This window comes from Tigriopus californicus, chromosome 8 (assembly GCF_007210705.1).
Source record: "Tigriopus californicus strain San Diego chromosome 8, Tcal_SD_v2.1, whole genome shotgun sequence".
NCBI classification, from domain to species: Eukaryota; Metazoa; Arthropoda; class Copepoda; order Harpacticoida; family Harpacticidae; genus Tigriopus; species Tigriopus californicus.
Window position 1 is genome coordinate 6,341,184 of NC_081447.1, and position 69,721 is coordinate 6,410,904.

The window sequence follows — 69,721 nt, forward strand, 5'->3', positions numbered from 1 at the left end:
CAATCACGTCCGTGAACCCCCCATGGATTTTTCAAATTTGCTCCCTTGTGTTCCAGGGAGTTGAGTTTACTATTTGGAACATGTTATGTTTCATTAAATTACCGGCTTGATATATGATGTCTGGATTGGCTTCCAAACTGAGCTCACAGATAACACTGAAAACCGAGCAAGCGCTAGTGCAAAGATTGAAAATATTGGATTTTCAGTACCAACATTTTAGAGAAATCACAGAGAGGTATTTAATTGCAACCGTTCCGGTCATTGTATTCTGATCCTCTTTTCTAAATCAACTCAATATATATATTATCAGGGTTGTATCGTCAAAGCAAGTTAAGCCATATGGTTTTGACAATGGGGGACAGATGTACTCGTTTCCTTGGCCTTGATGGAAGCAAAGAAACCTGGGACGAGAGTACGTCTCCTTCGTGAAAAGACCATACTAATTCATTTGGAAGGAAGGGAGATTGAAGGCAGAGAATTGGCCCTAATATCGAGCCCAAAATCCCGCTGAAGGCAATTTCAATTTTCGTTAAAGGTTAAAGCTAGGGCCTTCCTTCCTCAGTGAATGTATTTTGCTTCGGTTGGAAAAAAGAATGAAAACAAGGCTGCTAATGGCTACGTGTTTGCCGTCAGAACTGGAGTGCATTCATGACACGTCCAATTTGGATAACCGGGATGGATTGGATGCCAACCGATTAAAAGCTTTTATGAATACCACTGCAAAGGGGTTGTTCAACCAATTGTAGATTTTGCACTCAGATGAGAAAGTGCTCCCACTACCAAAAAAAATGTATTCTTGATATAGGCTAGCCTCGTTTTAGGGTCAGGTGCAAACGACATTTTGACGGGCCAATCAATCCTTTCCACTTCCCAAAGATCGATATTGTCTGGTTCGTTGCCATGTAGGATATTAGCCCAACATACAGATCAGGCAGACCCCGAAAGGTCGTTTTTCACTATCCCTGAACAAAACAAAAACTTCAAGCCGTGAACGGAACAAGGGGACATCAGTCAATGTTGCAAAAATCTCACTTCAGTGTTGGGTCTTTCAAGGCCTCGCGAAATTGTGAGAAAGAAGATATTACTTTTCCCGGGCTTGATTTTTTCTCGCCACACGTTCAAGTTTTGTTGCTTTGCCAGATTATCGGCTGGATCAGAATCTCCTGGATTGAGTTTCTTTACTTCCGTTCAATCGGATCATTGGATCATTTTTATTGGCAACTTCGCCATGGGTCCCTGGCCATTTTTTTCCTTTGACGGTGCTTCTCTTTGAATTAGAGGGATTGTCACTGTCCGTGTCTTCCAAAGAAGACCCTAAACTACAATGAGTGTTTTTCTCACGCTTGCCATGTCCAATTCAGACCCTTGGCAATGGGCAATAAGATATTTTCCTGGTCTTGTCTGAGCCGATACTGGAGTGTGTCCCATTCCAAAATAAACTCTAAAGTGCCCCGTGGAGTCCATGTGACCAATTAGAATGAATTTTATTATGTCTCCAAGTACGCACTTGATACGTTGGCCAAGACCAGATTACATAATTACGTAGTAAGCTTGAGCAGGTATTTCATTTGTGTCACATGCAACACATAGTAGTAATATTAGTTAAGGTACGCCAATTGTGAGTGGTGACAGTTGCAGAGTAGTGTACAGTGTTTCGAACTAGGAAAACCATTCACTGGAACTCTGATTACAACCCTCAGTTGAGACATTGACCACAGAAGCAATTCGACGAGCTACATTATTCAGTGACATAGCATCACTCTGCGCCACTTGGATTCCAACATTTACGACAACATGGTTATGGTTACATAGAGAGAGATTAGTGGACACCAAATACGTAACATCCTCAAGCAACGTATATTCTCTGGTGAGCGTTCGTGGCCAAATGGATCCTCGAGAATTCATACCGGATGAGGTTCAGCGTTAATCCCACACACCACGGTGTTGATCGTCACCGTATTTAACTCGACATCCTCGCCACTGTCTTGAATCTCCCTCACACTCTGACCATTACAGGGATTTCCATTATTGGTGCTGTAGTTGTTGTTGTGGCTCCGTCTGGATCTCCTAATACTACCCGGAATACAAGTGTGGTCAATAGGCTCTTCAGAAGCGAGCAATGAGTGGCAAGACTTCAATCCCAATAGAGAGAATAAAGCCGTCCGGAATCGAGCGTCTCGGAAGCAGTAGATGAAGAAATTGACGGATGAGTTGATCACCAACATCAGGTGGTTGATCCTGGCCAGGATGAAGGCCCAAAGTGGCCATTCTTTGTCCTTCTCTTGAGTAGCGATTCGGGACATCTCGAAAAAGTTCAATGTGAACTTTCCCGAATGACAGATCACGAAGCACAAGATGATGAAGAAGAAGAGCATCGCCATCGCGTTGTCTCTTCTCTGGTGGCTGGAGATGGCGTTATGAAAATGGGTGGTCTTGTGGATGGCCTTGAAGGTGAAAATGTGGCAAATGGACAGCACCATCAATGGGATCACCACCATGACAATGAAATTCAAGATGATAACGATCTTTGTGTATTCGGCATTGCCTCGGATACTCGTCACCACCACCTTGGCTTGCGTCACATTCTCCTCTTGAATGGATTGTGAGGTGACGTTCCAATACTCACGAGTCACTGTGGCGTAGCCGACGGTGACTTCGAAGAACTTGTTCAGGTTGTACAGGGTGGAGAAGATCACAATCAGGATGATGTACCTGAAACCACGACCTTGATTGACAATGTTGAACGGGTTGCAGATGATAAAGTAACGTTCCACGGCCACGGCCACCACGCTATACACCGATCCAGTGAGAACAATGTGGATCAAGGGGAGCAGAAGGGGTGTCATGTAAGGGAGGATCTCGACCTCGTAGAACCTGCTGTGAATGGGTAGCGAATAGAATAGATTCACTGCCACAATAAAGAAGATGTCGAAGACGCACAACGTAATGAGAAGGTTTACAAAGCTCGACTTTAAGTCCAGGTCTCGCTTCGTCAAGACCAGAATGGAAAGCACGTTGCCAATGATGCCAATTGATCCGATAATCGGTACCCACACCCCTTCAAACCAAAAGATACTGGCTGCTTGGAGTGAAATAATTTGAGAGGATCGAGCATCCTCAGGGGAAATGGTGGATGAAAAAGACGAAAGTTCCGTTTTAAGGGTCCCATTGGTCCGCCCCACTGAAAGGGGGTCAACAAATACCAGATCTTCAAAGTTGGCCGAGGTGGCCTCCATCATGATCACACGTCCGAAATGAAATCGAAACCCCGTCTATTTATTAGGAACACCTGGACACAAATGTCCACAGGAAGTTGTTCACAGGCGTGAAAGAGCTGGGCTTCGATGATAGAGATTCTTGTTCCTCGATAGGACCTTGAACGAGTCATTTGCCCTTGGCGGTTGAACCATCTCTCTGAATTTCTCTGTCTCCGAGAGACGGTTCTCTCTCTCTCTCTCTCTCTCTCTCTCTCTCTCTCTCTCTCTCTCTCTCTTTTCCCCTCTCCTTTATTCTTTTTCTCTCGTCTCTTCTCTCTCTCTCTCTCTCTCTCTCTCTCTCTCTCTCTCTCTCTCTCTCTCTCTCTCTCCCTCCATTTCTCTGTCTCTTTCTCGCCTCATCCTACGGCACCAGAAGATCGTAAGGCCGTGCAAAGGCGGCTCTTTGTGGCGGTTCCAGCGGTCGCCGTCCTTCGAGAACAGGCGCGTCTCCGCCGTGAAACTTTCCTTAATACCATAGAGATGAGCGAGAAGAAAGCCGAAATTGAATGAACATTGTCGGCTCTCACGAACTGTCGGGAACTTGGCCAACATCCACTTGAACACTAGCGCCGATACTCTTCATATTCTTCTTAAACAACCACGAGTACATACATAGTGGATCTCCTTACATACACAACGACGCTTGTGTATGCATTTCCAAGGCAATCCCAAGGGCTTGCTCGTCCTCCACCTTCGACCACCCACAGGAGAGCTCTCAAAAATGATTGTGATTTTGATGAATGGTCTAAGCTTGCTAGGAAATGAAACCCATCAGCGTTAGGCTGTCTGGATTCACTGATATGGCCAGTAGGTCCGTCTCCTCTTTCAAATCGTTCGCTTTCTCTTGTGTCCCTATTGTTCTTTCTTGGTACATGCAAAGATTTAAAGCATCTTGAGCATCGACATGCTGTTGAACACCAAACAGAACCGCGTGTTGAGACTCCGATTTGGAAGTTCATCTGGTGAGTGGGGAATTTTCAAAGATAACCCAATGGGTATAACAAAGGAGAGGTAGCCAACCTGAAATGTAAAGAAACTGTGGAAAGGAGCCGCTCGGACAAGAAACATAAAAGCTAACATTCTTAAACCGAACCTTTGAAGCCTCTTCTGCCCACTGTTAATGCACAGTACAAAGAAAAGGCTTCCTTCGTAATCGCCAATCTTGGTGATGGGCTACATAGACCATTTACTACATCTCTATTTGGAGGTAGAAAATTAGTCGTGCGTTAAGTACATCCCCAATGAAAAATACCTACCATTTGTCGACGAACAGGTCCAAATATATAAAGTGCTAAAAAGGTCAAAAGTGGAGCCTTTTCCTCCAAAAAGTCTCCAATTTCTATCCCTCCCACGAATGCCATAGAATAACTGGAGTTGTCGAGGAGCTAATTGTTTACATCAACTTTGCAAGAGAGGGCAAAAACTTACTTTCCTTCCTGCCCTTCAGACTACTTCGACCTTACGGGAAAAGCAGAATTGGGGTGTTTTTAAGCTCTTGACTTTTATCATTGTGCTATTGAACTTTCCCGTCATGATTCACAATCAAGGTGGAGGAGTGAAGTGCAATAACTCTTACTCACCATGCTAATAAGATTGGATGGTCCATGGTCTTGATCCATAGATGTTTAAAAGGCAAGGAAATTGGGTTTGCTGCATTCTGTCGAATCTCAAGATACGGTTTTAAAAAAGAATTTTATGCTGATATTGGAACAGGGTATCTCTCCTGACTAGGATTCCAGGACCGATACATTTTGTTCCATCTACGGTACCTCTATGGTGCGCCAACCTCGGTGGAATAACTTCATTACTGCATTAGAAGGCAGCCAAAGAAAACAAGCTTGATTATGTTCAAGTCTGAGAAGTCGGGTGGAAGGTACGCTTGATTAATCATCGTTATGCTAACAACGAGTGGGCAAAGACCCGACTCTATCCTTGGTTGCCTGGAAGAGCACGATAAAGACCAGGTGATATATTGAAATGCTAAAGATCTTCCATAACCTTTCAAGATCTGTGTTCAATACCAAGGTGGCAAAAAATTCTGGGAAGCTTGAGTTGCAAATAAAGCTTTATTGGTTGTGCATATTAATGGATTATACAAGTTTGTGCTTTGATGTGGCTTGAAATTGCTTGGAAAGGATTACTAATCCTTAGCGCTACTAAAAGAATGCAATATGAATTAGCAAAAAGATGCACATTAGATGCGGAAAAATTCCAAAAATGTAAATGAAAATGTAGAAAATCCATTAAAGCAGTTTTTACTTTCTCTTATAAAACCACAATCACAATGACTAGACAGCAAAAACAATAATAAGCAAAAAAGCGAAAGAGCCTGATAAAGGTAACAGATTCCTATTCCTTAATAAGACTCTATTCTACGAAAAGAATGGAGGAAGGCTGATTGCTTACCTAAAATGAACATGGTGCAGGAACAAAGGGATGAGCTGTATCCTTTATCTGAAAGTTAAAGAAAAACTGTTTGTGTCACATTGAAACGTTGAATAATTTTGGTACATATCGTACAATGCGTTGGAGCTTAAATATGTATTGCATCAACTACTCTAAGCTAACAGGTACCTATAATTACATTTTGGCCATGTACTGGAAAACAAGAAAAAAATAGAGTATTTGCAGAAAGTTGTTTTGAAAACCGAAGACACTCCATCATGAGGGGTTTTGCATAGAAGCTAGACAAAAAAGCCATTCGGGGAAAAAGTCATTTGCACCTGAGAACCAAGGCAATTGATATGGACAAACGTTGGTGGAAAAATAATAGTCAAATGCTAATGAAACATCAATTTTTTCTCGAAAGAAGGGAAAATCTTTTCTTTTCAGCATTTTTTGATGCCAAAACGGGGAAAATGCAAAACGCGAATTTATCACTTTTAAACACTAACACTGAGGTTACAAAAAGATAAAACACTGAAGAAAATTTCATAAGCATGATGTGCTCAACCCTATTGATCACTCTTCTCGTTGTTCTTGACAATAATTAAGAGGTAAAAAGAAAAGAATAGTATAATTCTTTGATAGGATTTACTGTCATTATAGTGCACAATTGTTTATAAAATAGTCTTTTGTAAGTTGTTGATTTGATCTGGATTTATTTGAGGTATCAAACATAAAGAAAATCTCTAACCTTGGCGGGCACCATTTTTTATTCAATTGAGGATCCTGCACAAAAGCTAATGCATCGTTTAGGTAGATGTAGAAAAAGGTAATTTCAAATTTCTTAGTAGAACATTATGATTGATGTAAATGCAAGTTCTTCATTACCTTGATTTGCTTGCACGTAAAGCACATACAGATAAAGAAAATCGTCCTCGTCTTGAATACCTTGGGGTGTACTATTTCGAAAGATATATCATTTGCTTATTCGGTGGAATATTGCTCGATTAGTTGAAGGCTCAATTGAACATACAATATCTTCCTGGGTTCACTCGTGCATAACGAACGTTAAAAAACCACTTCTAGATCATCAACTGAGAGAAGAATCTTATAAATGCCGATGTAAAAGATTTTCAAACATATTAATCTAAAACAATCTACGAGATGATGATGATAAATCGAGTCGTTTGGGATAATTTTGATTGTTTATTAGGTCTCAAGCCTTCTAATTGTTTTACCTTGAAAGTGTCTTGTTCCACTTTCATTTTCCAGAAAGGTAATGAGTAATAGGTAATAGGTAAAGGTAATATCAATTGGACATTTTGGTATGTACCTACCGAAGAATTAAAGCTAAAAGTAGTATGACATTTTGCGCCGAAATTTCCTTGAGCTGGTTTACTCTCGTGATTTTAGCCAGGGTCTTGGCTAAAATCACTAATGTGTTTTGCTAAAGGTGTTCAGAACAATTAGTCCAAAGTTTTTCACTTATAGATCCCCCAGCAACCAAATTTTGAGTAGACCAGATACTCCCATGTCGTAGAAGGCTTTGCACACTTTTTTTTGATTGAAGGGTTTAAGTTTCCTGAGAAAAAGAGACTTTGCAAAGTATTGCAAAAAGAAAGAAAAAAGAGACTCGATAGAACCTAATGCACTTCTTTCAAGATACGACTTTCTTAAATTGTACCTCTCTAGATTGAAGAAAACTTCGATAAAACGTGAAGAAAAATGTGGATGGAATTGACGTTCTTTAAAGATTGCCAGTAAGTAAACTTTTTCCATAATATTCTCAACTTCTATCTCTTGACGAAAACATTTCTTGCCCATGCCGTACCAACCACTCTCCGCCTCACGAAAAAATGTTACCACCTTGACGAGAGCTTTGATGAGACCGGTTAGCTCATCATCATTTATCAATATTGATTAATGTTTGAATCATCATCCTTACCCGATGCATTTCTGTATCATCATCATCTTTTGCCTTTGAACTCTTCCTTTCCCTATACGAATCATGAATATGTGGTTGATCATCCAACTCATTCTCTTCGAATACAATATGTTAAAACATCTAATCAAATCCGGTCGAATGCTGAACTACTTCATCCAAAACGTAGCTGAGCCTTTGTTCAAAAAGGAGCCTCGTGGCTTTCAAAATTAAAGGCAAATGGTTAGTTCCAAGCTTAATTTGTAGCAATATCAATCATATCGGTTGCACTTGACGTTTTATGTGAAAAAAGGAAGCAGTAATGTCGTCTTTGTCATCAATCATTTTGGGTTGTGCTTGAAACGCTTTCCAGATCGTATTTTTCTAAAAAGAAGGGATTTGCAGGAAAAAACTGTAAGGCCAACTTTAAGTCAACGAAGCTCATTCATTACGTTTTCACATCATATCTTGAATCTGGCATCCAATATATCTTATTCCGTACCCAAAACTGACTGGAGTGTGATATATGCCTGACCTTACATCTGCAAAGCCTTACTACCACCACCACCCCAAAAAAACTTCAATAAGATGGCTTGAAATGAGCTCATACGGTACTAATTAAAAAAAGTCTTTCGTTAACCAGTGAGCGTCGCGCAATGCTTAAACCTCTTTTCATAAACAATGAACCCAAAGCTCTTTCAGGGGAAATTTTGATATCCAGGTTGCCGGATAACCAAGTCAAGAAATAAATCATGAAGTTCTGAAGACTCTCATTTTCTTTGTCAGAATCATTGAGCTATTTTTGCTCATATTACAAAATGGCGATAAAATTTCGTCCCATTAAAATTCAGATGATTATTTGAATTCCTACTATTCGTAGGTTAGGTTCCAACATGGTATTGAATTTGAGGCCGGACACCAAAAAATGTGGTGACGTCATTGTGTTCCTCGTGCTTTGATCTCGGCATACGTCTAGAAGGTCGTAGATCAACCCTTTCTGTTTTCTTTATCTCGAGTCCAAATAAACTACTTCTTTGCCTTTTAAATTTAGATTTCATATGATGGTGATCTTGGAACTTTATTCACAAGTGGATTGAGGGTCCCAGTAGTCGATGCTTGGCAAAAAATTTCACGGATCATCACTGTCATCAGTATACTTAGTATAAATTAGGAGCTCGAACTGTGTGTTATAAAACAGTTTCATGTTCATGTAACTCATACTTGCCGTACTTTGAGTGTCTTAAACGGCGGTATGAATAACTGTCCAAGCAAATGGTGATATACTAATTCAAATTATGCAATTACATGTTTTTGGTATGAGTCATTTGGTTATTCAGTGCATGCAAATGGACCATCTGAATTGGGTTCATCGAGCGATTAACAGTTGTACCTTCTTGCTTTTTCTGACACGATCCTGGTTTCACTAGCTAATTATCCAAGGCTATTATGGAAAATGTCGTAAACATACATTTATGTAATGACTTGCTCGATTCTTGGAAGTTGTCTCAGTTGAAGAATGTGTATTGTGCATTTTCAATTTCACCCGGGTATCTTTCCAAGGATTATCCATTCCAGGGACTACTAGAACCCTGCTATCCCTGGACGTGTCAAGAACTTCAATTCAGGCCATATGAATCGTAAATACTCGTACTAGTGAGGCAGATCATCAATCAATCATCCAATCATGAAAATTAATTTTTGAAATCAAGAACTCTTCAACAATGGATCAACGAAAGTTATTGCTTTAGTGAAGAAAATGGCAAACACGGATGCATACTGCAATGCTATCACATGTCATGATGATATTTTTTGAAATTATGTCTCGTGAATTAGTTTGAAATAGTTGCAAAGTCTCATGAGGTACTTAAGACATGTCTCGTGTTACACTAAAATATATTTCTGCCCTTGCAGAAAATCAAAATCCACTTTGGAGTAATTAAGGTCCGAATATTAATTAATCTTCAATAAATAATAACATTGAAGAAAAAAAATAAGGTTCAAATATTCCTTTTCATTTCTCAACGTTCAATAAACCAACAACGCTTTCACTTTTTAATCAAAAGAGCTTTTTTCATTTTTCACCAGGAAATGTGTATATTTGGTTTAAAATGCTATTTTTTGTTAATACATCAAAACTAAACAAGGATAATGATGCGTTCATTTAAGTTCTAGAAGTCCTGGTATTTATAAATCACTTGACAGCAGAGAAAAAAAACGAACCCGAGGCTAAATTGTGCTGTAATAGGCAATGAAGTGAGTCTGAGAAGTGAATGCTTTCATCATTGCTTTTTATTTGTTTTAGAACAAAAGTCCTTGCGACCATACAAAATTGAGTGGTGTTGCTTTCCCAACTTGGAAATCCCCTTCCTGTTTTGTAGGTACTTTGGCGTTTATATTCGAGGTTCGTGTTAATTTCGATCTCGATCTCCAGGGATCGTTGAATCAAGAACATGGCCTAATGTCAAACAAGAAGCAAACTTAGGGCGGAGTTTTGTCGTCAAATGTTGGAAAATAGCTCGAATGTGCCTTTACAATCGAAGCGGATGAAAGAAGCCTCTATTCTGACGAGCAATAATTCTTGGAGTTCTTGCAGCCTCGGGGTATGCTATCCAATTTATGTTGGATCCAGTTAATCGACCAAGAGAATAGAAACATGAATAAGCCAGACATGGAACCCTTGTAACTAAATGTGGATTGTGGGAAGACCCTTTATTCTATTTTTCGTGACAAGAAAGGAAACAGTATTGGAATATTAAGTAAGGATTAGGTGCTTTTGGACCAGGGAAAATTAATGCTGAATCGAAGAAAACTAAGTAAAAGAATGGGTCAAGCATCACGATATCATTCTTTGACGCTTGGGATAGTGTAGAAACTGGAAGAAACCACCGACATGATGCCATCACAGATCATATAACGACTAGATGTGGCATTGGTCCGACCTCTAGTCCGACCTCATTCCAGAGGAAGTTGAATTTTGTGTCAACAGCTCTGTGCACCAAAAAAGAGGAAAGTGACTGTCTGATCAGCACTAACGACCTACAATCGCTGGGTCTTCAACGGAGGTAAACGTTATTCTCCACCAATTAGTTGGCGGTGCTACTTCTTTAAATCTTAACCTGACCTAATCTAACCTTGCCTAACCTAACCCAACCTAACCGAATACGATATTGATAACCCTTAAAGTCTCTTTCTAAACTTTTTAACATTTTGCCACAAATTGAAAAATAAGCACCGCCAACTAATCGGTGGAGAATAACGTTTACCCTTCAACGAACGCAATCAGTGACAAACTTACTCAGAATCCGGCCCCGCTCGCCGGAAAAAGCACTGTACACCAAAATTTATATATTAGCTGATGAGGGCAAGTGTTCGCATTTTTCCTCACGCTATGCGAGGTCTAGTCATTATATGGTCTGTGGATGCCATTCGCTTGGCTGGGAACCTTGGGGTGCAGGCATTATTCTTACGCTGTCGGCAGTTTTTTGGAACTTCATAGATAGGTTGAATAGCTCTGCGCTTGCAGTTTTGGGACATTATTATGATGGATGAATTTCCCTTCTTGCTGTAGCAACGTCAGCGAAATATCCACGGTAAATCAAAATCAAAACCTCCTTGGGACTGGATATGATTAGATTGAAAAAAACGATGAAGCCTTGGGCACAGATCGACATTTCTGACAAGAGCCTTTTGCTGTTGAAACTTGAGGGTCTTGGAGTAAAAGCCAAACGCAACAAATGCTCCCATAACCCATAGCATTTTGAGTAAGGTAATAAAGAACATAACTAAATCAGATTTTAAAACTTCCGCTTTTTACTTGGTAATCAAAGCTAAAAAAACACTAACTTTCTCATGGCCACCAGACCGTTTATGGGCCATTGTTCTCGGGGTACCTTTGTTGGCTTTGGAAGGATTAGGTATGTTATGAAAGCACTCTCGCAGGCATCATCCATACAGAGTGCTCGCATTATGCTAGTTAAGACTAGTACACATTATTTCAGTAATTTTAAGCTTGATGTCTTTTCTTCTGCTCTTTCAGAAAGAAGACTCTGGCTTTACTACTCTTTTAAGATCTTAAAAAGCTATCTACCAAGATGAAAAAATGATGGAATTAGACAAGAGCGCTAGAACTCGAACAGCATTTTGATCATATGTGAGATCGCTTGAGGATATCAGGGGATTTCTCAGCTTTATGAGCAACAAGACATGATCTAACCTTTTACATACAGGGTGGCTAAGCAAAAATAGCCTGCTGGTCATTTAAAATTCTTTATATTCTCTATAGCATTTTGTTGTTGCAAAGTCAAATTACACAAATTTTCACTATGATGTTCGAGGATCGTATTTATTCAATATCACTGTCAATCAACTTGATCCACAGCCTGGTGACGCGCGTTGAAGCTCTTGCTAGCATTGATGATTTCATCCTTACTTATTCATGGCAGTCATGAGTGCGTTCAGAATTGGGTGAGAAATCTTGTTGGGTCTTGCCTCAATTATGGCCCTTATTTGCAACGTCACACGGACCAAAGAAAACAGTAAGAGGAACGGTGGGTTGCTAAATAGACTGCTCTTGCCTTGCCTTAAACGCAATTTCTTTTCCGGACACTATGTGACCCGGGGCACTAATTATAGATAAGATTTTAATAGAATTAGCCAAAAACAACACAAACGCATAATATAATTCAATAAAAAGGAGTTGGCCCAATCGGCCTTTTACGTGGTAGATGCTGAGTGACAAAGCGCCCTCTGAAGTGCAGAAGGTAAAACACATTTTTTTGCGTTTCATTGCAAAAAATCAGGGTGGTCCAAATATATAAATCCTTACACCAAAATGAGGCCGTTTTGTCCAGAACTTCTGTACATAGAACGTTTGGGTTCTGGCCGACGAGGACGAGAGTGTGCCGTCCGACAAGAAGACACCAGGGATTATGAGTTGTGAGGGGGCGGTCCACCACACTCCGTTGACATCGATATACGTTATTCTCCACCGATTAGTTGGCGGTGCTCATTTTTAAATTTGTGACAAACTGTTAGAAAGGTTTGGAGAGAGACCTTAAAGGCTGTTAATATCGTGTTAGGTTAGGTTGGGTTAGGTTAGGTAAGGTTAGATTAGGTCAGGTTAAGATTTAAAAAAGTAGCACCGCCAACTAATCGGTGGAGAATAACGTTTACCGTTGACATCGCCCTGTTGACTGGCCAACCAGCAATCCTTTGACCTGGCATAAACATGCTTAGCATTGAATATCTATTCATGACTGAAGAGCGTTGCCAAACCCACATTCTTTCTCATGCACCGGAGGATCAAATTGTATCTGAGCTCAGCCTCTTCTCCATTAATACAACAGCCAAAAGGTGTCTGGGAGTGCATTTGAATGGCAATAGAACAAGATCAACATTGATTGTCACCAGGATGGTGCTCTTCAATCCCCAACCTCAAGTTCATTTGACAGATCCTGGTAATGGGATCATTGTCGCTTTTGGCCTTGCCGTCGTTGAGGAACGTGGTTGCTCCCTTCTTGAAGCGACCACCGGACCCAAGAGCTAAGGTGACATTACACCCTCATTTGGGTGTGCTGGATTCGTTGGGTAATGCTGACATCGATGCCAACAATCCTGGTTATGGTGCTCTGGTTGGCTTGTATGTTGATGAAATCTTGGCTTTTTTGCTCGTTGCTCCCTCATTTTCGGTCACAGAAATGCGTCTGACCCATCGGATTGTGGCGATAACTTAGCTGATTTGTTCATTTTTGAGTTAGCCTGACAGCTTTATGGCAAAACTTAAAACTGTAAACTGGACGTTTTCACCTAGCCACTCCTCTATATTTACAGTGGACCCTAACATGACCGGCCCCAACGACCCAGTTCCCTTGACAGCCGAGACCAAGAGACGGGCTTTTTTCTTGAACAAACTGACATATGTTCGTACTGCCAATGCTCCGGTATTGAAAAATGATGCGCTCATCGACCATTGCCGAGATGATTGCGTCTCAGAAGACTATGGATGGACGTTCCTGTGAGGGTCATACTCGGGAGAGACGAAAATAGAAAACGTGGTTAGGCTTGTGGGGAGGTTTGATCCCAGAAAAGCAAAGAATCCTAATAGTTCTACGTATTGCTGCCGATGTCATCGAAAATGAGGGCGTTTGTCTGCACATGTCGTCATATGAAGTAGTTCCATAGGGTCAACGACGCGCACTAACGGGGCTTAATTAACCTCATAGCGAGACAGAACCCCTCCTCAAATGTGAATGGAACATTCTGTGGTCCATTTGATCACAGGGGAAATGCTTTCTGTCGTATTTAAGAAGCATAGAAATATATTTGATCACTTTGAGGCGTGTCATCATCTTGTCAATAACAGGATTTTGTTTATTAATCGGATGATGAAGTCATTAGTCACCAGACCTGACCTACACTTTCATATGAATGACTTGGGTATTTGAATTGCCAATCCTTTCAGCCCTAAGTCTCACATGCAGGTGATTCTATATACCCAACACCCTGTATTTGCAGTTTAATGTCGGGTTGACGATGATCAGAGTACGTCTCTCGCTGACGAGGTGAAAAAAAAAAATGACGGTCCTTCGCAGGGTCTAGCAGGGCCCTTAACTGAACTGTAACTGTTTCGGCGAGGTTATTGAATCGAATTTGAAAGTGGTTTTGTCTGAAATAAATATGTATGCAATGAATTTATAGATCAGATGAGATTCTGAATATCATGCTTTCATGTCACTTGTGCGAATACTATATATTAGGACGACGAATAAGAGAAGATAGCAATGTTATATAAAGGTTTCCATCGGTCGAAAAATCGCCTCGCATTTACTTTTGTGCCCTCTATTTTTTGAGAGGACATAGTCGAATTAGGAACTTTGGACAGAACGATCAATCGCTCTATCCAACATGAATAGAAAGCAAGATGATTTAGATATGTTTGATCACTCTTAACACCACACATTATATCTTCTCAAGCACAAAAGCATTAGTAATTCATGCAAAAGATATGCCTCAACATCTTGCTCGATAACGAACTGATGGACAACAATTTAAAAGAAAGGAAAGAAGAAAGATAAGGGGTTTGCTGTAGTTTTTAACACAAGCGTAATCAGTAGACTCCGACAAAAAATGTTTTTCGTATGTCGAAAAAAAAATCGAAAGGGTTTCACTCATCAGTTTTCTTCATAATGCTTCGATTCAGATCTTTCGCACATCCAAAGCATCAAACTTTTGCAATTTTTACTCTACGTGAAAACAAAATATTTCGCCGGAGTGTGTTAATCATTAAGCAATGAAGAGTGCTACTCCAGTCATTCGAAAAATTCCATTCTAAAAGCTGGCCTGTCTAGCTTGTTCTTCGTGCATACTCTTTGCGGATGTTTTGTAAGACCTTTGCTTTCTGCACATTTGGATCGAGTATTTGAAACGATTGATGAGCCCAGTTTTTTAAAGCAAACGAATGACTCTTAGGTCAAACCAAGCTCGTTCATAGTATTGAGATAGGTCATGATATTGAGCAGTTTGCGTCCATGAAGAATTAAGGATTAGTCCTCCAAAGTAATGGAAAGTTCGATGAGCATATCCACGTGAAGGTGTGTAAGGCTTTTCAAACATGTGGTTGGATATATCGCACATTTAAGTCCAGAGATAGTATCACGATACTAACTCTGTACAAGTCGATTGTTCAGCCGCATCTTGAATATTCTTCACCCATTTGGGCTCCAATGAGTTCAGCAGGTTTGCAAAAGGTCAAACAAGTCCAAAGATGTTTCAATAGGGACATCACAGGAATGAGAGAGCTCTCGTATTGGGAGAAACTAAACATGTTGGGACTGTACAGTTTTTAGAGAAAGTACGAAAGGTACCTGATAGTTTTCAAAGGCATCCATGAGCTATGTCCCAACCAAAGGTTTAGAGCCAATTTTAGTGACCTTAGAAACATAATGTGCCATTTGAGAGCATATGCAAACATTAGAGAATTCCGTCAGGTTAAAACAATGCAGTCCACTTCTCTTCTTTTTCGAGCTCCCCCAATGTTTAATTTAATTTCCTCTAAGATTCGTAGAGTGTACATTCGAAAATGTTGTTGATCCGGTAGCAACAAGTTTTCGACCACAATTCCAGATCAACCCTATATTTAAGGGTTACCTCGGTCTGCCAACTAAAATACGTTGTAGACCAAATATTGCATAAAACTGAAATGTTGACAATCAGACAAATTATGATCATTAATTTTCTTACCACCGGGATTACATTCTTTTGGATGGTTAGTAAAGCCCGTCAAAACCCAATCAAAAATAGACAAAACAGCCTCGTTTTTCGCTTTAAAAATTGGTTCTGCGGCTTTTTGAGCTCGTTCTGTATTTATACTAAGACACCTCTGCCTTTTTGCTCCTTGCCTCGTGATTCCCGACACGAAATTTGAAGCTAATGGAATTGTTTTGGATTAGCTTAGGATATATCTTGTGATCTTACTCAATGTTGTGCGTCATGAATTTCCATCTCATGATTAAGCCATGTCGCTTACATCCCTCTAAAAATATATATGAGCTCCTTTAGAACGATATTAAAAGTTTACCTCATGTCAGTTATTCTTCGAGAAATACCGAGACCCAGTCCAGTTCAGCGATGATTGGCCTGGCAGGCATTCGAGAGGTTTTCTGATGTTTCGTTAACGACTGCATTCGTAGATGAAGCCCCCAAAACTGGTTTTGGAGGAGCCGACGGACCGATTTTTTTTTTTATATTTGGGGTGCTAGGGTCAGAGGGGTAACCTCGCCCGGCCAGCGAAGCTAGCCATCACATCATCCGTATAAAGTTCCGATAGGCAGTGTCGTAATCCGTATCAGATTGTTCTCCGTCTGTGGGCATGGATAGCGTCCAAAAGTTTCCTTGAGAAAGGTCGGGGAGGAGAATCTAATCGGGGACCTCTCATGTGAGGACACTGCGCTAACCACTACACCACGTCTCCTCCCCAAATTTGGCCTGCAATTCTACGTTTAAGATGAAGATTGACCACGTAGTCGGTGTCTCAAAGTATTAAGGCTCCTCCGTTATAGGCTCGTTCCACTTTATGACACACGACTCATGTCAGTGGAAAATTACGGTCAATCTAGGAAGGTTTGACATATTATACGCCAATTATTTATCCCAAATGATGTTTAAATATGATGAAGATAAAAATCCAATAACGAACATTGAGAACACTCTTAGGTGGATCGATCTGCTACAATAGGGAAAATCAAAAGAGAATACAAGTTTATATAAGTGTGATTAATGGACCTCGAACAAATGGAATAATTCCTGAAAAAAAACTTTTTTTAAATCTTTATGGCCTTTTCCTACGATAGGCAATTTTTAGGTCACATTTCCGTTTTTTTCAGGATTTTTTCAGTGTCGACTTGTTCCTTAGTTTTTTCACATTTTAGAACAGCTTTAGCCATTTTGCCATTTCAATCATAATATATGTTTTCTTAACTTGTTTTTCCTTACTGGAGACTTTCTTAATTTACTTCCGTGCTCTTTGGCTTGGTTTGGATTTTCAAGGGTTTTTTTACGAACCACTGCAAGGAATGTAATCGCCGGTACTAATAAAAGAACGATTATGATCCGCCTTTTATTGAAGAGATCCACATTCTTTATTTTATTATTTTGATTCGAAAAATGGCTCAGATTTGCTAAATTATGACCAAGAGCAGGCCGATTTGGAGGGAGGCTCGTTCACAGTCCATATTTCAAGAAGTTCGTGCTTTGATCAAACCAAAACCCAAAATGGTTTAATGAACAAAATCACGCTCACGAATAACACAAGGTTTTAGAAGAGAATCAATCGTATACCATAACATCCGTATATTGAGAAAGTGCCTTAATGTCAAATATTCGAAGAAAGAAATCCCAATTTCTGGTAAATAAAATAAAGAAACTCAATGGAAAACCGTGAAATGCAGTTGAGAACCTATTATTTTGTAACTGAAAAAAAAAAACATTGCATCAAAGAGGCTACGAACGACCAATTGAGTGAGAATGCATCAATTTTATTTCATATATTAGCAACTTGTTTTCTTGCATTTTACAACCTTTTTTGAGCATTTTCGCAAATGTTTTTCAACCTTTTCCGAATTTTTCATAACTTTGAAAACATAGTTTGGTAAAAAAAGGTAACTTCTTTTGAGGTCTGTTAGTCAAGAACGTTAGGAAGTAGGCCAATTATTCTTGGTGCTACTATGACAAAAACATCTTGGTTGCCTTGGCTTTGATTGAAATCAAATATATCAAATTTTCCATTTGCAGTGATAAGGAATAAAAAGTACAATGTTCTTCAGTTTTTGGTTTTGCGAGTAACCTTTAAAAAAAGAAGAACGACCAAAGAGCAACCTTGCTTTTCAGATATCACTAACACTGAGTGTGTGTTATTCCTTCACAGTGGTAAATACCCTTTAAAGTTTTGAAGTAAATTCCCAAATCCATCTTGGCATTTTCCTACCTCAGAAAATCATGGAGAACAATTTTGATTTTATCGCTTTATGGAATTCTAGCCCACATAAAAACTTTACATATCTAAAATCACTATAAAAACTAAAATTTCCAAAAGCTTCAGAAGCTAAAAATAGCTTCTTTATGACTTCATTGATATTTGTGGCATTTTCAGTGACCGCTCAACTAAATGTATTTGAGTTGGTTCAAAAATAAATCTTCAAAAATCTGCTTTTTTGAGGATTTTATATAAGGTTGTAAAAATTTTTAAGTTATTTTGAAGTTATGTAAGAAAAAGAAAAGTAATTGTTCATTTTTGCCACAATAGAAATCGATATCAATTCTTTAGGAAATGAAATTAACATATAACCAAGGCATTTTGTGGCAAAAAACGATGAAATTTGGACCACTAAATCCCATGTAACCAAGTAACGCGGAAATAGATGATATTGTGGCGTAAACTTTATATTCAAGAGTTAACTAAGTGTGCTCCTAAATCACACTGAGTAGGCTTTTGAAAATTTTAGTTTTTAAATGATTTTAAGTATGTAAGTTTTTTATATGGGCTAGAATTCCATAAAGCAATAAAATCAAATTTGTTTCCTATGACTTTTTGAGGTAGAAAAATGCCAAGCTGTGTTTAGGAATTTCCCTGGAAACTTGATGGGGCTTTTTGAACACCGTGTGGTATAATTAAGCAGCCTAGATACGTGTTGCCAACACAAGATATTTTGAAATAAATTGTTAATTGAACTAATGAAGTGAAGTAAAAGGAGAGAAATATGATGTTTGACGTCCTCATTTTGGGCATTGCTGTCGTTTCCTGTAGAGGAAGAGCAAAAACAAACATCACGACCACCACACCCCGTAAGCTAGCTAAGTTAATTTTCAAGACTCTGAAGAGAGATGTAACAAAAACAAAAAGCCATTTTGGCTTTGCTTTGATGTCGTATTACTACGGCTTAATATCCAAAAAAATTGTGCTAAAACAAAGCGGTGAAATGAAATAATTTTCTAAAATTATAAAACATAGCTAGGTTGGCCGGTCATCTCTTCTACGTTTTGGCTTCATTGAATGACGTCAGTTGAATGCTTTTCGCGGTAGTTTGAATCACTTCATATCCCCAATTTAAGATATTTCAATATGAATCGTCATGATTTAACGATTCGCCACTGAGCCTGACTAAAAATAAATTCTTTGTTCGGACAACTATTTCATAAAATATGAATTGACTTGCCGAGAAATCATACAAAAGCTAATGGAAAAGAAAATTGGATTTACTTTCGTTCTATACCCTATTGAGATGTCAAAATGTATGAAAGGATTAGAAACGAGGGCGATTTTAGTCTCTAATTGGGATTGAGCTGTTCCCTTTGGCAGATGATCAATATAACAATGGCTTGAGCTTGAATCAAGAGGGTATTTTTAACCGAGATACACAGAATCTTCAACTCGAGCGCCCGTGTTAAATATGTACTGATATTCTAATTCGTATGATACGATTAAGATGTCGTAAACATTTGCTTCCGGTAAGTAGAGAATTAGTTCCGGTCATTTTGCTGCTCTTGTGAGAATTATCTTAAGACAAACACTCCGATCAATGGATGACATTTTATTTCTTTTACACAAGAACATATTTTGCAGTAAGTCTTTTCCACCTACTATTTCCGGCAGGGTGACACATTCACTTTCATTCACAATGAATACTCTCAAAACGTACACGACCAGGGGTCTTGCGTGACTATCGCCGAGGGGGGCCACCACGGCCACGTCCCCGAGGACCTCCTCTCCCTCGACCACGTCCTCTAGGTCCAGCTCCTCGACCCCGTGTGGGTCCCCCACGACCGCGGCCTCGTCCTTTGTCTGCTCGTTTCTTGGGTCCATCGTCAATGAGCAATGTTTCCAAAGGTAAGTGTTCGGGTAAAATGTAGTATCTGAAACGAATGTAAATATAGAGTGGAGGCAATTGTTACCAAAGTTTGGATCTTTCTTTGTCAAAATCAAACATTTTCGTCTTCTACATACATACATACATACAAGATTGTCCAAAAATCAATTATCATCAATTAATCAAAAGGGATTTATTTAAATTCAGAGCAAGAACCCTCTACTCTTCCTATTGTATGGAGTCCCATACATCGACGTTTATTTCAAATATTGAAGAAATAACTCAATAATAGCCATATATTTTTAGATTTAGATTTTTTTTCCTCCAGCGTACTTCAAGGCAGCCACACATGGAGATCGATCCCAATTAACTTGATTCAAATATCCAATGAAACGCTCGTAATAAAGTGCTATTCTAACGTCAGATGTAATTGTCAAGACTTGGACTGTAAATAAGCCCCTAAAAATGGTTCGAGTGATTCGGGTGGTCCAAAAATGCCGTCTCAAAAATCCTTTTTGTCAACCTTTTAAGTAAATAAAGAAACTTGATAAATTCTGGAAAATTTGTAGTAATGTCGAAAGCGGACATGCGAAAGTGGAATTACAGAGAGCTTTTCAAGGTGACCCCATTTCTACTCCCCTCCTAAAAGTAAGCAACTCCTTGCATTTCGAGGTTACTTTTAGCATCAATATGTATAATATATTGATACTGAACAAGTTTCCGGAAAGTGGGACCGCACTTATTATTTTCTGTTTTCCGAATGATATCATTATGAGCTTATCAAGTAACAGGAAGTGGTAGCCATAAATCCAAACAGTGGCTTCGTCAAAGCCAAAATGAAATGCTTTTAATTTACGTCATTAATTACCCTTGGGAGTATTCTCTCCTCAATTCGCCAGCCCCTTTAGGGAACTCTCGCTTATGTAAGCATTTAATGTCTACCAAATAGTTCGCTGCAAATTGACATTAAACAAAATGAATTTGTGGAAGGAAATTATTTACTCGTTCCACACTTTTGGCCATCTTCAACATGTAATCAATGTCAAAGTTTGTCAAGATTAATTCCTAGAGTAATTGAAGCTTAAGAGAGCAAGTGACTCAATCACTAAAAAAGGAGCACAGGAGGCTTCCAAATTGTGCAAATTCTGTGTGCCCCATTATAAGCCTCGTCACAAACATCAGCCCATCATTGAAACATTTCTTTTGTTGGGTGAAACAAGAGCATCATTTTAGCGGCCCAAATAAAGCGCATTGCTTGAATTAATGGAAAAATATGATAAAGTGACCTGAGCAAGCTATCAAACTAAATGGGAAGAGATTGTGACCGTTATTGGACCTAAAATTTCCGAATCCAGCGGAAGAGACCACCCTCAAAACTAGTCATTCTTAGCTCCGCCAAATTGTTTCTTAAACATGGGGTTTGGCATCAGCTGAATTAGTGTTTTGCCTATTTATGACTTTTTTTTTTCATTTTCATATACATTGAAGCTGGAAGTGGGATGCAGGATGCATTTTTCTTTCTCGGCAATTCCCGGGAATGATTTTGCGAATCTACTATTCTCGGGAAATGATATGGTCAGGACATCTAAATTCTCTTTTCGGCATATTAAAGCTTTGAAAACTCAACTAAAAGGGATTACCTCCTTTTGTGGTACTGATGCCTTATGGAGGAATTTATTATCCTTATGGAGGAATGAAAACATGGCACATTTCGATTGCATGCTGACCTTTACAGAAATGGAAATTCAAAAGAAAAGAACCATTCACCACTAATTCATCTGAATTTTGTGCAAGTAAGGCGTCTGCCAAAAATGAATGAAACTTGAGCCAAAGAAACAAGTGAAGCGACTTAGACAAAGAATAACAAATTCTTGGATTGCAATGGCTCTTAGAACCATTCGGGGGCAGATAGTTTGAAGTGAGTGAACCATGTACAAGCCTTTAAGGGCCACAAAATCTAGACACCGAAAGTAACGTAGGATGCCCTCCAAACAATTATAATCTTTTAAAATGATTAAATAATACATTATTATGCCACCCCAACAACAGCTGGAGGTCAATGGAGCTCCAAAAGTGAGGCCAAAATAACATTAATAAAATATGGTACCTCGTAAACTATTATTACAAAACTCACACCTTCACATTTGAGCACTTTCTACTAATGTTTTCGGACGTTTAGGCGTGCTCTGGAACCAGCTAATAAACGTGCATCAATGGCACTGGTACCAGCAAACAAACGAACCTGCCAGAGCTTGCCTAAAAGTTCATATAAGAACTGCAATAATATGGTTAAAAATTATGATATAGGTTACGATTGATGATATCTGGTTCAGTCTTGAAGAATTAGGCCCACAAAGAAGAACTCCACCAATCAAGGCAGCAAAGGGATTGTGCACGTTATACTCTAATATTACCAACATATTACAAATTTCCCATTACTTGTCCTACAATTGAACATATCATGTACCTTACGGTCCGTACAGTACACGTGTACGCCCATTCTTACCTGATGTTGTTACCGCGAATAGAGAGCTGATCCAAATTGACGGGATCTCTGTTCTTCAAGGTCATTTTCACCCCTTTCAAATGCGTGTTCATGGCCACATCCACGCCCGTTATCGTGCCCGACACCTGCGTTCCATTCTTGAGCTCAAGGGTGACACTCTCATGCGACAACTTCATAAGGAACCTGTAATTACAAGTCAATGAATCGGGGTCAATCTTCTATGAAAAAGCAGGACGAACGTTGGTCCCTCCAAAAAAAACCGGGATTCTTCCAGAGCTCAAATGAGCACCAAAACCAATGACGATAATCAAGGAATGTAGACCAATGGCACAGTGAACATGTCCTGGAAAGGATGTGGGCCCATTTGGGTGCGTTTACCTGACGAGCTTCATGATATTAGCGGATTTCCAAAGGCCGTCCCAACTTTTCAAAGTCTGCTTTCAAAACACCGATTCAGTTCTACCCACCAATAACAACAAACAATGCTGTAGGGAATGGTCAGCTGTGTCACTCGTGATCAGAAGGCAGTAAGAGATTAAGGCAGAATAGGCTGGGAATTTGATAGAGTGGCCAAAATTGGCGAAAAGTTTTGAAGCAAGAGCATGAACCAGCATATAGTTTATGGAAATTGCTTAATCATAAACGATAAGAAGGGAGCTGATGGGCAAATTGTTTTAAAAGATTGTGAAAAAAAATGCTCATGGGCTCCTCTTTGGAACATCACTAACTAGAGAGTGGTTCTACGGGAAGATTCCGGTGACTAATCCTTGATATCTATATCAGTTCATGCAAATAATCCACTTTAGGGTAAAATTAGTATCAAACAAGGAGTCAGGGTCAATTTGAAAGAACAGTTTTTTGCATAGTATTTTTTTTTGCAGCTGAAATCTATGTCAATCAAGATGTGAATCTGGTTGGTCACCCTTGGTCCCAGTTCAAGCTGAGTCCACAAAGCATCGGCCAAGAGTGTACTTGTTAGACAACCCGATTTTAGAGAGGAGGCAGGTTCCTCTGTTTTGCCTAGATGTGTCCAAACCAAAAATGAAACAAGAGAATGCATTCCAAGGAGCTAGAATTTTCACTGAACAAAGTAACTCTTAAGAGAAATTTCACACAATGAATGCATCAAAAGCTATTTTAAGAGATTTTCCATATCCTGTAAGGATAAAGCAGAAGCTAAATGATGCAGGGTTGAATGCAAAAATTTTCAGGATCATCGTTTCCCATCAAAGTGTTCAAGAAAATGTAATGTTTTTGTGTTATAGTTGACCAATTTTATAACTATGAAATTACCCAACTTGTTTTTAATGTCAGGAAGTAACAGCTCCTTAAGCCACCAAATAGTTTTCATGCATTAAAAGGAAAAAATATGGTTAAATGGATTCTATGTTCAGCTTTTTTTTGAAATATTCATTTCGTGTCGGCGAATCAGCAAATTATTGATTGATGATTTGAGATACATCATTTAACTTTCATATTCAATTCTGGCTATTAAGCACATTCCTGGAAATTTTAGGAAACAGACTGCAAATTTGATGTCATTTCACCCCATGAACAATTGAATTACTTATTCTTCTTTTACAATTTTTGCCTATTCATCCCAACCTTGAAATATCTGGAAACTATCCATCGTAGTTCATAAGCCCAATATTTGGCCTTTCATGATCAAAACAAAAGGCCAAATGCCTTAGTTCTTTACTGTGCTCTGAGCCCTTCAAGGTTAAATATCCATATCTAGACGCGGCAGAGGGCAGTGTTCGAGGCGCTAAAAAAATGTACAAAAACTCCCAGCCCACCCGTTATCCCTCATCTTTCCCTGGTTTTTCATGTTTCTCTTGTTTCTCTTTCCACTACAAGCAGGGCCAAAATCCGCTGACACAATCGTACCCAAGTGAATGAACTGATCCTCAAGTCAGTAGCTCGGTCGGTCGTCCTCTACTGGCTTCATTGACCGTCATTGAGTTACGACTAGTAGGGAAAATGACGTCAAGTTTGTTATTGTGGAAAGATTTGCCCTCGGATGGGAAGCTTCTGGAACAAGCGGATCCCGCCCAAACCCATCCAAACGCCTTACGGGAAAATGTGGAACGACTCGCCATGGGTAAGGAACTAATGACAACGGGTCATACTAACCATAAGCATAATGACGAGTAAGTGAGTAATGATAGGTCCGCCATTGGCGTGGCATGTTGGTAGCTAATATGGTTTCAAGTGAATTTTAGTACGGAATGATGGGATCGAATCGGGTTAGGGAATAGAATGATTATAACAATAATAAGGATAACAGTAGAATGATGAAGACCAGTAATCCAATGGCTTCATTTGACCCCAGCCATGGCATGCATGGTCTGCCTTGGTTCAAATGCGTTTTTTGGGGTGTAGCATTCATCGATGGTTCTCAACCAACTAGATTGAAAGCACTCTGAAACATAGAATATAGGGTGTGGCTAGTTCCCCCGAAACTTCAAGCCATTTTCATGCACTATTCATAGATCTATCATTTTCATTCCTGTTTTCGATGCCTTGGATTGATACTTGGATTGCTTCAGCTGACACTGTATCAATCCGGAACTGAAATGCTTCCTTGAGGTCCAATATATTGATGCCATAAACGCGAATATGTCTCCCATCTAGGTGGACTAGCCCGTTCCTCATTTGCTCAGATCGTATCGGGACTACAAGCTCCTCAAACCATCCAACACGATGTGGATCTTTTGGGCCGCATTGTGGCTTTAGCCTCTCCAGGAGCCTCCATTCAGATCGTTCAAGCCGTCAAATCAGGCTATGACCCCATCGAATCGCCCTTGATCACGACTGATCGCCTGATATCGAACATCAAACTAGCCGGATTCGTCAACGTGGCTGAGCCTCAAGCGATCCAAACGGATCATAAGGCCGAGATTGCCCAAGCATTGCAGTTGATCGGTGACTTTCAAGTGGTATCCGTCAAATGTGAAGCCCCGGCCTTTGAGGTAGGATCCTCTCGGTTGCTTTCATTCGCCAAAAACGTCGCACCCATGCCCGTCAGCCCGGCCGTGAATGCTGTCTGGTCGCTGGGCAATCTCGACGACGACGATGTCGATTTGATCGACTCTGACCAACTCCTCGACGAATCCGATTGGGCCAAACCCAGTGCCGAATCATTGAGGGGTGAGGCGAAATAATACTTAGCTGGGTCTGAAGGGTAATCTGAAGCCTAGGTCAGAGTTTTCCGAATGATTGAATGATTTTTGTAAAACTTAGCACATTTTAAGACCTACTATAGTCATTGCTACGCGGCAAAAATCCTAGTCACGACAATCGTTCTAGGGCACAGACATTACCAAATTTCCTTTAACTTTTGTTCGTAAGCCAAAGCCTGGATAAAATTTGCCATTTGAGTTCCTTGAACTCGTACCAAATTGATCTTATCAAGAAAGAAATGAGTGGCTTAATTGAGATCCGATATACTAAAAAATGGGCAGCTGAACACGTGAGTAGAGAGGTTTCCATGTATTTCGTCCTTCTTGCTTTGGGTAATGTATATCAAATGATACGATACTCATGAAGGGTGTTTAACTTTCCAGTGTGCGGAACCACGGGTAAGCGCAAAGCTTGCAAGGATTGTTCTTGTGGACTCAAGGAAGAGATCGAAGAGGGGAAAACTCCGACTAAGAAGACCGTGACATCGTCGTGCGGGAGTGTAAGTTCCTTCTTTCTTACCAAGTCTGAAAAGGTCTTTGTCTCTTGGCTTTTTAAGGAGAAGTGACCTCAAAATGAAGAGCTTCTGGAAAGCCATTTCCGTATAACATCTTCATTCAATTTCAGTGTTACCTGGGAGACGCATTTCGGTGCGCGAGCTGCCCTTATTTGGGGATGCCTGCTTTCAAACCCGGAGAAAAGATTGCACTGTCTAAGCGGCAATTGAATGCGGATGCTTAGAAGGTCACACAACATCCGTGATCTTAGACCAGACCCAGTGAATCACTTCACATCTTTCAGTTTGACGTATTCATTTTGGGACACACAGGAAGATCATCATGGCCTTTGAGTTGTGAATTTCCCACTTTTATCTCATCAACGAGAAAGGGTGAACAATAAAACACTTCAGTTTTCCAAAAATGTCAAATAAGTCGCACTCACAAGCAACCTTGTGGGGAAATGTCACTGCATGCTCATCTCCTTGGAAGACCCAGCTCATTTTCACCTTTGGCTAGCTTTTGGATCATTTGTTAATCAGTCAGTTCCCACTTACTTATTTACTTACCTCTCTCTGTCGCCTCTTCCGAGAATCTCTTGAGATTCTGGCTCGTCTTCCGAAGAAATGCCCCTTTGATGCGCTCGAAATAGAATATTTTATTTAACAACAGACTAGAAGCATCGTCCAAGCTCTTCAATCAAACACATCGTCGCCATATTTGTTCTTCCGCCTCATTTTACTGGGAGGGGCATAATTGGGATCGGATTCGGGTAAAGCCGATGGGACACTGGCCGGCAGATTACTGAGCGCCGGGGACGCTCGCGACGACGGGAAATCCGACCTACTCGACGGATAACCGGACCCCTCAGGAGCCATGGACGAGCCCCCCAGCGAGCCTGGGGCCGTCTCGTCATCATACGGCGAGGTTATTCCCCGTTGTTTCCGGATGCGTTGAGCTAACACCGATTCCGGCGCTTGATGAAGCACCCGGTCCACGCACACGTTGGCATACGAGAAGCGACCGCTAAAGAAGCCTAGCAAACCCATGCCCACGGCTTTAGGTATGGCTCCATAGGTGGGATGAGGCGTCAATCGTCCGGATTTCACGGCCATCACGGCCAAAGCGGCGCCCACTGCTCCGCCGGGTAAACCTCGGTTCATGATGGCTTCACGACATCCGCCTTGGCCGTACAGCAGCCCGTCAGCCCGGCCGTGAATGCTGTCTGGTCGCTGGGCAATCTCGACGACGACGATGTCGATTTGATCGACTCTGACCAACTCCTCGACGAATNTTTCCGGATGCGTTGAGCTAACACCGATTCCGGCGCTTGATGAAGCACCCACGTTCGCATTGCTTCAGGATTTGAATCTCCTTGTTGGTAAGCAGAGGCGCATTAGGCTCTTGGCCATGGATAGCGGCTTCAAACGAGTCCACGGGCGGGGCACCCGTAGCATCCGAGGGCCTGGCGCCGGCAATGTTGACACGGGGATCCTGATCCTGGCCATCGGGTGGGGAATGGCGTCGGGCTCCGAGATCCATTCTGGACTCGATGGCTTGGGTTGGGATGGGGGTGCAAACAACGGATTAGTCTAATGAGATGGGTCACACGGCCCAGGAGGGTTTTACAACATTGGAGAGGTCATGTTTGTTTACTAAATTCAGCCAACCGTTGCATGCACTAACTCGGTCGGATTCAACTGGCAGAAGGTCTGTTACCGCGGAATAATGCCGAGAAAAGTATGGCGGGTTGAAATGAATGAAGGGTTTCAAGAGATGAAAGGTCCAAACATGTCAATCGAGCGTTTATGTATTATGAAAGGAACCAAATGAATGAGAGAGAACTTTCATAGATTCCCTACGTAAGTCTTAAAATAGACAACTTCAAAACCTCGAGTAGACACGATTTTCCAATCAAAGCCTTTGTATGTATATAGATATACGTCATGGACTGCGCAAAACCATGGATGAATACGGATGACACTGATGGTGTTTATATGGACCAGGGCAGAAGTTCCAATATTAGAAAAATTACAATGATTTGTGCCTTTTTTTTTAGAAAAAGGGAACTGTAATCCCGTTACATTTGAGATTGGTGTAATTTTAATGACTAGGGCCGGCCAAAACTTACATCCTGCAAATTGTGCAAATTTTGCAAAAAAAACTTGCATATCCCATAATTTTCTGCAAATTGATTGCACCTGCAAATCTTGCAATTTCATCAGCAAAATTTGTCACTTTTCTGCAATTCATTTTGCAATTTCACTCATTTAAGTGCAAACAAATCAATATTTCTCCAATTTGGATCTTTTTAAAACAAATTTGTGTAAATCTAAAAACTTGTGAGATTTGAAGTTTTCCTCATTTTTGCTGTACATTTCTTTTTTTGCGACATTCTTTTCGGTTTTTTTATACTTATACAGGGGAATGAGTTCGCCGTAAGTCATAATTGATAAAAGATTTGGTCACATAATGCGTACGAATTTGCCGTTCCAGGACACCTTTGAACGAAAGGCTGGTCTGGGATTGTTAATTAAAAACGATCGAAATGTTGCTTAAAACTTAATGATGGATCATCTAAAAAATAGAATCGTCAGAGTGAGCATGGTAGCAGATTATATAAGGATGATGCTCGGTTTAGTGCAAATGAGGATTTTAAGGTCCTCACCAATTTTTTATATGATGGGTTGAAGTTAAATTTGGTTTTTTAACAATTTTACATCCAACATAGTTCATGCATTTGATTGTATTTACATAATATGCAGAAAAATAAACACACATCCTGATTGAAAATACATGCTTCTCAATTTTATGGTCACAGTTCTTTATCTTTGATTGAGATAACATGCAATTAAAAAGCTATACTATAACTAAACATGTTACTACCTTGAAGGTGGAAAACATTTGATGCATATTAAGGCAAATTTGAGAAAAAAGGAAGATGCAAGCTTAGATTGCTTCAACTAAGTGGGGAGTTGTTTAATGTGTGAAAGCTAAAAATATATCTGATAAGGTGGGTTTCGAAATATTAATGAAATTAATTATTAGAGCATGGAAAAAAATGTATCACAAGTCTTACAATAATGTTCAATGCTAAATTGTACGTTTAAGTATGCTTTTTTTCTTAAAAAAAGGTAATCTTTATCAACCTTCAAAAACTTCACTACTATCTTATTTGGCACAAAAATGCTCTGGATGTATCATAAACCAATATTTAAGGTATTTGATACATCTTGCTCACATCTTTAGTTTCATTTTATAAGGCTTTCAGGAGGGAATAATCATCATAATTTTCAACAACTAAGTCAAGACCTGATGAAATGAAAGTGTAGAAAAACTCCATTACTCATTCATATGATAGTATTCGGTATATGGAAAGCACATTTTGCCCCTGAAATTTCAAATTAAACAACAATTTGAGATATTTTGTTACATCCTATACACTTAATTAGTAACTACTGCAATTGATAACTAGCAAGAAAAACATAACACGTTACTTTTTTGTAGAAATTTAGTTTTGAATTACATAAGTCAATGAGTCTATGTGTGTATGAGTTAATGATAAGTTTATGAAGATTTGAAATCATGAATGTGACACTTGCCTCCTTTTGATAGTTTCTAAAAGTGTTTCATTAATTATGATAGTTGGTTGATTCTCAATCCATTTAAGAGGTCTTTAAAGTATGACATTTATTGATTATAATTTGGAAAAAGTACATTCAGATGAATTCATGAACGACATCTTTTTTTAGAAAATTAGATCAAACTATACAAATATAGATAATAATCTTAAATTAATTACATAAATAAAATGAAGTGTTCATGACTTCATGGTTTTTAAAAATTGTTATTCAATTTATGAAAGCTGCTTGATTTGTAACCTATAAACGAGGGCATCAGAATATTACATTGACTGATTACAAGTTGAAAAAACATCTTCAAATGAGTTTATAAACCAAATTGTTCGTCAAAAACAAGATCAATTTTTTTGAATAAAAATATTTAATAAACAAAAACAATAATAACATTAAAGCTTCATGAAACTATGGTTTGATTATTTATTGGCGCTAACTTCAGCAAGTTAAATGAGTAAACAGTTCATCAATCAATTCATGAGTTTGTTTAAAGTTTCTGTAACTTTTTCCACTAGTATTTATGACAATTAAACAACTCATTTTGACAGCAAAATTAAGTTACATAACCAATCATTCCAATTAGTCTCATCCAACACCCATCTTAAGGTAGCACTTTTAACTGTATGAATCTGGTTCTTGTCCTCAATTTTTAGCTCAAGTTCACACTCATATTGCATATTTTGAAATTATTTAATATTTTGAAGGTTCTTTTATTGGTGCCATTACGTTTATTTTGAGATATATTGCTAAAGATATAACCCAAATCCCCTCATTTCACAGCCTATCCTCAGTTTTACCCCTGTTGTGGTATATCTATTGACGTCACCCACCTGGCAGCTGGAGCCTTCCAAATGGGCAACCGTTGCTCCAAATTTATGTTTTTGTGGTTTCAAATCTTGTTCTATTTGCTCTGCTTTATTGTTTATCAATCCTCATTCAATTTCCGTTAAACTAATTTTTCAAAAAAGCAAAATTGATTTTGCAATGTACCAACCTAATTTATTATACATGTTTGTCCGCATTCGAAATTCCCACCCTAAATATATCTTTCTTTGACTTTTTAGATATGCCTTTCACCTCACAAGTTTCAAATTTCAAAAAGACATGAGCCATGTTACCCCCAAAAGATTGATAATGTTGAAGTAGTTCAAAATTTGGAAAAGAAATTATTTTCCTAATATGCGTTTCCATTGGCTTAACCAAACGAACATCACCAAGAATGGGATTAATGCAGTTTTAAGCACATATGCAATATCAAGGCTTGGAAAGTCTTGGAAATTGTGCAAATTTTGCAAGAGCTTGCACATCCCAGATTTTTGTACAAATTTATTGCATCGGCAAACTTTGCAATTTTCACTGGAGTTTTCTTGATTTTTTTTCTGCAATTTTTTTTGACTTGGAAATACAAATAGGATGCAAGTATATTCTCATTGACTACATATTCATAACATCCATCCCTTTCATATAACTCTGCCTCTCTTTAATTGTTGCCATTTTTTTGAGATACACAATATTGAAAGGTGGGATGTATTTTTTTTGTGTAAAGTACATCTTGAAAGATCAGACACATCTTACCTAGTGCCCTGTATTAGAAGAGTACGACAGTGAGTTCAGCGCACCACTGCGGCAGAATTTTGAACCTTCAATTCCGTTCCAAAACACCGAGTTTAAATGCGTCCCAGTCCCACACCAAACTCAATTTTTCTTAATGTTATTGCTTTAAAGGTTAGTTTTAAGGTTGAAATTGCATTTCAGACATCCTTAAACGTAAGTTAATGTTTTAAACACCAATTTATGCGCCACTTTGTCCAATTTTGGGGAAAAAGTGCATAATCTGATTTGGTGTTGCTGTGATTGCAGGTAATGATGCCTAAAGAGTAACTTCAGCCTTATAACTAACCAATAAGCGATAAACATTAACAAGATGCGTTTGGTTTGGATCTGGGACGCATCTTGTAGAACTCATTGTTTTGGAACGGAATTGAAGGTTCAAAATTTCACCGCAACGGTGCGCTGAACTCACTGTCGTACTCTTCTAATACAGGGCACTAATCTTACCATGCTTTCATGGGGTATAGAGTAAATGGATATGGAGATGGATGGTTAGACTGATTCTTTAGTAATTGGCTTTCATCATTTTAGAGAAATTTGTTTACATGATAAATTTTGTCTCTATCATGTATTGAAACTTATTTTAGCAACAAAATATTTCTCAAACAATTTCACTTTGACATCATTATTATGCTGGTGCTGAACTCAGATTTTTTTTTATCTTGCAATATTAAAAATGTTCTAGACGCTGGTTAAGCTGATCAATCTAAAGGGCAGAGTGAACAAAGCAAGAATCTTTTCCCCATGTAAAATGGGTTCAAATCCTGATGCAAGAAACTATTATGACCGAATGTCCTTTTCATCTACCCATTGCTTGATGAGATGGGCAAAAATAACCCTTACGGCCCTCCAGATCGTGTCGGTTTGGGCAAGTCTATTTGCATTTTTTTTTGCAAATTCATGTGATTCTTTACTGCAAATTTGCGGTCAATAAGGACTGATACATCCGACAGACTGCCTGCCAACGAATGATCTGCACGAACCAGCACACGCGTTCTCCACTCTATTTTCTAAGTCATCAAGGCAATTAGTTGACCCCAAGGATCTGCTACAAGGCTGGGGGTAAGACTATCAATTCTGAGCACTATATCCACTGTTTAATTTATAATTATATGTCTATCTTAATAAATAGGTTCGTTCATGTTCAGAACTACCGTTGTTTTAAAGACCATATTTCTCTACAAGTTTTGTCAGGGCCTACTCAATAGGGGATGTCAAGTAAAGGAAATTCAAGGAAAAATGTGGTCGGGAACCCTGATTTTGGGCATTTTGGGGAGAGAGAACCAAGACAAACATCACAGTCAACTCGCACCATTTGCCCAATGAATTTTCAATAATCCAGTGCTTTTGAGCAAGTTGTGTTACAAAACCCTACTAAATGAGCATGTATGGTGTTAATCAGTGAACGCAATAACAAATTGTCTCAATACCACAATGCTAATTGCCTAGACAAGCACGTAAAATGGAAAAAATGTCAAAATCCAATGCATGCACAGTGCGGTTTGGCTGGGCATGTTGTCTTTGATTTTACTTTGTGGAATAACGTCAGTTGTCCATGAACGCGTTTACTTGACTAGCCCCCATGGCGATGGCTGGAAAACTACATATTTTAGGACAGTTTGAAACAAAAAAACATAACCATTGATTTATTGAAGTATGGTCTTGATGAGTCAAAAAATCTGAAATATTGGTCGCCTAACTAGTATAAATAATCGTAACGAGTTACGCCATTACATTTTTTTTGCCCAGTAACAGTTGTGCAACGAATTGCTCTTTTTTACTTATTAATTGTAACTGTAATTCGTTCCTTTTATCGAGGAACGACTAACACCCTAATAGGGCATGTCAAGTGAAGGAAATTCAAGGGAATATGTGGTCCGGCACCCTGATTTTGGGCATTTTGGGGAGGGAGAATAAGGACAAACATCACAGTCAAGCTGCACCATCCGCCAATTGAATTTTCAATAATAGGGTGATTTTGAGTGAGCTGGATTGCAAAACCAAACAAAATGAACATGTTCGGTGTTTATCGGTGAACACACTATCAAATCGGCTCAATACCACAATGCTGTTTGCTTAGACAAGCATGTAAAATGGAATAAATGTCAAAATTCAATGCATGCACAGTGCTGTTTGGCTGGGTAGGTTGTCTTTGACTTTACTCCATGGAATACCGTCAGTTGTTCAAGAACGCGTTCACTTGACAAGCCCTACATAGACATACGCAGTTTCCTTGGCTCTTCAAGTAATGAACACTTTACTCCTCCTGCGTCACAATCAATCTAAAAAAATCCTTTTTGATTGTGAAAGAACGAAATCGATATCTTCAGACTGTTGTCCTCCTGGCCCTGTTCGGCCGGCCTAGTGCTTGCCAAAGGCCCGCATTTACGAAAGAAATCGTAGTCTTAGACTTCAGCAAATTTATTGCGAGTCTTCGTGGCCCCTTCATCACTCTTCAGCGCATGGCATCAAAAAAGCCAAACTTTACGGCTCAAATTTCCTGTAGATCCCAGCAATTTCCGATCTCAAATAGACGAGCAATGTACGATGGTCACACTAGGGATAGCATTGTTCCATTGAGAATGTTCTGGGTAAGCCACGAAACCATGTAGATTTTAAAACATACTCCCGAATTGTGCCTTTTCAGACGATTTCATGATTACTTTATCTATTTGACAACAAAATTCAGATTGATAAAATATTGGCGAGTTCGTAAATGATTAAGAAACAAAGTTCAATTTGCTGCCCTGAAATAGGCGTTTTTTTGAAAGTGTACTCTGAATGTGGAAGATCAGGGCCAAAATGTGCTCTTGATGATATTGAACCTGTTCGTGTGATCAAGTTTTATTGACTTTCCAATGCTTCATAGCTCACATGTCCATGATTAAACACGCTTGGCTTTAACAACCTCTTTCTGAGTGAATTTGTCAAGTATTTGGTTTTCAGAATATCATACTAAACTTGTTACATTTTTCCATGATATATGATTCCACAGGTTACTACCAGGGAAGCTGCGTAAGTATGGGAATTTCTGATGGAAGAAAATGTTACTGCAAATATTTGCCATATTGGTTGCATTTTACTGTCACTATATCTAACATATTTCAAAAAAAAAAATACAAATTCTTTTAGCAGGGATGTTGAAGAATAGCCATGATAAGGTAATAATTGTGAAATATCGCTCATTTCGATTTTACGGAATTAACTAACTGGTAACACCATTGCATTTTTCCGAGGAATGGCTTTTTAGCTACGTAATTACAGCTTTGACCAAAGGAACGGGAACTGTGACTCATTGTTTTTTATGGTGAACGACAACTGAATTGTAAATGCAGTCGACATCTGATGAGGTTAGCACTGGTTTCAAAAGGTCTTGATCATGTTTTATTTCACGAGATGATATAATATTGTGCAATCGCCACATTGGAATTTGGAAATCTTTGACAAATGGGTTGGCTCATTTCGGCATCACGCTCCAAAAGTTTACGATTATTGTACTTAAAAAAATCCAGACATTGCTTCTGATGCCATTGGCAACATTCCGAGACATCCTTAACGCTTGGGCCAATGGAAACAGCTCGTTGGTCAGGATGTGATAGCCGGGATCTATGTGACACTGAATCAAAGGCGGCTGATAGGATGTGGGCCGGGTAAAATAGGTGGATGAAGATTCGCGTTGATCCGTGTCCGTTTGTCCCAAGTACAACAAGAGGTGGGGCTTGGCAAAAGCATTCGCTCGTTGATCGATCTCAATTTTTAACAAATCCTTTTCAATGATTGGAATTTTTAATCCCATGGCCTTACAACCATTGGTTTGGGTAATATCCTGATAATCGTCCAGCCTCCATTGGCCTCGAGAGCCACAAGATCCGGTTGGTACAGCGTTCAATTGGCGAGCTAGGGACTCTGTTTGAGGCTTGATTGAAGCCTCTTTTATCTTGAACTCGAAGTTGGAACCGCCATCTACTTTGGAGGATAATCCACCTGAAAAACCAAGTTGATAGAATGATGATTAAAGACTATCCTGAAGCTAAGCTTGATTAATTGAGTTTGGAAGAAAACTTCAAAACGAAGATCAAGGTAAGAGCATGCCTTGGAAGTGCGCCTTACGCCATTTGAAGGCTTTTTTCGAAGAAAAGTCGTGTTCATGCTTTCTCATTAGAGGAAACCTGATGAAGATAACTGAGATGCCAAGGTTGTTTCTTTCAAACAAATGCATTGCAAATGGTTGGAGCGCGTTTCCAAGACAGAAACTTGGAATCCAAAACATACAATACACTTTCAGGTTGTTTGGTTACCTTTTTCATGAATCAGCTTTATCGAGACTAATTGCCCTGAACTTTTCTCGTCACGATTGGCAATCCCTGTCCCCCAATAAACTCCCATTCATTCATGCTAATCCCATTCATCCCCACATTAACGCGATTAAGACGTGCTTCAAGTCGTCCAAATTTTTGTCCACCAATCACGCCTACAACCATCAGCCAAAATGGGCGGAGACATCTTGTCTCGCGTTTGATGAATCTTGGCGAAAGAGAACAAGAAACCAACCCATTCGTCACTTCTGAGGAACCAGGCCAAGTTCCAGCGATGACATGACACCCTACAGCTCCGGTGCATAAGGTATTGTAACTTGACAAGCCTTTCACTTGATAAGCAGTGGAAGTGCCCCTAGGGAAATATCTAACTATGGTGGCATCCTATTCATATTCAAATGTGCCCATAATTGTGCCAGGGTATTCCAGAAGATACAAAGGTGGCTCGATTTTGTTGCAAGGCAAGAGTTTCTCCTCTTTTCACGAGTAAAAAACTCGACAAAAGTGACGGAAGTTCAAAGAAGAAAAAGGAGAAGTTTTTCATTTACAAAAATTGGTCTTCGTAGACATAGTTTAGACTCTCATCGGCACAAAAGAAACCAAACCTCAACGCTGGAAACTTTAATTCATAACTCTCTGATCACTGGCTTGTAAGAAAGTTTCTGGTCACCAGTGAACAAAAAGTAAATTTCATGAATCACATTTTGTTTTTAATTGCTTCGAGTCCAAACTATATGTTGAAAACCCTTTATAAAAAAATTGCGTATTTGATGGAAGTCCTTTTCTTCTAATGAGGCTTTTCCAAAGTTTAAGGTATTTTTTTCTTTAGTGAAACTCAGACAAGCCAAATTTGCTCTTTACTTCAAACTCGACAACATGCAAAGGAGAATTCTCGAAAGGTATATTGACCATCTAATTTTCTTCAAGTCTCATCTTTACAGACTACGAGCAAAGAAAGCAATGGCTGTTGTTTAAATAGCTATTACTCGGAACAGTCTTGCATACAGGACTGAGCTGCTACTGGAGTAACGGTAGTAGTAGGGTGCAAACTTTTTTGAAATGACCAAAGTTTACTGATTGAGTGGTTGGGACAGCTCGTCATTCATCGTGTAAGCGAAACCGACCGGCCTCTCTTTTGATTAAGCGCTGCATGGCCGACCTGATGAAAAAAATTCTGGTAGTATAAACTTACATTTACCACTTTGAATGGTGGTCGAAAACTGTCTGTGGACTCCCCAAGTTGCCCATCTCTTTGAACTGGATGTTAAGAAATACAATCGTTGTCTTAGAGGACAAAAGTGTACCAATTGATCCTCTTTTTGACCTGAAGAAAATCGTAGTTGGGCTTGCAAGGAATCTCGATCAAATCCTGATCGATGTATCGTTGTTCCCTTTGGAACAGGATTGCATTGAATTTGATCAACTACTCGAGATGCCCGTCTTCGATCGACTTTCCTTCCACATCTCAACTTTGTACCAAGTGGCCAAATGGGATTATCTCGGGATTTCGCAAAGTGCACCGCTAACAAAGCATTTCTAGTAGAAACCTCAAATTTTCAAGAAAAAAAGCGAATGGACACTTAATTTTGGCATCTTGAGATTCAGAAATCTGACGAATTTTGATTTAAATTTCATTTTTGGATCAACACTTGATCATGTAGGAACCAATTCAGATAGTTCAGGTTACAAGGCTCCTTTTCACATACTCCTTCAATAGTCCGTATGCTTTGTTTGTTTCCTTAGCGTAGTACACCTTAAGTATAAAATTCAGTGCACGTTACACTGTAGTAATAAACTGCTGTCATAGAAAGTTAATCTAATACAATCTGTGATGCACTGATAGTAGTACCCATATTTTATCCAAATCTGACATATGATTTAAATTTTTTCTCATAATTAACTCAAGTTTTGCTCTGCTCATTTAAGGACAAGTCAGATGGCGCCCCTCATGACGGTACTCTTTCTAATGCAATGCATTAACATGAACATGCACCTAAAGCAGGTTTGCCATACACTACTATGGCTACCATGCCTTGTGCCTTCAAAGCAAATGGGTTCTTTAGCACTTTGCTCGATTGCTTGCCAACACAGGGAAAGAAAATTTGCTCACCCCATCTCATGCAATAGCACAACATCTAAGCTAGCATCTGGCTTTGAAAACTGTCACTCCATTTGACTGACATTTATTCCTATTCTCCAGGTTATCCCGTTGAAAACAGGGAGCCGTCAACTATTGTACAGTAAGTGCAATTCTAAAATGAGAATCCAAACTTGACTTACTTGGGAGAAACTTGCCCTTGGCAGATATTTCGAAAACACTTTTGGTGCAGAGCTCGTCTGAAAAATAGCGATAAGTACCCATCCAGGTGCGATTGGGCAAAAAGCGCAGTCTCCGTCTCAAAAACAACGTGTTTGGCCTAGTTTCACAACGAACAGAGAGCCACTCGCCCTGCGGGGCCACGGAAATAAATGGGCGTGGATGGAGGCGTGGAGGTTGGTCTGATGTAGCATGGATGACCTTGTGACATGTTTTACATCGGTACACCTGAAGAGAAATGTATTTGTATTAAATGAGATCTGCTATGTCATCCATAGCAAAAGAAGGGTAACAAGGTCTCTAATACTTTTTTGTTTTTAGAGAAGATGAAAATGCTCAAACCGTTCACTCAAGAAGAGGCATAATTCTTTAGCTTTTTAATCAAAGCGTTCACTCCTTTTTATTATACTGGGCCTTAATTCTACTTCCCACTTCCTTTTATTTTATTGTGAAATTTGGACTTGTTTTGAAATTGAATGGGAAATTGGGAGAAAAGTTTGCATTGAAGGTATGCCTGATAATTTCGTAATTCAACACCAAATTTGACCTTCCTTTTTTTAAGCTTGTTCATCAAAGTCAAATTTCATAGGGCCAATAAGCATGTATATAAGTTCTTGGCCCTTAATATTATGGGCATTAAAATTGAATGATTAGAGAAAAAGTCAGATGTAAGTTTAACACAATTCCACTACTGAATTTATCCCTCTGCCTATCTGACAAGTAATAGTTTTTCGCAATGAGATAAATGCTAATCTGAGTATCTTAAAAGTTCAGGGAATAAAAGAAAGCAGTTTCCAAAAAAGAAACAGTATAGTTGTGCAAGTGATCCTTCTGATTTTTACACAATTCTAAGAGATCCTCTGTTTGATTTCACATTCATGAAAATGATTTGTCAATTTTAAATTAGTTTCTTTTGTTCTTGCAGTTGCAGAATTGAGGTGAAGCAGCACATTTAGCCATATTGAAAAAATTCGAGACTTGCATCAGAACAAGATTGTGCAATATTAGCTCTCAAAAATGATATAATGTTCCGTTCCCTATAGTAGTCATTAGCCAATGCTATAGTTATCAAATTATACAATTATAAGCGGACCTACCAATATGTTATGGCTGCAAGCCATATGTATAAGTCACTCAATACTTTGTAAACAGACACTTATTTTTATGAAGCTCAAGTCGTCAATATTCTGCCATTCCTGGTCAAACCAAAGCAGAAGAAATCATTGGTCTCTTGCTAGTTAAGATACCTGCTACTGAATGTGCTGTACATTCGGTATGATTTGAGTGACATCCGTTAACAAGGGAGGAAAAGTTCCTTCCTGTACCATTAGAAGGAAAGTTTTTCTCGTAGTTATCGAGTTTTTCTCCATCATTGGCAAAGCTTCAGCGAGAAAGCAATTTCAGATAATCTAATTTCGGATAATATGAAAACCAAGAGCAACCAATAGGTCCGTTGTTCAACAAACATGGCATTCTGGCATTGAGGTCCAAGACCTTCTCAAAATTGGCATTTGCATACTTATTGTAGCCTAATCGAAAAATGAAACTAAGTGCTGAGAAGGATTGTTGGTGTCCTTTTTATTTGGATTTCTTTTGAAAACAATATTAACTCTTGCCCATGCATCCACAAACCTCCTAATGATACCTTCGCAAAGCGATTCGATCATAATAAGATATCATTTTTGAACTTCTTCTTTTGGCCAAAAATAATGATGAATTGCTGACTAGAGAATCGAATGTAAATCTGCAGCCGCAACACGCTAATAACACCCAAAATATTTTATAATGTGTGAAAAAAGGGAATGAAAGCCAAGATATTTTTCTACAATATTATCTGTAACTTTTTTCCCTCGTTATTATCTTAGAGGGCAATCTGCCGCGGATTTGCCAACGTTGAAATTAATTGGCTGAACTTTTGTTTCTATGTGGTTACGTATACCTAAGATTAAGGGTCTCAGTATTGGATCATATGGTAAACCGTTTATCCTTCACTTTGAATCCAGTGCATTGATTTATATTTTCGATCTAGGATGTACTATAAATTGTACTGTAGAATCTAATTCACTCCAATCGTATCCAATCATTTGGGCCAAAAGACATCAATAGTATTTGAGGAAAATACGAGAAAGGATGTCCAACATATTGGGACAAAGAGAGGAGGGCTCGTAAGAAGTTTCAAACCTAGGATGGATCCACTTTTCATTGGAAGTTCCTTTTTGCTCTTTCTTTCTCACTCTCTTTCTATCCTAAAAGTGTCCGTTTTGTATGGCTAGCTCAACGACAGCCGTGGGAAATTACCAATCTTATTTGGCCAATACAAAGCCAGACTTGGTCATGAAAGCAAGGCAAATGGAACAGATACGGACGATCTTATTGACAGCTTTAGATGAAAAATGCCCAAGATGTTTGAGACTGATTTGTAATCCAACCAAAAACAAACATCCTCAAGTTGAAGATTAAGCACCTCAGAGCTATGATTAGTGGACGGTTTCAGGAACAAAGTTTCCCCTTTAATTAATGTGGAAACTTTGATGCTACCCAAATGAGGATAATCCAAAACCCACGTGGTCTTTAGATAATCTAAGAAATCGCTTCCACCTCTTCTGTCAATCTTCTTAGCCAGAATATTTTGAAAGGGAATTAATATTTTCGAGATTGGTAACATGGTTTTTATTTCATCCATACGATCATTATGACCCGCTTTGTGTCCGCAGATTCATTTGCTTGAAACATTACAAACCATCTAAGTCAAATCCCAGCTATTTTCTTTGATCCGCTCTCGTTCCAGATTTCAATTCCCCTAGGAAATTTTGATGAGAATTGCAGGTCTTTTGCAATTATATATGATTTTGGATGAAACGAGAACTTTCTTGATCTTTCCAAGCGAATACATTAGGCGATTGTACGCTCACTAACTCCACAACGTGCCTCTTTGGTGACATTTTTTATCACGGGCCTTTATAGCTAAATTTGCAACCCTCAACTTGCCTTGGTGGATGCAAATTTCTAGGAGACAAGGGCTTTTTCTTTCGGAACGATTTGCCCTTAAAGGTCAAGGATTGAAGGAGGGTCTGAAAGACCACGGTCAATGTCAATACTTCGACTTCTCGATTCAAGCCTGAATTTCATTTGCCGGGTTCAAGATTGCTTGTTATAACGAATGAAGACTCGACATCTCTTATAGAGACCCACTCGATTCCTTATTGTATCCATCAACTCCAAAACAACCTCCTCATCTGTATTTTCTTGGCACCAAGGGGTCCCGCAATGAATGAGAATATTGGCCAGAAAAGGCGACCCTTTTTCTACGGTTTGACGCAAACTGATCGTGACACGAGCCATTATGTTCCTGTGTTCGTTTCATTAAGGAACTTGGGCACGACGTGACAAGGCTTGTGGGGGGATTCCAGTACATCCAGCAGGTCCCCTAGTTTGAGTTGGGCCATTGCCAAACAAGGGCCAAATAACCAATCGAAGAAGCTCTGGCAAACGGATGCCCTCCAATTTGAACTTGCATTAGCTTCAGGCGGTTTTGACGTCTGGCTTTGACTATAAAGTATTTACACACCCACTGGAATGACCCTGAAGTTGGTAAATGGCTAATAAAGAGAAACTTTTCCACAGGTTCTCTTCGAGGTTTTCCTTGATTCGAGGAACCAGAGATGGTGCCGAAATTGGCACTTTTACTGTCATCCTGGGTGTTGTTCCATGACCAATAAACGTCAATGACGTCACATCTAAAGTGAGATCCATATGGGAAAGTCAATGAGACCATCTGAGGTAGCAATAGTTTCTAAGCTAAGGATGGATAATGCTAAATCAAAGCGGCCTTAGATTGTCGTGATCAATGAGTGTCTTAGGTACCTTTCATCTGAAGAACCAGTTTGAAACGATTGGGAGCGAGTGCAGCCAGCTTAGAAGGGCTCAACTTTAGAGCTACGACATCCAAAGAAAGTGCAATCATTTGGCATTCCCAAAATCACAATTGCACTATTTTTTGGCATGAATGTTTAATAATAATCGACCAATATCAACAACAAAAATTCATTCTTGGCACTTCCTTGGCCACGCTAACGGAAGAGAGTTGTCACCTCAAGGGTTAAGGAGCTTACCAGTTCAGCCAATCCTAATTCGTTCATAGATCAGATATTATATGAAAATGAGACTAAAAAAAGCTATAAATATTTTCTTTTCATCTTGATCTACTGGGGATTTCATTCCCAATATCAATAAAAAAAGTCAGTAAAAAATCGCATGGTAATTTCATTACTTTCTTTAGAGGCACCCTGTAACAACGGTCAAGGTAAGAGCTTGTATTCTATCCTGCATTTCCGCCGCTTTACTTCTCCTTCCATTGAGAGTGTGCAGTAGATTAGTGTACATGTGTGCGTAGTGTGAGGGTGGCAAACTCTTGATTCCCCATACCTGGTTAGCGTTGATTAGGCTGTAAGGTTGCATGGCCGTCGGGCGATACTTTCGTTGTTGGTGAACATCCGTGTGAATGTCCCCTAATAGAAGCTCGAGATGATGCGTACGGAATTTGTGGTGGTGTTTTCGAATAGGTCTTCGTTCAATCCTCATAAGTTGGAGCTCGTGGAAATCGAGGTTCATCGAATCAAGACAAGCTTCATCTCGGAAGTGAGGCACCCAATCTGTTAACGAGACGGGCAATGATTTCCCAACTTTGGCCACGTCAGTCAAGTAGACAATCACCATCTTGCCCGTTCTCCACCGGGATCGATCGCCTATCAGTTCTTGAAGGAACGAGCACGACCGGGTCGTTCTGAAATGAAAGTCACCACATTTCATCTCAGTCATTTCGGGACAAGATCCGTTTGATCAAAGGATCTGTAGAACACGCTGCAGGCGTTTCTTTCCACTTGTTTAGGGTCATTCGTCATTTTCGTCATCGTCAGTCTCGCCATTGGTCCCGTCTTTTTAACCAAAGTTAACTGATGTTTTCCTGCTCAAGATGTTGAAAATATTGCCTTATCGTCGTAAGTAACCACGTGGGCAGTCTGCACTGCTTTCTTTTGTTATTGTGACCATTGTGCAAGAGGAAAAAAAATAACAAGGTTTATTTGCCTTACCTTTTGAAGAGCTCGTTACTCGCTTCTTGAGTGAAAGGAACAATCCCAACTCTGCTGATTGTGGGTTTCATCTCGGAGGAACCTGGGACGAGCCAAGATGATCTACCATACTTAAGAGTTCCCCATACCTTCACCATATATAAGGGAGTTATACAATCGCGGTCAGAGTAATGGTACTGATTCAAAATGAAGCTATCGTTATTGTCCTCGCCATTCGAACGAAAGAAGTATTGTCGAAGTAAGAATTGGCCACCAGGGCGCACTTCACACCTATAAAAGAACAAAGATCCCCATTACTGAATGAACAATACAGTTATTGATGAACGAGGCCGTCCAATCCCATCTTGATCACTCATATGTCTGGGAATAGCTATTAATGCTCAAGTGGAGCATATGAGCTCCCTACCAAGTGAGTTCTTTGAGAATCTGACATGTAAAAATGGGACAATGTGCTTTGTGAAAGAGGATGATTTATTCAAGGCAACAGTTTTTCTTGGTACTCAGCATGAAAAATGGAGCTCAAAGTGAGGAGGGGGCAATACGAAGTTAGGGGAGCATAATGGGATTTCCCAAGACGTACCACCATCAATTAAGACGGCCACTAGTAGCACTCAGATATGGGTTGGTGCACCATTGTCCGACTAAGAAATATTCGTGGAAATGACTAGTCGCGTCTCAATTATTTGGTGGACGCAGAGCAACCGATCACATTTACCGCATCTTCTCCCACCCCAAAAAAGACCTTCATATGCAGTTTTTGTGCCAAGAGTCTCTGCGTCGTATTTGGGCGGCCATGTGTCGTTGGGAGTTCATAAGTGTCATGCAGTAAACCATTGGTTATAGGCTGAATGAAAATCGATTTCGAAATCCAGACGGTTCTTTCTGTGAAGGAAAAGAGTACTTTGTTTAAACCTGCATCCACGTTGAGGTAATGTACCCATCTTAAGGGTATTCGTGCTAAACAAAGTCGTGTTCTCTGTCCTATCGTGCATGGTATAGAGGGAGAAAAAAGCTTCTCACGCAACAGTTCAAGTTCCTATGTGCACACACTGGATTGAGTTTGGGGCATGGCATGTATCCAAAACTATGTTTGGCTATCCATGATTACGTACTAAGTGAGGTCCCAACCGAGACCTTCTCTAGCTGGAAATGTAGATCTACTGTCTTGGAAAAATAGTTGTTGCCTATGTGAACAGGAGGGGATAGAGAGAGATCTCGGGGTTACCTCTCCAAAGAGCACTACTCACTGTGATGACACCCATTGGCCTGTCAGATGATCTTGGACGTCCATCTCTTGAACCCGACTCTCCAATTTTCTCAAGTGCTGGTCCATTCGATCGCAAAGGTCATTGTCTTGGCCAATGAGAAGACCATATGGCAGAATGTGGGACTGGTTGGTGTGAGGTGAAGTGGTTTCATGCCTCAGAAGTGGATCATTTCCGATGGCATTTGGGCCCTCTGATTCTGTAATTCCCTCAGGCAATGGTTTCTTCCAACCTTTTGCGGTTTGGTGATGATGGTCAAAGCCCAAGATGCTCAAAGACAATGTTGACCAGATGACGGTGGTAACTAAGGCCTTGGAAAGGCCGGTAGCAGCTGGAAAGCAATAGGAGTCCTTCGGATTATCCACAATTTCGGACGGACAATGATGATTGAAAGCAAAGCTCAAGATAAGTAACGAAGGAACAAAGGTTCTAAGAAAGCGACCAATCGTTGGGTTGGACCAAGGTACGCGTATATCATTATACCACTACAAGGAGAGGAACGGGATTGGAGGCAATAAAACCTCATTATTATGGCCGTGATAGCCTTCGAGGAAAGAAGACTGGGAACGGATACAAAAAGAAAGTAATTCGGAAGATTGGAGAAAGAGAGAATTTTTTTTTGTTTCTCTCAAGAAGAGTCTGAACCCTCATCCTCCACAGAGCATGTGTTGGACTGGACCAAAGGTTCGCCAAATGCATTAGATTTTGAACTCGAAACTAATTCAATTTTCGAAGCTAGTCTCAAATTTCGTGTCGAATTTGCTACCCATTCATTATTCATTGGCCTTTTCAGGAAAAAAATCAAAGCAGATTGATTACATTCATCAGATCATGACGTCAGAACAGGGTATTCCGGTACTTGAAGTGAGTCTTAAAAAGCAATCATTGCTGCATTGTTCTCCATGATGCAATTCATGTCGGTTATTTATGAGCCAAGAAAATTGAAAAAGTCATCTAGTGTCTCGAAAATCAAGTTGCAGGCTCGTCTCAAATCGATCCATCCAAAGACATGATTTTCATGTTTCCAATTAGGCAAGGGAGAGTACGTTTTCGGGACTGAAGATTCTTCCCTTCAATAAGATCCCAAACTTTTTGGACAAAGGAAGGTCAGACATTGGATAGCTAATCTTTCCTTTCAAGAACAAGGAAAGAGCGCATTCTTATAAAAGCTGAAGCCAGCTAGATATGATTTAAAAGGAGAAAGTTGGCTTTTTCTGGTTATAATTGCAATAAGCGAAGGAGAAGGAATAGCCAATTGACTCGAAGGCCTCACTAAAGTTCATAAATAGAGGGACTTGTTTTTTTGAAGAAGTTTAATTGCGTGTCAGATGAATCCCGTGGACTCATCATTAAGAGTCGAAATAAAAAGCTACCATTTTAATAAAAAAAACTTTTTTTTCTTTTTAAAATCAGTGAATCAGTAGAAGTAAGTGCAATTCGTTTGACAATACTTTATGGAAATTTGTTTTGCTTTGATCAACAATTGGTTGCATATTTCTTTTTCTATGACCTAATGCTTATTTGCGTCCTAAAGGTGGATGATTTACGTTGCCTTTCGATTTAATGATAAAGGAAATATCACTTCGGAGACTCAAACGTAAAACTCCAAAGTGCGCGTTTACAATTTGAAATGCCCTAAGCCGTGATCTTGGAGAAAGTAAATTGATAGTTTGAAGAATGGGTATTATCATTGTGAGATAAGCTAAGGTTTTGATGTGCCGATAGCAGGAAAATCTGTAAGATGCACATTTGACCAGACATCATTACACCCAATAAAATGTGATTTTCAAAAATCACATTGTTTAAAAAGGCTGATAGTTTATTCTTTAGCCTTTTTCAACTTCTATTTTATCAGCGCATGAAAAAATGTGAAATGTAATTTTGAAGGATTTCTCTGCAAAAAAATAGATTTATTTTATTTTAGCTCTTAAAAAAACAACATTTGCCCAAGGAGGTTCACAATCAATACATATTAAATAACCTATCATTCCGGCTCCCGCTCATAATAGAGCAGTTGAAACAGCTGAATAACGAAAACGACACAATCCAAACTTCAGCTTAACCATAGAAATGTGGATAGACCTTGTCAATTGATGGCCGCGACTTCGTCAAGATCGAATGACGATTGGTTTGAAATGAACATCATTTCATCTAAGGAGCCATAACAAAGGAGGAAATTACTCCTTTAGTGCGCTCATTTTGGAACACGTTACGGAAGCTATGCATGCCATTTCCAAAAAATGTGCGGACCTTCAAGGATAAACGGCCAACCAAAAGTATGTGCACGGAGGTATTTGGCAGCTACTTGGAAAAGAGAATGGGTTTCGGAACCAAGCTAGATTGTGAAAGAAACCAGACGGGCCTGAATGTCTTCTAATACAGAGACCAAGGGTTCCATGGAGTAGCTGGACCACGTTCCAAAGCTTCCCATTTGGAAGTTCGCAAAGTTCGACCAATGACCAAATTAGAGTTTAGAACTGGACTGGACCATGAAGAGCAAAAAAACACTTAGTCTTGAAATCAAGACTAAGTAAACATCTTGTTCTTGCGACTGAAATTTTCTGTCATTTTTGTTACTTCGATTTTGATACGTATTTCTTGTAGTGTGTCTTTCTTTGGATTGACAGGTCGGTTGGTCGATCTCAAAGCATATCCAACAATGTGATGCAACGACTGGAGGCAAGTAATTCTATTTCTCCAAAAGACACGTCACTTATCTATGCAAAGTTCAAGCGTTATAACCTCACTTCATTCATGGCAGTAATGCCGGTCCTTTTATCTTTGTAGAGTGTTATACAACTCCCACCTCCTACTTTATTGATAGCGATGGAATTTTCAATTTAGGTTCTTCCCAAACCCTTGATGTTCAATTTCAAGATAGCATTCTCAAAGTTACACCAGTCTCTTGGATTTGCATATTCAATAACACCAAATTGGAGTCGAATCCGTCCTTTGGCAACCTTGAAACACAAAAGCACAAAAGTGAGCCCATCTTTCATAAGTGAGTAGCTCAAGCGACGTTTCACAATCAAATCCATGTCTCAAAGACGCATGTCGACTCGCAGATATAGGGAAGATATTTTTTTCTATTTTGAAATAAACCGGATGCTAGATCTTTTAATTAGAGCTGAAGATTAAACGGTAATGAAAGTCGTTTCGTGTTCCATGAAACGTTCTTCTTCGTTACATTTTGTACTTTGTACCCTTCATTAGGATGAAACGAAAGTTTAAAGATAAAGCCGACTTCCTCTGGTCGACAGATCTAGCTGGAGACAGATTCCGAAATCTACGTACAACAAAAACCATCAACACCACATTCAAAGGTTGTCAAGATAAGATTTATTTGGTTGTAGATTGAATGCTACAGTAAGGTTAAACATTGGGTTCGCCTGGAAATATATTTCAATTCCAATTTAATATTACCGGGCACGACATTCTTTGCGTCAGACAGTGAGGCCCGAAAAGGAAAGGAAAAGGAGGAAGCCTGATGGAAAATGTTTCATTCAGAGATGTTCTTTCGAACTTTGAGAATTTCAAAATTGTGCTCTTCATTTCAAATGTGATATTGACAAAAGAAACAGGGGATGGTTTGAGATCCTCGTTTAGGGAGAGGAGAAGGAAGAGGAGGTCGAGCTGCAACTCTAAGTAAAAGAAGCGTGGGACACGATTGGTATTATATCGTAAAGGGCAGAGTAAGCCCTTGTAATCCCAATTCAATCTAGCGGGACAACTGGACTACTTTGACAGAAGGGGTTGGATTTTACTTTTTTGACAAGGGGCCAGTCCCTTATTGAAAGGATGTTTGATTTATTGTGAGTTGTCTCTGTACTAGGCCCAACCTAGACTGTAAAAGAATCATGCGACTTACGTTTACACCAAGATGGGTGAACTGATACTGGACCATTAAGATAAGGTATTGTCTTATTCAAATTGAAATTTATGATGCTAATGTGAGCAAAGATTTTCATGCGTCCTATGTAGTATTGTTTGTTAAATCAAGTGCTTCTTAATCCCAATTATCAATTGTAGATTCAAAAAATGGGACCATGCTTTTATAAAAGTATAGTAATGTGTAGGACACAAACCTATACGTAGAGATGTAAACATGTCGTAACAGAGAGTCGAGCATTATGGACTAACAAACACCCCAATTTTCAATTAATTCTCGGACTTGGTGATAAGATCACCAATGATTTTTGACGTGTACGGGCAATGTCAATGCGCTAAGGTACTAACCCCCCAAAGAAGGTGACAAATTTAACGTCCAGACAATTCAGAGGTCCAGGATAAATTACGAGGGATTACAACTTTTAAGCTTCCTGTAATTTCAAAGAAATACTCCTTTAGTTACTTTCGACATATCTAGGCAACTGGCTCAAATAGGGTCATGAAATTGTTACGGTCATCATCACCCTCTTCTAAGCATATTTGCAAATTTTCATGTCCGCGTCGTTCAAAGGTCCACTTATTACGTACAATATTTTCCTTTATCAACTGTCCTGTGAATACATTTGAGCCACCCAAGAACCTTTGTGTCGTAAGAACTATTTCATAAAACCACTTCCTTTGACGTGCAGGATTGGAATGAGGAATGGAGGTCACGTTGAAAAGGCGCTCATCAACTTCTGACCTGCTCTGCCCAAATGCAATATCCTCTTCTTTTTACCTTGTCCCACTCGCTATCTCCAAGAAAACGGGGGAAAATGCAACGATGACATTTTTGCAACACATGCATGCTGAAGAGACTCTTGGTTAGTGGTTTTATTGATCGTCACTGCTCATCATTTTTTTGCTTCAAAATAGCAGAATATTTACAAACCAAGCTGATAATACTCACATGTCTCAAAAGCCATAGCAAGCCTCACTCAGAAAGATCTTGAAAGCTAAGATATTGCCAAGGTCCATAAATGCTGAAGATTGAAGATTCAAAGACAGTTTTTGTGTTGAATCACCTTTTCGTTCACTCTAAGCACGTTGCACTTTCTTTCGTGATCGAAGTATGATTAGCGTCAAAGGAACGGTAATAATGTTTTCCGAATATCCTCCAAAGGTAATCCTCGTTTAGGCCCGGGAGGTACTCGAAAGTGCTTTGGGAATGAAGAAACACGAGCTAGGAATTGGTGAACTCCGTAAAGTGTGACTGAGTCTTACCCAAAGTGATCCCAGCAACCTGAGAAAAGCGTGGAGCGGCAGTGGACCTCTAAATGATTGTTCCACGAGAACCTTCCACTTCGAGTCCACCCATTCTAGATAGACACAACTATACAGTGTGAATACTCGAAAGAGGTCGAGGAGGCAGGTCTCTTCAGGGACAACAACCACGACGACGACGACAATGACGACGACGACGACGACGATGACAGCGTTGCAGAGACGGCCGAGTGGGAACAAGAAACAGGAAAAGGAGAAGAGGATCGAGGATTCAGGATCGAGGATGTGGAGGCTCCGGAGAGACCGTCCAAAGAAGAACGAGCAGAAGGAACGTTGTCGAGTGCGTAACATGGTAAAGGTGAAGAATATGGCCCTACTTCATTTCCTTCCGTTTCCAGACACCAAACAACACACGGACCTCAAACGGCGGGGAAAAATAAAGCCAACTAGAAAAAGAGGTTTGCCTTTATAACAAGGTTTATTGATGGGAAGGGGATTCTACGACGTGGCTGCTTCGAAATTCGAACCCACTGTAGTAGGTAGGGCTTATCTTTTTCTAACATTAAAACCTCCCGCGATTTTGAGAGAGTCCAATGCAGTACAAATAAGTGAAAATCTCGACTATTTCAATTGAGATATTCAAGGTATAATTTGCGAGTGCAAGGTCTCAGTCCTTGAAAATGTTGTTCTTTCTTTCAGTTTAGTGACAATCTCAAATGTTGTCAGAGATTTTCCGTTGATTGCTATTTGTCTTGACGCACATTTTGGTCCCATCTATGTTACAAGAAATGACGAGTTTTGTGGAAATTGTACTTCACCGATAAATGTCTTGCCTCGGAGAGGGCGTATTTACTCCGGAGCAGGAATTTCACGCTGAAGCTGTCATCCCGGAGCCCGGTTTGCCCATCTCAATCGCGCAGATGAAGATGGAGATTAATAGAACGGCTGCCTCCAATTCTCTCATACTTTCGAGTAACATATAATTGCACAAAAGGAATACTCCCACTTCCGAAAAAAATCCCTGGGCTTAAGAGAAACGTATTCTAAGCCCTCGACTTTTGAGGTAAAGCAGTTCAAGACCACTTTAAAACGACTGGGGACTTTGATTACTTGTCCGATGGCCCCGAAAGATTCCATTCCAGCAGTTGGCTCTGAAAAGACAAATTCAACAGATTGTTGGTAGACACTCTGCAATATACCAGGAACTTTTCCGCCACTGTGAAATGATCCGTGGATGACCCCATTCCTCTTTGAACCAAGCAAATAAGGAAGATTGTCTCCAGTTCTTTCAAGTGTGAACAAGGGAAATTTCAGACATTCCCGGGGAAAAATCTTTATAAACTCTGCAATTTCTGTACGTGCGCTACTTTCGGAAGATTGAGTTGTGCTTGGAAAAGATGCCTGAAAACACACACACATCAGATGTGGAGCTACAGTTCAATTTTCTCGAAATGCTATGGACTTTCCTTGCCATGCGGACATTTAAAAAAAGCCAAAGTTGTATTCAATCCCAAGGGAGGGTTCCCTAAACATTTCGAAATTTGATGGAGAGCAGACCACGACACAAGCGTAACATGCCAATCACTTTGACTTTTTGTGTTATTGCATTGCATTTCTAGTTTGAGAAAGACCCGCACCTACAAGAAAACTTTGAAAAACCCATTCATAAGACAAGTTCTATTAGAAAAGGAATAACTGATCATTTTTTTTTCTTCATAAGGGGATCTTGAAACAAGGATAACGTCTTGTTTCCAGATAAATTGCAAAGTGTTTGACCTTATAAGCCATTATGAGTGTAATCGGCCAACAAACGTATAACCTTCGTCGAAAAAACATCGATTTAGAATCAGACGTAGTAATCATTACAACCTAAGCCAAGTGGGTTTTCGTGAATTCGCCATTAGAGACTCCAACTAAAGTACGGGGGTAATATTATACTTATTGGGAAGTCATTTCCAAGTTGCGGTTAAAAACCGTAAGCGTTGGAAAAAAGTACATCAATCTTTACTGCAAGCATTTAAATGATTGAATGAGAACTATGAACATCAAGTCAATCAAGCAAACAATCAAATTGTCTCGAAAAGAAAAATGAGAGACAAAGCTTGCTGAAAGACCTTGTAAAGGCAATGAAGAAAATAGCTAGTGAAATGCCGACAAATGGCAAAAGCTGATTTGGAAATTGATACTTGGTAATCTTGTTTTAACCCATCCATTTAAAGAACAACCATCATCCATTGATGCATAAGTTATTTCCACTTGCACATCCTATTGTAAAATCCTCAAAAAATCAAAAGTATATGCATATCAGAACAATTTCTTTCATTGCTAAGTTGGTAATTTTCTTGATTAATCATAAAGAATTCTTCAAATAGCACAATTTCATTTAACAGCTATTGATTGTTATATGATTGTTGAAATAGTTATTCAATTAAATTGTTTTTTTTTTGGGTTGGAAGTGCTAAAAACTTGTGAACATTGTTACTAGTTTTTAGGACGAACTAAACTCCTTTCAATGTGAGTCATTCAAGTTGACTCATGGAAAGCAAGTGTTGCTCAGAGGACAATGTATTCGTTAAGAGTTTGCCCTACAATTGCAAGCCAGACCAACCTCTTTCTACAGTAGATGAGTTAAACCTGAGCAGGGCAGTTCAATGTTTACCGATTAAACTGGAGTAGGAAAATTTGCAAACACAAATTCACCCAAAACCGAAGATTTGCGGGAAAAAATTGAAGGATTTGTGTAATGCAGTGAAAATTTGCAAAACAAGCGACGGAAGAACAAAAAACATTCGGAAATTTTCGTGACGAAAAGTTTTGGGTTGTTCATTAGATCAAGAGATTTTTCACTTTGACTCTATCCTTCTAGGGGGGTCACGTTTTGGATAGTACTGAAATGATGTTGAAGGCGAATTTTACACGTTTCTTTGAGCATTAATGTTTCTCTTTTCGTTAATCTAAAGGCAAGATTAATATTAATTTTTTCAATCCAATGAGCACCATGTTCGTAATAAGAAATGTTCACCCAATCTCTCCAAGTAAAAGCACCAAAGCACTATGTGTAACCAGTCGAGTCACAACTTTTGTATTTTTTTTTCACCATTTTATTACTTATTTCAGACAAAATCACAACTTTAAAACGAGCTATTTCGACAAAAACTGTCAATTACTTGTCCAGCCCTTAATCAAGTTATCGCAATTGGGTGATTAAAAAACTGGACCACCTGAAGTTCGTTGACATAATCAGGATTTGCTATCATAATTAATGATCTCAAAGTTATGAAATAATATTTATTCACATCCTGGATCCTTATTTCAATCTTTTTGCATCCTGGGCCCGTTTTCACATTTTTATACATTTTAGGCATCTTTTGACTGATTTTATGTGAGCCAAAAAAATGTATTTTCACTATTTTGATAGGACACTGTCACCCTTGACGCGTGCCATCTCGTTCCTAGGACACATGTATATGATCCTGCAACCAGAGCATTAGTCGTTCCTTAAAAAAGGAATTATTTAGATGACCAACATTTTATTGTTTAATCAAGACCCTCATCGAGACCACACTTCTCAACAGAAATTGTGTTGTTGTTTTTTAGTTTCAAGGAGTCCATTTGAGGACTTTGTGTCAGCACTTAGTCCACCTAGAGGGACAAATTTGAACGTTATGTGGGACCAAATATTTAAGACATCATTAGTTACTGGGAATTACAGTCACAAGTTTGGGTAAAAAACAGGAAAACAAAATACTTTGAGGCAGTGCATGATATTATCAAACGTGGACAATTATCGTCTTGACATTGGATTAAAGATTTACTTTGGAGCTAAAAACGTTGTTACCAGAACTGGTCAATCCCACATGCCTCACTGGCGTCTTAATTCATCCTGAAGCAAGAATTCTTTGTTTTTTTTTGACAACTCAACACCTTAATTCAATTTTTATTCAAGATAAAAAGGTTTGAACCAGCAAATCTACGTCCAAATCAGGTGAAAAGACAGTAAACTGGCTATTTGAGCCAAAATCATGAGTGTGTTTTTCATAATATTTTTTGGGTTGAATGAATATCAAAAGTGCCACATCTGTAAAAATATCCCCCTTCTTAAAAGAAAGTTTCCAAAGAAGAAAACAGTGGCCAGCCACATAGTCGCCATTGAGGGAAAAGTTCCCACTCCAAATTCAAGTTGCCGTCAACTGAAAATAGTTGCAATTTTGCCCAAAAGCGGCACTCAAATTGGCCATTGGACATCGACAGTATGTATACAAATCCAAACCAACAAAAACAAAAATTACAAGGTTCCGTGGCTGGAGGCCAACACGTACTTGATATCGACTCCACGAGGTGTTAAAACTTTAGACCAATACTCGGAGTCACCCTGATCAATTCTCTGTTATTTCCTTTTCAAGTTGGCTTCTCAAAAGTGTCTTTGCTTTCGGTACTTCAAGTGAGTTCATTTCCATGACTAACTTATATAAAAATAGACCTCCAACTAATCCCGTCCAAAGAGGATCGATTAATGCTGTGAATACCGCCATTCGTTTATAGTTGCCATTTCCGATTTTCAGCCCAGTGTGAGTGTGAATCCAGTATGGCCGCTCCTCGTCGCGCTCCCGGTGGCGGCGGCACCTCGCCCTTCGGCTTCCTGGCCTCGCTCTATCGCGACGAATTCCGTTGGTCTCTCATGAAGAGCACGGCTATCTTCATGTTCGGGATCTACATTGCCAGGGAATTCAAGGGCGTGGACTTGGCCTCACCCCCACAGCCGGCCTTGGCCTAACGGGCCCGTGGCCCGGCTTCATCGGGGTACCACCCGACGACCATTTCATCGTTTGTCGTTATATTTTGCTTGTGCCAGTCCGACATACATACTTATTATACATAGTACAAGAACCAATCAGGTCAATCACAGCTTGGATTTCTTGTTGGTAGACCGAATCATCTGTTCCAAGGTGTCCCATTGCTCTTGGGGCACCATTCGGAGTTTGTTGAACTCCCCGGCCAAACTGCGGAACTCCCCGCCGTCCAAAGTCACGGTCTACGACATCCAAAGCATTTTTGTAGTAGTGAACAATTAGGAGTGCGAGATCAGTTCGATTATATCAACTTACCTCGGTATTGACCCATGNCAGCCCAGTGTGAGTGTGAATCCAGTATGGCCGCTCCTCGTCGCGCTCCCGGTGGCGGCGGCACCTCGCCCTTCGGCTTCCTGGCCTCGCTCTATTCCAAGGTGTCCCATTGCTCTTGGGGCACCATTCGGAGTTTGTTGAACTCCCCGGCCAAACTGCGGAACTCCCCGCCGTCCAAAGTTACGGTCTACGACATCCAAAGCATTTTTGTAGTAGTGAACAATTAGGAGTGCGAGATCAGTTCGATTATATCAACTTACCTCGGTATTGACCCATGAGGCGTAGTCGCTGCACAGGTACGAGGCCAAATTAGCTATCTCGTTGACCTCACCCAAACGCCCCGTGGGGATTTCTTGGACTGCCTGTTCCATCATGGCGCCTGAGGGATCCAAGCGAGAAAAGGCGCCCTCGGTCTCGATCGGTCCGGGTGCAATGCAATTCATTCGAATGCCATGACGTCCCCATTCTACACCCAAAGACCTAGGAATGAATGCGTTGGGCGGTATCAGTGAGGGCGGATCCTTGTAATTGAACGTGAACCTACTTCATCATGGTTTCCACACCGGATTTGGCACACGCACTGGGCACGACGAATGCGGAGCCTTCATTAGTGTAATGGGTGGTGATAGCTAAGAACACCCCCCCTAGGAGAAAGGGCCGGCCAGGTCAGAAGGGGGTAGGTAATCAATGATAACACAAACGCCCTACCTCGCTTTTCTTGGATCATGCGTTTGCCGATATCCAGCGTTAGGTAGGCGGTGCCGTTCAACACGATATCAATGATGGTTCGAAATGCGTTAGGCGAAAGTCGCTCCGTGGGTGAAATGAAATTCCCTGCCGCATTATGGACTACCACGTGCGGTAGACCGAATCGCTCGACGCAAGTGTCAACCGCTTGCGCGATTGCCTGTGGATCCCGAATGTCGCAAGCCAGGGGCAACACCTCTTGGCCGGTGATGCCGCTGATCTCCGAGGCCGTAGCTTCCAGCACGTTCTGTCGTCTACCCGAAAACAAGTCGATCAAAATCTTAAGACACTTTGATTTGCATGTCGAATCTCATTGTACCTGGCCGCAATTACCACTTTGGCCCCAAGTTGACTGAACATTTGAGCCATGCCTTTGCCCAATCCGGTGCCTCCGCCCGTTATGAACACCACTCTCCCATCATAACTCCCCGGAGGCAACATAGGCGTGTTAAGGGCTGGGAATTGTCCGGCTTGCGGTAATTGAGTCATATTCGACTGACAACGGCGGGATGAGAGCTGAAAAAGCCCCAGTAATTAAGACATGGTCATGACTTTCACTGAGATAAGCCCCAAGCTCAGGTGGACATTGGACTTTGGTCCTCGGGGTACGCCTTCAACTGGCTTCAAATCTAGGCTCGAAGTTTACCCAAGCGTGAGGTGAGGATGGAAGGGCGGTCCATTGTGAACGGGTGGTCAGGCGGTTGACCCAGGATCGACTTTGTCTGAGTGCCATCATGATGTGGGCACCTCGTTTGGAATTTCGAGTTTCGTCCTCGGGGTACGCCTTCAACTGGCTTCAAATCTAGGCTCGAAGTTTACCCAAGCGTGAGGTGAGGATGAAAGGGCGGTCCATTGTGAACGGGTGGTCAGGCGGTTAACCCAGGATCGACTTTGTCTGAGTGTCATCATGATGTGGGCACCTCGTTTGGAATTTCGAGTTTCCAGGCGAGGACGAATGAGCGTACAATGATGATGAGTCCAGGGAAAGAAGGCTCGAAATCTTGAAGTGATGTCGGTTTTGGTAAGCAGACATGCATGTACACTACATAGTACACATGCCCCTGCTTTAATAAGACATGTCTTGCTTTGCTTGTCTCGTATCTAGGGTCTACTGATGCTATCAAATAAATTTCCAAATAAGTCACGGGAGGTTGCAAAACCAGGGTTGTTAATAAACTTGGAAAGTCAAGGCTCCACCCATCCCGGTGTGCCATAAATTCGGGTTCGAGAGCCGGGGCAATCCCAGTTTGACGCAGGTAAAATCTGGGTTATATTTTCTGATGAGCAGGGACAAGGGAAAAAATGTTTTGGCGTTGAGGGTGGATTCCAGACGCTTGTCAAAACTAGTTTGTCTGGCAGTAGCGACTCTTATCTCGGATCTCATGGCTTTGCTGTTCAATATTGTATAGTTTTGAATACGCATAGTCATCTGAGCACAGGATAACCTAATAAGAAGAGTATCTGTCACGAACCAAACTAGTTTTGATAAACGTCTGCAATATACACTCAATGCCAAAACAAAATGTTTTTCTCGTCTATACTGATGAGGCATGAGTAGATAGACTCATACAAAATATGTTGTTCAAATGTCAAGCAGATATTCAAGAGAGTCAAGAGAGTATTACTAATTGGTGTTCCTTCCAATGCCTCGTTTCAGCTCTTTCGCATATGCAAACAGTCAATCATCAGCGTCTCGGCATGAATAACGCTAATGCTAATAATGTAATGGACCCTCAAGATTTAACCACAACAAAAATAAGGATGCCCCTAGCAGAGGTTGAGAGCATAAAGGGCGTCCTCTAGAGCCTGGATTTAAAAGAACCACCAATAAATTGCATTCTTGAAATACAAAAACTTATCCAAATAGAAGATATTGTTGTCTTCACTTTTTCAATAGAAGGCCCCATTTCTATGATTTTCCATCACCAAGATAGCGCGTCCTCTTTGAAAGCTAGGCTGTAAAGGACGCCATTTATGCTCTCAACTTCTGCTAGGGACATCCTTATTTTTATAGTGGTTAAATTTCGAGAGCCCTATCAAAAAGCATTGCCAGGGTGACCGGCCCACACACTTCCCGAAACAAATTTATAGGGTCAAGTTGAATAGGATGAGATGCTATTTTATGCAAGTCTGTGAAGTTTTTAAACGCATCATCCTTAGCAAAGTTATTCTTGGCCAATTGCTGATGCCGTTCAAACCAGGCCCACGGCAGATCATATTTCTTATCCCATGGGTTACTTGAAAAATAGGCCAGACCGAAAAAGGTAGGTAGGGCCAAGGACACTAAAGCAAGGAAACGCCACCTTTTTGTGATCACCAAACCTTTCTCGCCAAGTAAGGCCTAAACTTTTGCCGCTGAAATTTTTGAATGTCAATTATTGGCATAATTATTGAACAAAATATGTGACTAATATCATTTTCGTAACCATTGATGGTATGTGCTTAAAACCAGGCATTCAGATAAACTTAAAATGACTTTAAACATGTCTTAAAGTACAACAACTGAAAAGTGCTAATTAGGTTTTCTTGATAAAACAAGAATTTGCTCAAAACACAATCAATAAATTCTCTTTTGCCAAAAATATTATTTGTAGAAAATTCTTTCAGACACATCTTGACCAAATTTCAAGTAATTTGACACATTTGTTATGAAACTATGGTTCTCACTCTAGGAATGGCCCTCAATCCAAAAGTAGACAGACTGTAGCTCAGAGCTACATATTGTTCTTTAAACTCATTTGGATGCTTCATAATCATGAAATAATAATTTTAAGAGATATGGCACCTGTTTTATTTGACTATTTTGGTATTTTGGATGCTTTTGCAAGAAAAACAATTTATTGGAGTTCAAAGTGCAAATTGAGATCTAGTCTACTGTACTTTGATATTTCTCCTGGCCCTTTAAATAATGCCTGCCTTTTATGCAAACTTTCTAATAAGTAGAAATTTAAACTCTACAAAAAGATAACTCATTCATTTCTCACCAATGCCGCCTGATGTTTTTTGTCAAATGTGTGGGTTTAGGCAAAATTATCAATTGTCTATCCAAGATATTCTAATATGTTAACATTTATATACATGCACTTTTATTGCTTATTCCATGCATTTTTTTATATTTTGTCAGTGTACATTACCTATCAATTAATAAAATGACGCTTGATGATTTTCTATCTATGTGTGTTTTTGAGCCAATTTTACGCAATATTTCACCAATTTCAATCGAAAAACAATTTGATTGTTTTTGATTAATTTGATGTTCATTTATTCTTCTGACTTTCAAGATTAATTCAGAAATATTTAGTATATGGACGGAGTTGTATATCAAGGAGATCATTATTTAATTAAAACCACCTTAATGTGCTATGCAGTACGGATAATCTTGTTTTATTCATACTGGAGTTAATGTCTTGATTCAACGCAATGGCCTAAGTTGGCGGTGAGGGGAAAGCCGTGTCGTTTCCTCTCTATAGAGTCCCTGGTAAGGCTAGAGGGCTTGACTAGCCCTCTAGGTAGGGCTGAAGCCGTTGATAAAAAATAAAAATGGTTGATCAAGTTATGTATGGAAGTGTGGCTTAAACATGATTTTCGAAAAAGGTTATCTAATATACCATGTTTTGGCTAATGTAGCATCACTTAGGAGCGAAAACAATTCATGAGAGCATATGAGATCGAAAACAGTGCCCTTTATTACAATACATTACAATTTCATGGTTTTGATATTCTATACTTTTTGTTTCATGCGCTTTCAAGTATGTTTTTAATTATATTCAGTGCACTTTTAGCCCACCTAATTTTTTTGATGAATGAAAAAAGTGTCCCTCTTAATTTGTTGAGGTAAAAAAACCATCGTTTGAAGTCTTGAGGGCATGGCTGAAAGTTACCCGATAGCATTTTAGGACCATGCCACAGAATGAATGACCCAATCCGATTTTCGGGCCAAGAATGACCGGAGAAAGGCTAGCGCATTCATTTTGACCAACGTTATGAAGTGAGCTCTCAGGGGATGGCCCTAACCTTTGACTCGGTCTTTCGAATGAGCTGAAAAAATAATAATAATATATCAGCGACCTGGTGTCCGTGTGATATAAGGCAAAACGCCATCCGTGGACTTGCTTCCCACAAGGCCATTCCTAGAGATCATCGTCCATATTCCAGGGTTTCGTATCCTAATCTATCCCATCAATATATATATATACATGTACGCTATTCAATTAGTAGACGTTTGTCAAGTAAGTTCTAACGTTTTAAAGGTATTCGTCGACCAGGTTGTTCTCCGTTCCGAGATGATTCTTTTCTCGCTCCGCTCCATTCTGACCGCTCACGTGTTGCCAATGGCATGTGTAGCATTCGATCCAGCCACGTAAATACTTACGCCAGATCTGTACGTACGGTACGTACGTATATCCTTGGGGTGGCGCGCGGAGCGGCCAGGTCCCACATCGCCTTGGTCTCTTGTCGCCACCTGGTCTGCCGAGACAGTCAGCCTCTCGCCTTTCTCTCACCCGCTCCCATCTCAACCAGTGTCGAGAATCAGGCAGGCAGACTCGGGACTCGGTACTCCATGGACAGGGTCTACCCGAGTAGGTCCGAGGAGCGATTTCCAGCTATCTCCCTCCCCCGGCCTTCCTCGTTCTCGGGCTCCTCTAGCCTCCTCTGTGACTAGCCTCCTCTCTGTCTGTCTGCGTGCCTGCGTACTAGTGGTACGAAGTACTTGAATCATCATGATCCTTGCTAGCGGAGTGACGGGCTAGCTAGCTAGCTTGCTTGCTAGCTATGAATGGAAGGAGCTGATTGTGACCGTGCCTGCAGTCGCCTAAGAAGGCTACAACGAGAGACTTAACAGCCGTACCTTCGACTACACCATCCATCAACCCACCAACCCCTCCAGCCAACCACAGGTGCCATCCACCACGGGTTGTCGGGACCCGTCTAGCCTAGTTGCCAAACCCAGGGGCCAATCTACGGTCGCCCGCCCGCTTTTTCCGCCAAACCGTTGTTTCTACTCTTTGCGGAGAGGAACGTCTTGGTTGTGGCTCGAGTTCTGGCCAAGACAGGGACCGACTTGACTGGCTTGACTGACTGACTGATAAGGGATAAGGAACTGGCTAACGAACCAAACTGGTTACCAAGTCGACGGCATCCCTCCCCCCTCCCCTCCTTCTGTGCCTTGCGTCATCTTGGCCCAAGAACCAACCCGGGTCCTACGGGTCCAGCCGTGATCTGAAAATCCATATCGATCTTGTGGGCTTGTGCTAATGAGTGTGAATCCGCATTTGAAGCTGGACATGGACCGCGTGGAACGCGAGGACGAGCGATGTAGCTTCCTCCAGGCGTGTTCACGACTCGATCAGCGCAATATCTTCAACTTGGTGGACGGCGGCGAACGCTTGGACATGGCCGATACCTTAGATGACGTGGGTCAGAACGGGCTCCACTTTGTGGTGGCCACCACGCATCCGGACGAGAAACGACAGGCTAATCTGGTCAAGTATCTCTTGAGTAAGGGGGCGGACATCAATCAAGCGCGAACCACCGACGGCTGGACACCGCTCTTTCTAGCTGTCATGTGGGGCCGGGCCGAGATCGTGAGCCTGCTGTTAGCCCGCGGGGCCAAGCCTCGGATCACTGACCAAATGGGCATGACCTGCGAGGATTGGGCTCGGGCCTATCGCTTTGACAAAATCCAACAGCTTTTGCTTCATGCGTGAGTATCCATCCGAAGGGTTATGTGCATGAAGCCCACCCAAATAATAGTGATAAGCTTATTTTTTTCTTTGCAGGCGTTCCAAATTGCCTCATTCGCGGTTTTCTATTGTCACTCAGGGCCCCCCGTTGCAAAATTTAGGCCCACGAAATAGCCTCGGCAGCAACGACACCTTGTCAGAGTCCAGTCACAATAGTCAATCGTCGGAGGACTCCTCGCTCTCGACACCCTCGCCCTCTAGTACCCCGGGGGCGAACTCGCACCCCAGTGAACCCTCTCCGACTGAGGCTTGCCTTTTAACCGCTCAGTGAAGCTGAGTCGGGATTGGCCCTTGGGCTATCGATGCCCCTATCAGACACATCGCCAGTGCGGCGGGTCGCCTCTCGCCTGTGTACATAGTCCCGGCCATATGTAGCTCATGGGCATCGCCCCGTTTTGCAATCACCGCGAAACGCGGCCCAATGAGCCGCTAATCCACCTCTTCATCTCCTCCTCCCCTGCATCCTCCTCCTGCCCGTTCCCTGATCCTCTTCGTTAGCCTCGTTGCCGAGATAATGGTAACTGCCCCGTGTAATCCGATCGTCGCGTTCAATCGCTTGTATGCATGTTTGGGCCGAATCTTGGTCAATATCCATTTTCAAGCCTTTATATCTTTTGTACCGTGACCGGACCCCGTGACAACCCCTTGACTCATTCGTAATTTGAACCGATTGGTGGACCAACGCATGTATGGAAGATCACACCTCAAATGTACCTAGCCATAGTATCTCGCGTAGATATCTTGATGTTCCGTGGGACACTTTTTTTCCCCCATTTTGGGGGAAAATCCTCCTGTCTCTTGGCTCCACTCCCGTCCCCTTATTTTTGAGACAAAATGGTAAATTTGTAACATCTCAATACAACTGTGAGGGTCAACTTGTCAAAAAATAATTGCAATTCCGGTGAATCAAACGAGAACAAATAATAGAGACCTATTGTATTAATTATCAAAGTCATGCATACGCTCACCAGACTTTATTTTTTGAAAAGTAACTAAATTATGAATCGAATTGCTGGTAACAGTAGATGATCTTTAAGAAAAAAACCAATCACCCTATTTATTCAATCGCATCCTCTTTGAAGGAGTGATATATCCAGTCCTTAATGTGACAATGAATACAAAGAAAAACTCTTTATCGTTGAGAATAGATTCCATTTTAATTTCATTCAAGAAAAACATGCCTTGATCGAAATAAATGTTACACATGTTCTCCCTGCCTCGACTCATTCTCTGTTTAATAATCCGGATCCTCTTCCAAGTCGTCCAAAGGATCGTAATGATAATCTAAACCATCTTGGACTCCGGTCCATGGTTCTTGAAGTTGAAAATTGGTCTCGTCTTCCGCTGTGTAATCGTAGTCTTGCAAATAATCTGACAATGAGGATGGATCCTAAAAAGTGATAATTAATTAATCACCCTACTAGTCCCACGAGGATATTGAACGCCAACAGATGATTAATCACGAACCGCCAGGCGTGTGGAATGACTTTGAACCGCAACCATCACAAGATAGAAAATGCCAATTAGAGTGCGATTGGAAAGCATCTTCGGTTTGAACTAAGTCAAATGTCTTTCTCTTGTCAGAGTTCAGGATGTAGGACCATAAGTTGAACAAGATTTACGGCCTGGAGTCAGGTGTTGATTTGATCGGCAAGCAAGAGTGGCTAGTTTAATGTTTCTGTATTTGAAGCTAATGCGGCATCAGACTTCATTGGGTGATATTAGTTAGGAAAAATAGTAAATCATAGGATATGAGGGCGTGAACTCATGAAATACAGTCCTGGGCCAAGGCGGGCATAAGCTAAACACAGCACGGACGGTGAGCTTCCGATCCGGGGTGGGTAATAAAAAGGTTGGGACCATCTCCACACTCGGATGCACCCGGGAAGAATTTGCACTCATCACCCGGTGTTAACGGGAATGTCTGTTTCTTTCCATTTAATAGGCCGGAGCCGGGACTTCTGGCTTGTTATGCTGGACGGTTCGGAGGCCTTGGGCGTGGTGTCCGGCTTGCCAACCGCGAAATTTGAGGAAGGCGTCGAAGCCGTAGATACCCATAGCCACGAAAGCGAAAAAGGCGGCAGCGCCAAAGGCCGAATCATTGGCCGCATTAATGGCCGTGTCCAAACCTCCAGTTAGGAAGAAGAAGGCCCACAAAGCGCAGAAGATCATCTCAATTAACATCCAAGGGATGACGTGAAATTTTTCAATCACATGGAGCAGATAGAACAAGAGCAACGTGCCCGTGGTCCAAAACCCTGTCATGGTGACAAAGGCGAACCAACTGCCCACGGAGCGTGTGCGCCAATAGGCCGAGGCACACATCACACATATAAAGCCCACCAAGTCCACAATCTGAAACCGTGAACACACCCGACATCAGTCATGTCTGAACAGATCAACAGCGGGTCATGCCGGGCTCATGAGGCCCGGTCTCTGGCTCGACTTACCACCGCCGCCAGCTTGAGCATGCCCGGCACGCTCTTGAGGTAGGATGGATCCCATCGGATATTGGTCTGCAGGTGGGTCTCCGTCATTTTCATATCGTGCGTAGCCCCGGCGCCTGGGGCGGGTGGGGGCGACACGGGCTTACCCGAGCGAAATTCCATGATCACAGAGTGATCAGACCGGACAAATCCGGTGAATCACCACCCGCAGATGTCAACTCAAACACGGGATTTCACGGACGGAGCACCAATCAATCCAAGGTGAGGTTGAACCCACTCAGACGATCTACGTATCTACGGGTTGCCGTCAATGGGATGCGAGCGAGGCGTGTCGTCCAATGGAATCACACGCGATTGACACGCAATTCTTATTAGCCTAGGATGATGGGAAAGGGACTTTGACAATCGGGCTTGAAGTCTAGGTAGGGAGTGGACTCAGCCCAGGTACCAATGAGTAGGCCTGCCCAGGCAGGTTCCTGCCAGCCGACACCAGTGTGGTGAGGGATCAGCCCTGCCTTGGATGGGGCCTTAGCACTCCACCCGTCCGTCAGTCAGGCGGAAAATGCACACAAGTGCCGTGCCGTGTTGACTACTACACCGTTTACAAGAGAGAGAGGAAGGCGGGAGACAACAAGACGTAGGCCGAGCTAGTGACCATACAATAAAGATGCTTCATAAACATATCTTTAAACGTATTAAACAGGGTTGTTACCCCATGGCAACTCTGATTTAGTTTGGCCACTTTTCCCGTTAGTAGCCATGTACAGAAAAGGAGATTCATGGAATAATGTAGCGTCGCCCTGATCTTGGGAATTTTGTGGCCGGAGAATGACTTCCATTCCACAGCAGCTATAAACAATGGAAGAAATCAAAATTTGAAAGAAGATTTTACGTATGAAAATAGTCAACCATGGTAGCTGAGTGGTCTAATGTACCCGGTAGAGGCACGACATACTTTCCCAGAAAGCGTGGGTTCCAATCCCGCCTTCGGAGAAAACAATAATTCCTTGGGGTTTTTAGTAACTCAAGACTGTTTTGAATAGAGCCACAATAGCTGAGTGGTGTAAAGTACCCAAAAGAAGCACGGCATACCTCCCCTGCTGAGGGCATGGGTTGGAATCCCGTCTTCGGAGAAATCCCTCATTCCTAATTTGGAGCTCACTGAATTAAACAAACGCATTCTGGTGTGCTCTTGTTCTCATCTCCTAAAAGTTTAGAACCAAGGTGTGACTACCTACCTTTCTCGTTCCTTGGTTGCTGTGCACGTGTAGTGTTCGTGGTAGTGCTCGACTCAGCGGACATCTCGACCCAGCGGACAACTTGACCCAGGACAACCCGACCCAGCGGACATCTCGACCCAGCGGACAACTTGACCCAGGACAACCTGACCCATGACAACTCAACTCAGTACAATAACTAAATGCAACATTTTGACCAAAAAGAACATGATTATGGAGCAAAACTAAATCTTGATGAGTCAACATTTGATTTGCATGCCAAGGTGTTTGCATCAGTAAGTCATTAAATAAAAGATCAAGCTTGATTAAAACATTATAAAATTTGATTTTCACACCATGATAGATTTAAACATAACTTGCTATTAAAGATCAATTGATGAATTATTTTTACTATTTTTATTATGTTTTTTTTCATCACAGTTTCAATTTTGCTCCATAAGAATGAGCTATTTGTCCACCTTTGAACATCCCATCTTCCTATTGTACTTCTCAAGGCCGAACTTGAGAAGCTTTTGACACCATTTAGTGTGGTCAAACTGGCAGCATTTTCCTTCTTCAGGACAAGGCTGCTTCCGGCAAACAGGACAGACTGTTTTATCAAAAACTGTCTTTCCTGCTCTATTTCAAGAGGAGGTACTACTTCAACCTCTACATTGGTCAAATCAGTCGACTTCTCAACTACTGGGTGAGCTTGTTGATCAAGCAGCACCCTAGTCTGATTGACCCAGACAGCTAAAGCCTCCATGATATAGGGCTTATTGACTACGGAAGGATCCTTCCCTGCCAAGACCAACTCCAAAAATTGTCTAGCTTCCATCATGAATGTAGAGGAACTATCAATTAGCATCAAACTCAAGAGAACAAGAAAAAGAGGAAAACTAAAAGGCCAGGCAATCTTGTCTTGAGATACAAGACAACAAACCAAAATAGGAATAAAATACCTCACATCAAACTTTTTTTTTAAGATTAAGCTCTGGCTCTGCCAGTTGAGCTATGATATAACCCAGCTTGAACTCAATGAGATTTTAGCACTGTTACCCAACTGATTAAACATATTATTATTGAGGGACTAGTGAGCAATGAATCAGTTGATGTAGTTTATCTTGACTTTACCAAGGCCTTTGACAAGGTAGATCATGGCCTTTCAGTTAACAGGCCTCATGAGATTGGGATCCAAGGCAAGGTTCTCAATTGGCTAAAAAGTTTCATTTATAGTAGGAAGCAATGGTTAAGGTTGAGGGATCCCTTAGTGATGTGCATGATGTCAATCAAGTCAGGTGTTCATTTTGGGTCCTCACCTTTTCATCATCTTCATTGCTCCGCTTCAGAAGCTTGGTAGTAGTAATGTCAGTATCTCTTCCCATGCTGATGATACAAAATTGGTTGCTGTTAGGAATGGTCAGAATTCCGGTTGTCTGGTAGAGGTCCTAGACCAAATCTACTCTTGGGTTGCTGTGAGTAACATGCCACTGAATGGAATAAAACTTCAAATGGGTTGACGCCATTTGATGCTCTACTAATGAAGGGTAGGTAAAGCTTTTCAAACATGTGGTTGGATATATCACACGTTTAAGTCCAGAGACATTATTACAATTCTAACTCTATACAAGTTGATTGTCCAGCCACATCTTGAATATGCCTTGCCGATTTGAGCTCAAACTGCTTGGTTGGAGTGACTTTTCTCTGACAAGCCCTCTAGTTCAGCAGGTTTGCAAAAGCTTGCGCAGGTCCAAAGATGTTTCACTAGGAACATCACAGAAATGAGAGAGCTCTCATATTGGGAGAGGTTAGAACAGTTGGGATTGTACAGTATACAGAAAAGGTATGAAATGTATCTGATTCTGTATGTTCTCAAAAGCATTCATGAGCTTTTTCCAAACCCAGGATTTAGGGTCAATTCTAGTGACCGTGGAGGCTTAATGTGCGTTTTGAGAGCACCTTCAAGCCCTCGAGAATCCAGGCTAGTTAAAACAAGGAAGTCCAACTGTCTTCTTTCTCGGGCTCCTTCATTGTTCAATTTGCTCCCTTCAAATTTACGTATGTAGGGCGTATGTTGGCGTTGATCCAGTAGCAGGATTTAAGTCAGACTTGGACAAGTTTTTGACTACACTTCCCAATCAACCTTATATTCAAGGGCTAGCCAGATCAGCCAACTCTAATTCATTGGTCGATCAAATAATATATTTAAATAAAAGTTAGGTAAAATGAATGCATTTCTTGCCTTGAACTGCTGGGATTCCAATCCAGGTAGCGGTAAGAAAGTCCAACAAAAAACTACATTCAAGGACCAGCTTGGTCTGCCAACTCAAATTCGTTGTTAGACCAAACACCATATAAAAATGAAAAAGTAATGAAGAGAGAAATTAAAACCTTCCCTGCAGAGGTTAGAGAAGCCCGTGAAAAACCCAAATATAAAAAAGTTGAACAAAATGGAAAAAAAATCGGTGCATGAATCTTCAGGTAATGAATGAATCAGTTATCAGTTTCCAGAGGATGGCTAAATAATTCATTCTTTACCCTTAAATGTGTTGTGCTTTGAGAGGGCATAACTTTAGATCCAGTTGCTTGATTTAGCTGAAGTTTAAAATAAGTAATCATTATAACTCGGGACTAGTCTCACTTGTGGGAAAATACAATGCGTTCACTCACTTCCAAAACGTTAATTCTAGACTGTAGCATCTCCGTCCATATCCTAATGTGCAAATTAAAGCATATTTTCAAGTATTCTCAAAGACCATTGTGACACAGCTCAAAAAAGTCTAGACTAATTAAAGGTTGCAAATCATTGAACTTCAAACTGAAGAGAAGTGATGTAAATGAATTTGAAAGCACATACAAGCTAATTGTTTTTTGTCATTTCAAATCTTCACTCACAAAAAAAATCCGAATATCATACAAATATTATTCGCACTTGACCTTTCCGTTTGCAAAATGAACGCTAAATAATGACATAATTATCGTAAACTGAAAGTGGTATTATTTATGTCAAATCAAAATTATGAAGTTACGGAAAAAGTTTCAGGTTCTGAAGCCATGAAAATTCAATCAATGATTAAGCTCTTTATAAAATTGCTGCAATTTTAGATTTTTATGAACATTCTAATCTTTGACACAAATATATCTACTAGTAAAATTAATTGATTAAAAATGTTTGACAATACTCAAATCTGACGGCAAGATTTTTGAAGAAACATGAAATAAAGATATAACTTTTAAGGATTTTGTTTGCCATTGTCATATTGTATCATGATCATATTTGGCCCATGGCAAATCAAAAGTGCGACTTCAATCTCTCAGATATTAGCAAATTCTATCCCTAATCGGTTCTGTGCTTTTTATGTATTCACCATGAACCTTAAAAAATCCTGGTTACTAAATTATGGCTGTTTTACGGGTCTATCATAAGAGAAGATTCGGGGCTCTCCATAATGCCCCACTTTTTGGCTTTGAAGCAAAGTAACCAGGGATGAGAAATTATTAAAAGCCATTTTCTACCACCTGGCAGAAATTGGTGGTAGAAAATGGCAGAAATTGGTCCAAAATAAGTGGCGAAAAATGGCAGAAAATGGCAGAAAATGGCAGAAAATGGCAAAAAATGGCAGAAAATAGAATTCTTTGTATTATTCTAAATCATCTTTTTCTAGTTTTTACGATCACTTCCATTAACTTTTAAGCCTACCTGTATGTAGTTTTGACACGTTGGGATGGGTATTTTGCATCGAATGTGAGATACAACCAATAAACGTCATTGGTGTGTGATCGAGTTTGAATTTTGCCACCGCAATCGATTGGAGTCAGAGATGCCACTTGACCAAAACGTTTTGAAGTCAAAATGACGACAATTGCATTTAAAAAAAGTTATATCGCATTCAATAACCATTTTGATGAGTGTGAAAAAAGTGTAAGTGTTGTGGCTAGGCCTGGGCTACTGCAAGTGGTCTATGGATACTGTTATCAATTCAGTCAACCATCAAACAGTATTAATATTAATATTGACGGAACATTTTGCATTTCAGCCAATGCTATAGCAATATGCTTTGTACCAAAGGACACTTGAAAAACCTATCCAACCCATATGATCCTTTTTTGTCTTTGACATCTTTTAGAATCAAGATCGGCCATTTTTGACCACCTTCAAACAATTTCTGCCATTTTTTGCCACTTTCTGCCATTTTCAGCCACTTGTGGCAGAAAGTGGCAGAAATTCGATCAATCTCAATTTTTCCCATCATTGCATGTGACGCATCACGCATGTGAGTCTTGTTTACATTGAGTGGTCCTCTCAATGAGCCTGATACGCCTGATATTTCAATGAATTTCAATGATAGCAAGTTTCCTTACAACACGTTTGCAAGGTGTTTCAATCGTGGCTTTCAAGGTTTTTAAAGCGTACATTAGGCACAAAGAATGTGCCAAACAATCATGAAGCCTAAGTATGAATCTAATCAATCCTGTCTTGGTTGCCCTCGGCTTCTGGACGTCAAGCTGTTTTACCTAAGTTTCAGTTTTTTTTTCTACGGTTGTGGGTTTGGTTGCAGAGACAACTTCGGGCATTTTCAGAACAGAATTGGGAAGGTTGCGTTTAGTTCTTAACTTGATGGAGTACCCATTAGTTGCCGGCCCACCTTTACCTACGTCATGGCTCTTCATTTCTGTCCCCCTTATCTTTTGAATTGGGAGCCCTAACACAGGTTCTTCCAACTAAATAGCTGATTTTCCGGTTCAAAAACCCATCACTAATCATTACAAGTACCATATACTACATATTTAAGTTACCAGGAAATAGCCAAGCCAGAGGTTCAGTGATTTATTTTCGTTCTTGCGCTAGCAGACCCACGGCAAAAAAAACATTTCCGAGTCTCTCAGCTGACGTAGCATAGTTCTTTTGTTTTCTCGATCGAGGGAGTAACGAGCGTAACGAGGAGCGAGTGT

The 69,721-nt window shown here is 40.4% G+C and overlaps 9 protein-coding genes and 1 long non-coding RNA gene across 11 annotated transcripts in view; 4 read left to right on the forward strand and 6 right to left on the reverse strand.

The window, feature by feature from the left end:
* Window positions 1-1,477: 1,477 nt before the first annotated feature.
* Window positions 1,478-3,391, reverse strand: LOC131884998 (FMRFamide receptor-like). Its single transcript, XM_059232915.1, has one exon. The coding sequence runs from the start codon at window positions 3,237-3,239 to the stop codon at window positions 1,902-1,904; it is 1,338 nt and encodes a 445-aa protein (XP_059088898.1). The 5' UTR covers window positions 3,240-3,391; the 3' UTR covers window positions 1,478-1,901.
* A 16,240-nt stretch (window positions 3,392-19,631) lies between these two features.
* Window positions 19,632-22,960, reverse strand: LOC131885113 (small nuclear ribonucleoprotein Sm D1-like). Its single transcript, XM_059233053.1, has 3 exons — window positions 22,807-22,960; window positions 22,429-22,611; window positions 19,632-19,968 (listed from the first exon to the last, which is right to left on the reverse strand). The coding sequence occupies exons 1-3, from the start codon at window positions 22,818-22,820 to the stop codon at window positions 19,776-19,778; spliced, it is 390 nt and encodes a 129-aa protein (XP_059089036.1). The 5' UTR covers window positions 22,821-22,960; the 3' UTR covers window positions 19,632-19,775.
* Window positions 22,961-24,285: 1,325 nt separating this feature from the next.
* On the forward strand, window positions 24,286-26,529 carry LOC131885111 (anamorsin homolog). Its single transcript, XM_059233051.1, has 4 exons — window positions 24,286-24,529; window positions 25,063-25,578; window positions 25,995-26,110; window positions 26,236-26,529. Exons 1-4 carry the CDS (start codon window positions 24,409-24,411, stop codon window positions 26,347-26,349), a joined length of 867 nt encoding a protein of 288 aa, XP_059089034.1. The 5' UTR covers window positions 24,286-24,408; the 3' UTR covers window positions 26,350-26,529.
* A 217-nt stretch (window positions 26,530-26,746) lies between these two features.
* LOC131885112 (OCIA domain-containing protein 1-like) lies at window positions 26,747-27,942 on the reverse strand. The gene is made up of 2 exons (XM_059233052.1): window positions 27,449-27,942; window positions 26,747-27,276 (listed from the first exon to the last, which is right to left on the reverse strand). The coding sequence occupies exons 1-2, from the start codon at window positions 27,645-27,647 to the stop codon at window positions 26,801-26,803; spliced, it is 675 nt and encodes a 224-aa protein (XP_059089035.1). The 5' UTR covers window positions 27,648-27,942; the 3' UTR covers window positions 26,747-26,800.
* Window positions 27,943-34,695: 6,753 nt separating this feature from the next.
* LOC131885509 (protein APCDD1-like) lies at window positions 34,696-49,621 on the reverse strand. Its single transcript, XM_059233571.1, has 7 exons — window positions 49,491-49,621; window positions 49,177-49,426; window positions 44,322-44,670; window positions 43,075-43,344; window positions 42,410-42,767; window positions 37,948-38,212; window positions 34,696-35,335 (listed from the first exon to the last, which is right to left on the reverse strand). The coding sequence occupies exons 2-7, from the start codon at window positions 49,190-49,192 to the stop codon at window positions 34,809-34,811; spliced, it is 1,785 nt and encodes a 594-aa protein (XP_059089554.1). The 5' UTR covers window positions 49,193-49,426; window positions 49,491-49,621; the 3' UTR covers window positions 34,696-34,808.
* Window positions 49,622-49,710: 89 nt separating this feature from the next.
* On the forward strand, window positions 49,711-50,653 carry LOC131885510 (uncharacterized). The gene is made up of 3 exons (XR_009373849.1): window positions 49,711-49,830; window positions 49,889-50,029; window positions 50,190-50,653. It is a non-coding gene; the product is annotated as an uncharacterized LOC131885510 (long non-coding RNA).
* A 3,650-nt stretch (window positions 50,654-54,303) lies between these two features.
* On the reverse strand, window positions 54,304-56,444 carry LOC131885367 (2,4-dienoyl-CoA reductase [(3E)-enoyl-CoA-producing], mitochondrial-like). Of its 2 annotated transcripts, none has more exons than XM_059233396.1 (6): window positions 56,180-56,444; window positions 55,680-55,876; window positions 55,322-55,614; window positions 55,158-55,257; window positions 54,874-55,093; window positions 54,304-54,522 (listed from the first exon to the last, which is right to left on the reverse strand). In XM_059233396.1, exons 1-6 carry the CDS (start codon window positions 56,267-56,269, stop codon window positions 54,391-54,393), a joined length of 1,032 nt encoding a protein of 343 aa, XP_059089379.1. In that variant the 5' UTR covers window positions 56,270-56,444; the 3' UTR covers window positions 54,304-54,390. The 2 variants fall into 2 exon arrangements, with proteins under 2 accessions (XP_059089379.1, XP_059089380.1); XM_059233397.1 differs by lacking the exon at window positions 56,180-56,444 and adding an exon at window positions 56,007-56,124.
* A 3,683-nt stretch (window positions 56,445-60,127) lies between these two features.
* On the forward strand, window positions 60,128-62,313 carry LOC131885761 (histone-lysine N-methyltransferase EHMT1-like). The gene is made up of 2 exons (XM_059233911.1): window positions 60,128-61,064; window positions 61,141-62,313. The coding sequence occupies exons 1-2, from the start codon at window positions 60,616-60,618 to the stop codon at window positions 61,373-61,375; spliced, it is 684 nt and encodes a 227-aa protein (XP_059089894.1). The 5' UTR covers window positions 60,128-60,615; the 3' UTR covers window positions 61,376-62,313.
* A 452-nt stretch (window positions 62,314-62,765) lies between these two features.
* On the reverse strand, window positions 62,766-64,151 carry LOC131885762 (CKLF-like MARVEL transmembrane domain-containing protein 4). Its single transcript, XM_059233912.1, has 2 exons — window positions 63,555-64,151; window positions 62,766-63,459 (listed from the first exon to the last, which is right to left on the reverse strand). The coding sequence occupies exons 1-2, from the start codon at window positions 63,711-63,713 to the stop codon at window positions 63,043-63,045; spliced, it is 576 nt and encodes a 191-aa protein (XP_059089895.1). The 5' UTR covers window positions 63,714-64,151; the 3' UTR covers window positions 62,766-63,042.
* A 5,531-nt stretch (window positions 64,152-69,682) lies between these two features.
* LOC131885755 (insulin-degrading enzyme-like) overlaps window positions 69,683-69,721 on the forward strand; it is a 3,744-nt gene continuing 3,705 nt past the window's right edge. The window contains exon 1 of the mRNA XM_059233899.1: window positions 69,683-69,721. This exon is cut by the window's right edge and continues 3,705 nt beyond it. The gene's annotated coding sequence lies outside the window, so the exon portion shown is untranslated.

Coding starts and splice junctions, on each gene's coding strand:
- LOC131884998 (XM_059232915.1), bottom strand. CDS start 3,239: ATGATGGAGGCCACCTCGGCCAACTTTGAAGATCTGGTATTTGTTGAC.
- LOC131885113 (XM_059233053.1), bottom strand. Junction 19,969..22,428: donor ATTCGCGGTAACAACATCAG/GTAAGAATGGGC, acceptor CATTCGTTTCAG/ATACTACATTTTACCCGAAC.
- LOC131885111 (XM_059233051.1), top strand. CDS start 24,409: ATGACGTCAAGTTTGTTATTGTGGAAAGATTTGCCCTCGGATGGGAAG. Junction 25,579..25,994: donor CAGTGCCGAATCATTGAGGG/GTGAGGCGAAAT, acceptor TTAACTTTCCAG/TGTGCGGAACCACGGGTAAG. Junction 26,111..26,235: donor TGACATCGTCGTGCGGGAGT/GTAAGTTCCTTC, acceptor ATTCAATTTCAG/TGTTACCTGGGAGACGCATT.
- LOC131885112 (XM_059233052.1), bottom strand. CDS start 27,647: ATGGATCTCGGAGCCCGACGCCATTCCCCACCCGATGGCCAGGATCAG. Junction 27,277..27,448: donor CCTGAAGCAATGCGAACGTG/GGTGCTTCATCA, acceptor GCGGATGTCGTG/AAGCCATCATGAACCGAGGT.
- LOC131885509 (XM_059233571.1), bottom strand. Junction 43,345..44,321: donor GGCCAATGGGTGTCATCACA/GTGAGTAGTGCT, acceptor GTTCTTTTATAG/GTGTGAAGTGCGCCCTGGTG. Junction 38,213..42,409: donor GCCTAATCAACGCTAACCAG/GTATGGGGAATC, acceptor ATTTCTCTTCAG/GTGTACCGATGTAAAACATG.
- LOC131885367 (XM_059233396.1), bottom strand. CDS start 56,269: ATGATGACACTCAGACAAAGTCGATCCTGGGTTAACCGCCTGACCACC. Junction 55,258..55,321: donor CATGATCCAAGAAAAGCGAG/GTAGGGCGTTTG, acceptor CCTTTCTCCTAG/GGGGGGTGTTCTTAGCTATC. Junction 55,094..55,157: donor GGTGTGGAAACCATGATGAA/GTAGGTTCACGT, acceptor ATTCATTCCTAG/GTCTTTGGGTGTAGAATGGG.
- LOC131885761 (XM_059233911.1), top strand. CDS start 60,616: ATGAGTGTGAATCCGCATTTGAAGCTGGACATGGACCGCGTGGAACGC. Junction 61,065..61,140: donor CAACAGCTTTTGCTTCATGC/GTGAGTATCCAT, acceptor TTTTCTTTGCAG/GCGTTCCAAATTGCCTCATT.
- LOC131885762 (XM_059233912.1), bottom strand. CDS start 63,713: ATGGAATTTCGCTCGGGTAAGCCCGTGTCGCCCCCACCCGCCCCAGGC. Junction 63,460..63,554: donor TGCTCAAGCTGGCGGCGGTG/GTAAGTCGAGCC, acceptor TCACGGTTTCAG/ATTGTGGACTTGGTGGGCTT.